General features: G+C 39.9%; 2 long non-coding RNA genes across 2 annotated transcripts; both read right to left on the bottom strand.

Moving 5' to 3' along the window:
- Positions 1 to 23916: 23916 nt before the first annotated feature.
- LOC140639400 (uncharacterized) lies at positions 23917 to 26819 on the bottom strand. Its single transcript, XR_012036133.1, has 2 exons — positions 26613 to 26819; positions 23917 to 24134 (listed from the first exon to the last, which is right to left on the bottom strand). It is a non-coding gene; the product is annotated as an uncharacterized lncRNA (long non-coding RNA).
- A 9863-nt stretch (positions 26820 to 36682) lies between these two features.
- On the bottom strand, positions 36683 to 56065 carry LOC140639399 (uncharacterized). Its single transcript, XR_012036132.1, has 3 exons — positions 55996 to 56065; positions 38680 to 38968; positions 36683 to 37709 (listed from the first exon to the last, which is right to left on the bottom strand). It is a non-coding gene; the product is annotated as an uncharacterized lncRNA (long non-coding RNA).
- Positions 56066 to 72089: the final 16024 nt, after the last annotated feature.

Below are 72089 nucleotides of genomic sequence, written 5' to 3'. Positions count from 1 at the left end.
TACTGTAAGCTAAAAGCCAAAGAAAGATTTTTTTCATCCATGCTTTTCCTTCTTTGACTTTAAAATTCATTATTTTCTTATTTTATTTCCTCCCTTTGAGTGCATTGGGACCATTATGGAAGATCTGAATTCCCACTGGTGCCGGAGATTGAAAAGAAACCAAGATTGGAAGAAAACGAGTGTCAACAACAGCAAACTCTTTTCAGCTCCTAGCCTGACAGTAGAAGATACAATGTCAAGAGTGGTAAAAAGCCCAGATCTAAGCATTAATAATGCCCCACTAAGAAGTTCTATAAATACTTTTGTCCAGAGTTATTTAATATTGGGAAAAGAGAAATAACAGATATCTCTGAAAGAAAAAAGCATGTTTTGATTTAAATCAACGGCTGAAGTTGATCAACGGCTGAAATCATTACACAACAGCTTCAGGTTTGAATGATCCCTCAACTTTTTTACAGTTTCTTCTCATAAATCCTGTAGTGAATCTTGTCTCATCAAGTTGTAGGAGTGTATTGTAAGTGGCAAACAATTCTCAAAGGGATCCAGAGCAGAAATCAAGTCTAGGATAGAGCTATAAGATCCTTTATTTAGAAGTCAAGGAGATTTAAGGCAGTGACTCATAGGTCCTTGCAGACAGACAGAAAGGCTTCTAAGGATTTTAAGAGTATATCTTGCAGACTTCTCTGTTTCAGGAATGGGGCTTCTGTGAATCTAAGGTCATTGTCCCACAGCAGGTTTATAGGAAGTACAAGATAGATGAAAGCTTATTTCAAATAGATTTGTGTGTGACTCCTATAGAATGGAATGGATTATAAATTGACACTCAGGAAGTTCACAAAACTTTTAAAGTAATTATCATGATCTGAGACAGACATACAGCACCTGCATGCCTTAACCAGCATTTCTCAAAGTGTAGTTCACAAATTACTTGTGATTACTCCTGATCTGAATGGGGGGGGGGGGGGATATCCAGGAATCAGTATTTTTAATAGGTAATACTATGAATGTTAAAGTTCAATATCTACCTCAAACACACCTATTTACTCATTCCTAAATATATTATTGCTTCTGGCACTGTCTTCCATTCTCTTGTATTGGAACACCTCTGCCTTCCATTCCTCACATAATATCCATAGTTTAAATTTTTTGCATTCTGTCCTTTTGGTAAATAGTAGTGGATCAGTTGGACAAGGAAAATGTGATACCTATTTCACATTAGACACACAGAAATTAATTTGAAATGGATTGTAGCCCTAAATAAGAAAAGTAAACTAATGCTTTTAGAAGAAAACATAGGAGAATATCTTCATAATCTTGAGGTATAAAATAAGAGAAAAAACTATAAGCATAAAACAAAAGAATAAAAATTATACTTAATTAAAATTAAGACCTTTCAGTCAAAAAACACCATTAAGAGAATGAAATGCAGGGTAGAGCTGGTAGAGAAATTTGCAATATATATATCCAACAAAGTACTTGTATCCAGAATAGGTGAAGGACTCCTACAACTCTAGAAGAAAAAGGCAGACATCCTATTTTATTATAGCTATTCATGGGTGTGAAGTGGTATCTTCTTGTAGTTTTAATTTGTATTTCCCTAATAATTAATGATGGTAAATATAGTTTTAAAAAAATTTTTTAAAGGAACCTCCACACCCAACATGGGGCGTGAACTCATGACTGTGAGATTAAGAGTTGCATGCTCTACCCACTGAGCCAGCCAGGAGCCCTGGGCACCTTTTTATATCTGTTGGCCACTTGTATATCTTTAGAGAAATGTCTGTTCAAGGCCTTTGTGCATTTTTACTTTAGATTATTCGTGTTTTTACTATTCTATGGTCAGAAGCCTTAATATTTTAAAAATGTTTGTACTAAAAAAAAAAAAAAAAGTTTGTACTACCCAAAGAGATCTAGAGTCAATGCTATCCCTGTCAAAATTCAATGACATTTTTTACTGAAATAGAGAAAATATCCTTAAAATTCATAGAAACCACAAAAGACCCCAAGTATCTAGAACAATCTTAAGAAAGAAGAACACAGATGAAGATATTAGGGTGCCTGGGTGGCTCAGTAGACTAAGTCATTACCTTCAGCTCAGGTAATGATCCCAGGGTGCTCAGCAGGAAGTCTGTTTATCCCTCTCCCTTCACCCCTTCCCCTGATTGTACTCTGTCCCTCTCTCTTATAATAAACATATCTTTATAAAACTATAAAAACTTCCTGATTTCAAAACACATTACAAGATTACAGTAATTAAAACAGTACAGTACTGGTATATTACAGTATAGTACTGGCATAAAGACAGACATAAAGACCAATGGAATGGAATAGAAAGCTCAGAAACAAATCTACATATATATGATCAATTGATCTTTGACAAGAGTACCAAGAATACACAATAGAGAAAAGACAATCTTTTCAATAAATGGTCTGGGAAAATTGGACATTCACATGCAAAAAAATGAAATTGGACTCCTACTTTATAGCATATACAAAAATAAACTCAAAATGGGTTAAAGACTTGGGTGCCTGGGTGGCTCAGTTGGTTAAGGTCCAACTCTTGATTTCGGCTCAGGGTCACAAGATTGATCCCACATCAGGCTCTGCACTGGGCATGAAGCCTCCTTGAGATTCTCTCTCCCTCTCCCTCTGCCCCTGCCCCCACCCCCACTCGCATATGCTTTAAACAAACAACAACAACAACAACAACAAAATGAGTTAAAGACTTAAACTTAAGACCTGAAAGTGTAGGGCAGCCTGGGTGGCTCAGCGCTTTAGCACCGCCTTCAGCCCAGGGCCTGGTCCTGGAGACCTGGGATCGAATCCCATGTGGGGCTCCCTGCTTGGAGCCTGCTTCTCTCTCTGCCTGTGTCTCTGCCTCTCTGTGTGTGTGTGTGTCTCTCATGAATAAATAAATGAAATCTTAAAAAAAAAAAAAAAAAGACCTGAAACTGTAAAACTTCTAGAAAAAAGTATAGGGGAAAACCTCCTTGACATTGGTCTTGGTAATGATTTCTTAGATATCATACCAAAAGCACAGGCAACAAAAGCAGAAGTAGACAGGTGAGACTACATCAAACTGGAAAGCTTCTGCCCAGCAAAGGAAGCAATCAACAGACTGAAAAAGCAACCTACAGAATGGGAGAAAATATTTGCAAACCATGTATCTGAAAGAGGGTTAATTTTTAAACACCGATTTTCAGTCTCAGCTGAGACCACAACGAAAAGACACATGAAGGGTCTTCTCCTTGTAAGTGGCACAAGTACATCCGGAACAGCATGGAGTCCACCAATGTGGACCCAACATTACACTGACTCCTCAAGATCATCATGTTTCTGCTGGGGGGAGTCTCCTGGTACCTGGGGTGCCTGAATCTCTGACCTGGGCTGAGATGCAAGAAGTATGACCACAATGGGGAAGGGGAAAAATAACAGAGGGAGTTCTGAGGTGTGGGAAAAAAAGGGGGGGGAACTAACTATATTTTGCTCTCATGCATAAGCACCTCAGTGCATTCTAGAAAAATTTAACAGAAGCCTTTGTTTGGATATCAGCTCAGTTGTGCCCATTAGATCTCTGCTCAAAGCCCCTTCTGCCTGTTCCTCCCTCAGAAGTCTCAGAGTGCTCATAGCCTTGTAGCATGCTTGGTTTTTTTTGTTTGTTGGTTTTTAATCATATCGAAGTACGATGCTAACCAATAATACTACCCAAGAGTGTGAGTGTGGTTGGAAAGATTAATGAAAGGTTTGTATTTTGGTTTGTGGCTTTGGTCGCTGCTTGCCTCTCAAGCTGCCCGTTTCAATTCAAATTAAGCAGCGCTTCTCAGACCGTGTGTGCCAGCATGCTGTACGTGCAGCTGCTGCCCTCCATCCATCACAGCTCAACTTACCCTACTCCAAGCTCCAGGTCAGCATTTCCTGATTGCATTCCTTGTCCCCGTCATGCTTCGAGCTGCCCTACTTCTAGCCATTCATCACCCAGCAATTATTGCTGTTAGCTGTCTCTCTCACATGACCAGTCCTCCAAAGTGTGCCAGATGGGAATGCCAGTGGGCTGCTACAAGCCGGATGTTGCCTGGGATTTGTTAGTGATCTTAAGTATCATAGATAAATGTCACTAGCAAAATCTGTGTTGAAGCTAAATGAAATACCCAAGGACATTGAAGGCCAACTTCCTTTACAAAGTTAGAAAGCATCCTCAAGTCTATGCTTGGGCTGCAGTGTGGACGAGAGGTTAAGCACACAGATTTTCAGGCTACAGAAGTCTGTCACAAATGTGAGACAATCCTTTAGTTCTGCTCAGTCACCTTAGTCTTAGGGTCATTACAAGAACTGAGTTAATTTACGTAAAGCAATTAGAACAACGCCACATTAAGAGTTCTGTAAGTGTTTGCTATGGCTATTTTTCTGCTCACTCTGCTTAGTATGCTTAGGTTGACAACTTCAGATCATTTATTTACTCCTTCAATCAATATTTACTGAGTACCTATGATATTCCTGGTACTGTGGACAGTGATCCATTTCCTCTGCGGTAAGCCTCAGTATGATCATCTGGAAACCCCTTTGCACTCACAGCTGTGCAACTATGGAAATATTAAGATCTCAGAGAAGAAACTGCTGACCAGTGTGCCTAGGAAGACAGATCCTTAGGCAGCTTCTTGATTCCCATGCTCCAAGAATAGCCTAGGAAGGACAGAGGCAGACAGAGAATATGGAAGACACAGTATTGACTTGAACAGATGCTCTCCCCTTCAACTCCCCATTCACCCAGAAACTCTGATACATTCTCAAGCAGAGGAGGAGGTTGGAGAGAGGACAAGGGAAGATGAAGAGGGAGGTGTAAAGGAATCCTGCAAACAGCTAAGGTTATCTTTCCAGCGAATATGGCAAGATGAAGGTGCAAAATTGAATTAAATTGATGTAGAGAAAAGTACTAGGGTAAAGCAGATGAAATTGCTGATATTTGACAATTTTTAACCTACAAAACAGCTTTATATGGTTCACCCTACAAAAGGTGCAATATTTCTTGTGCTTCCTGAGTTTGTAAAGCAGTCATATTTGCCACACCTGTTTTAAATTGTTTGTCTTAGAAAAGCTCAGGTATGAGAAATCATCATCATGAGAATTGGGCCTCACTCTGAAACATCAAGTTTGGGTTACCTGCATTAGAAATTTAATGAATGAGGCCTCAGAAGCCCAGGTAACAACTGATATGTGGAAGGTTTATTTGTTCTGTTCAATAAACCAACACGAACTGATTGGGTTTCTTTCTTTAGTTCACTTTCTAGCTGGATGCTAATGATACTCCTTCATAAAATGGGTTTATTAAAAAGTTCAGGAAGATTTGGGATCTCTAGAACTTCTCAGGGACCAAGGTGGGCTGTATTCCTTGCCAATTTCTTTGTCCTTATTGAGTCGTTAGGTACTTTCGCATCTGGCAGGATCCAGAGTTTAGATTACATATTTTTTAGAGGGTGATGCCCTACATCATCAAGATTATAAACATTCCAACTAAAATGAACACCAAAACAGGTTTCACACATCTTAAAAACAGGTTTACTCAGTGCACTGAAAGGTCCCATGGAACCTTGCTTCAACAATGTTTGGAAGGAAAAGACCCAGGGTCTCCCCTTCTACCAGCTTCCAACCAACCTCCAACTTTTCCTCCAGTCACAATTTTGGGAGCCATATTCTTAGCCTTCTCTATCTCTGGGGTCGCCCACACCTTATTTTGAGCTTAGCTCCTTATTATGGATCAACCATGAGCTCCAACATGCCTCAGAACTACTACACCCAGGTGGAGGCCACCATCATCAGCCAACTAGTCAACATGAATCTGCTGACCTTCCACACCTACCCTTCTCAGGGGTTCTATTTTGACCACGACAATGTGGGTTTGGAGGGCAAGGGCCCCTCTTTCTCGAGTTGGCTGAGGAGAAGCTTGAGGGTGCTGAACATCTCTTGAAGAGGCCAAACCAGCATGGCAGCCATGCCCTCTTCTAAAATCACACAGGAACTGACCCAAGATGAGTGGGGTAAAAACCTCGGTGCCATAGAAGCCATCCTAGTTCTGGAGAAGAACCTGAACCAGGCCCTTTTGGAAATGCATGCCCTGTGTTCTGCCCACACAGACCCCTACCTCTGTGGCTTCCTGGAGAAATACTTCCTAGATGAGGAGGTGAGGCTCATCAAGAAGATGGGGATTACCTGACTCACCTTTGCAGCCTAGCTGCCCCCAGGCTGGGCTGGGTGAGGATCTCTTCTAAAGTCTCACCTTCAAGCACAACCATGAAGCCCAGCAGCCTTTGAGGGGCCCCTCTGGCAACTCCGTGCTTCTAGGGCTTGTGCCTGAGCCTCTCCTTGCAGCCACTAGGCAGCATTTTAACCACCCTGGAGCTCTCTCACAAGCCATGGACCATATGGAACCAATAAAGCTTTTTGCAGAAAAAAATAAACAAAACAAAAAAAAAACCCAAATAGGTACACTCAATGTCCTAGCAAATTCTCCATCTAGAAATGTACTTGAAGGACATAATTAAAGATGTACATAAAGATTCAGGTTTAAAGGTTATATTAGTAAGAAAACAACTGGCATGCTCAAACTAGGGTAATTCAAGTGGGGTTAATTTACAAAGAAATGGAGGAGCTGTAGGAAAACCACAGGGGATAGTACAAATATATGTGTATATACATACACATACAATGCTTGCACACACATTCATACAAGATAAAAGGTTTAGAGTGTATACATCAAGATGTAAATGGTAGTTATCACAGAGAGACTATGGTTATAGATGATTTTATCTAGGTTTTGCTTTTTGTGGCTGCTTTTTTGTTTTTGTTTTTTGTTTTTTGCAGGGAACATTTAGTATAAAAAATTAACCATGGCAGGGGATTGGAGTAACAAGGAGTGAAACAGAGAGCTCTAAAGACTATAAGAAGAGCAGATATGAGGGGCAGCCAAAACCCCTAGGTCGGTCTGAGCTAGAGGGCCCAGGGACCCTCTCCACCAAGAGCTGAGGAGAGGTTTTGCTGGGCAGGGTGTGGCCACGGGTTGTCAGGGAAGTTACTGTGCTGCTGTGTGGTCTACACTTACTCAGAATCTGCTCTTTAGGGTGTTGTGGAAAGCTCATCACAGGGCGGTGTCTCATCAGAAACATTCTGTTGCAAAACCTCCGGAGAGATTGGATATGTCTGTTGGGGGAAGTTTCTGGGTAAAGGCGCCTGCCAAGGCAGTCCACTGAAACAAGGGAGGAAAATCCCTTCCGTCTACAATGAGAGCTCCCTGTATGGCTAAAGTTTAACACATGTGTCAGCTGGCAAAGGGAAAATACATATGGGCCCATCTCCATTTTTTGCAGAATGGGGAATGAAGCATGAATTTGAAGCTGAAAAGCCATAAATTGATAACTGGCATACACTCCCAAAACTTACCACCTAGGGGTACTGCATGCAAACACACCCCGATCTGTGTATGGTTTTATAACCTGCTGCTTTCTTGCAGTAAATGCTGTGGACATCTTTCCTTGTCAATAAATATAGATCTGCATCAACATCTTTCATTATTAAATAGTATGTATGCACTTTGTTTTATATAACTGTTTGCCTACTGATAAACATTTAAATTGTATCTTATTTTTACCATTCTGAAGTATACTGAGTTGAACTTCCTTAAATGATTATTTTCTCACAATAAACTATTAGAAATTGAATTGTTGGATTAATAGGCCTATGTTAAATTGATACGGTACCTGTTGAGTACATTGTTTATTTGATTTAGCAAAAAAAAATCATTTTTTGTTTTATGCATTTCTCAAGAATGCATGAAAAAAATGCCACTTAAAATATCTGGTCTGGCATCCAAGTTAAATAAGGTCAAACACCAGTGTGGTTCCAGAAAGAATTTCTCTGAGAGCCAAGTAGACTGGCCAAGAAAGCTAATTGTCAAAGATGGCACCTACTTTGGCTCTTCACTGAAATAGCATATAGGATCTTTTAAATTAATAAACTTTATTTTTTAGAGCAGCTTTATTTAGATTCACAACAAAATTGAGCAAAAGTACAGAGAATCCCCATATACCTCCTGCTCCCTACATATATACAAACTTCCCCATTCTTAATAACCCTTACCGTGGTGATACATTTTTTAAAACTGATAAGCCTACATTGATACATCATTTTCATTCAAAGTTTATAGTTTACATTATATTAGTTTACATCATGTTTACTCTTGGTCTTGTGCACTTTATGGGTTTTGACAAATGTATGATGACATGTATCTACCATTGTGATATCATACAGAATAGTTTCACTGCCTTAAATATCCTCTCTGTTTGGCCTATTTATCCCTTCCTCCCCCACCATACATAGTGACTACTAGTTATTTTACTGTCTCTATAATTTTGCCTTTTCCAGAATGTCATATAGTTGGAATCACTTTTTCAGAGTGGCTTCTTTCTCTTAGTAGTACGCATTTATTTTTCCTCCTTGACTCTTCATGACTTGACAGCTTGTTTCTTTTCAACACCAAATAATATCCCATTGTATATGCCACGTTATTTATCTACCTTGGTTGCTTCAAGTTTGGGCAATTATGAATAAAGCTGCTATAAACACCCATGTGCAGGTTTTTGTGTAGAAATAAGTGTTTGGTTCATTTGGGTGAATACCAAGGAGTATGATTGTTGGATCGTAAAAGAATATGTTTAGTTTTGTAAGAAACTGCCAACCTGTGTCCCAAAGTGTCTGTATTACTTTGCATTCCTACCATTAATGAATGGGAATTCCCATTGCTCCAGATCCTCACCACCATTTAGTGTTGTCAGTTTTGAACTTGGGCCATTCTGATAGTCATGTATTCATATCTCATTTCAATTTGCAATTTTCTAATGACACACAATGTTGAACATCTTTTCTTGTGCTTAGTTACCATCTGCATATCTTCTTTGGTTAAGACCTTTTGCCCATTTTTAAATTGGGTTGATTGTTTTCTTGTTGAGTTTTAAGAGTTTTTTGTACATTACAAATAACAGTAATGTATGAGGAACAAATCTGAGAGCAAGCAGGCTTAGGTTCACCATATTTTATTTTATTTTATTTATTTTATTTTATTCTATTTTTTAATAAGGAAGCCGAGATAACATTTTTTTAAAAAGATTTTATTTATTTATTCATGAGAGAGACAGAGGGAGAAGCAGAGACACGCACAGGCAGAGGAAGAAGCAGGCTCCATGCATGGAGCCCAATGTGGGACTCGATCCAAGGACTCCAGGATCACACCCTGAACCAAAGGCAGACGCTTAACCGCTGAGCCACCCTGGCATCCTTGTTCACCATATTTTAGATAACATTTTTTTCTTCACCAACGAGGCTGGCTTAATAGATAAGTGGCCAGCTTTTTGGTTGCTGTCAAAAATAATGAATTAATTCTGTTTATTGTAAAACAAAACAAAACAGTGATAACACATTCTGTCATGAGAGGAACTCAAACATAATGCAATTACCAGTTGGTTTCCATAATCCTTCAAACCTTGTTTCTCAAATGGGGGCCAGTTAAATTTCTTCTCTTTTGCAGAGAAATATGGAAATGAGGGTTAGGTCAGGCAGGAAAATGTAGACAATCGTATCCTTAAGAAGTACAGAGGTTGAAAGTGAGTCCCTGGGTGTACAGTATATTCTTGGTCCAGGCTCTCTAGAGCCAACCATCAAGATAACCGCCAGCTAACAGAGATTCCTGGAATCTTTGCTGCTGTCCCAGAACACTCAGCCTGCCACGGGCCCAGAATTATCTCTGGCAATGTCAATAAACTGACACCAGGTGATATCAAGCTTCAGCAGGGACCATGATAGATTGACAGAGCACAGTTGTGCTCCTAGACCTCTCTGCTGCCCTGTTCTGTCTGCATTGCTGGCTCACGGTCATTTCATTGACTGAATAACAAGACTGAGTTTTATATAGTTTCAGGCTTTGGAGTCCACAGGCCAGAGAGGGAGGATTTACCATGTTTCAAAACTCGTGCTATTATTTTTAGTAAACATACTGCCACATTTGCTTGCTTCTGTATAACTCAGTATGGCAACAATACCTAAAAGAGAACTTCAACTTTAAACTTTGTGAAGCAAGGGAAGAACTGTTGACAATGATGGGACCAGCTCAGGAATGAGAGCACTACCGTGGAGTGTGACTTACACCTTACCAGTGTGTTGGGGAAAAGCTTGACTACAAACACCCAATTCCCCTCTGAGTGGAAATCCTTAGCAAGCATCACACCATGGAGAAGAATCTGCTCTGGTCCGACTCCAATTTGTGCTGCTCCAGTTCTACTGTGCCTCTTCTGTCTTTGCCCCTCATATATCTTTGGCCTTTTGCAGAAAGACTCCGTCTTTCTTTTATGTGGTTAGTTAAAATTCACCTGAAGGGACATTTCTTGAAGAAGTTTGTTCCCTCTAGTACACCGTACAAACTACAAACCCAAACCCCTATTCCCTGGGAATGACGATTCTCTCTATTCTCCTGTCTGAGGAGCTTTCTCTTCCCTCTGGAATGAATTCCCAGCATTCTCTCTTCAGTCACCTGAAGAATATGCTCTCTGTTCTGCTCTTCCATTTTCTCGTATTGCCAGCTACCAAAGGGTTAACTTCTCCCTTAGTGGAAAGAGAAATATTCTGATTGAGGTCTGAGCTGAAAACCAATGCCTCTTAGGGCAGGGACTTGTGTTATGTAATCTTTAAAATTAACACTTTGACATTTTTCCCAGCTGCTAAAGCTTACATTCTTTTTTAAATTTTATTTTACAAATAACATACAGTAAAATTTACTCTATTTAAAAAAATATATTTCTTTGTGTGTTTTTTTTTAATTTTATTTATTCATGAGAGACACACAAAGAGAAGCAGAGACATAGGCAGAGGGAAAAGCAGGCTCCCTGGAGGGAGCCTGATGCAGGACCCAATCCCAGGACCCTGGGATCATGACCTGAGCCAAAGGCAGGTGCTCAGCCACTGAGCCACCCAGGTGCCCAAAATTTACTCTCTTTAGCAAACACTTCTATGAATTTTGACAAATAGAGTACATAACCACCACCACTGTCAAGATTCAGAACAGTTCTATAATCCCAAAAAACTCCTTTATGCTGCCCCTTTATAATCAACCCCTCCCAAGCTCTGACAACTACTGATCTTTTCTTAGTCCCTATAGTTTTGCCTTTTCAAGAATGTGATATAAATGACATCATATAGCCTTTTGAGTGGTTTCTTTCAAAGAGATTAATGCACTTGAAACTCATTTACATTGTTGGGTATATCAATATTTAATTCTTTTTTATCACTAAGAGGTATTAGTTTCCTATGGCTGCTATAACAAATTACCACACTTCGTGTGGTAAGTCACTTGGTGACTTAAAGCAATGTACTTTCTCATAGCTCTGGAAGCCAGAGCCTGAAATCAGTATCACTGGGTCTAAATTAAGGAGGTGACAGGGTCGTTGGAGGGTTCAGGGGAGAAGCCTTTTCTGGCCTCTTCCAGCCCCAGCAATGCTTGGTTTATGGCCACATCACTCCAATCTGCAACTTTATGATTGCAGTGCCTCCTCTTATGACTACCTGGAGTCAAATCTTCCTTCATCTTACTCTTAGGAGGATTCATGTGAATCCTACCAGCTCAAATTACTTAATCACATCTTCAGTTCTCTTTTCACTGTAGGGCATAACATTCAGAGGTTCCAGGTTTTAGGACATGAATATCCTCAAATATGGCATTATTCAGTCTCCCACATATGGATCTACTACGAAGTACTTATCCAGTTACCCCATTAGAGGATATTTGGGTTATTTCTAGTTTGGGACAATTATGAATAAAGCTGCTGTAAATATTTGCATAGAAGTTTTTGTAGGAACAATTTTTCATTTCTCTTGAGTAAATAACTAAAAGTGGGATCACTGAGTCAAATAGTAGTATATGTTCAAGTTTATAAGAAATGGTCACATTGTGGGGCATCTGGGTGGCTCAGTTGGAAGCATCCAACTCTTGATTTTGGCTCAGGGTTATGATTTCCAGGTTGTACGATCAAGCCCTGTGTTGGACTCCATGCTACAGCACGGAGCCTGCTTAAGTTCTCTCTCTCTCCCTTTCCTTTTTTTTTTTTTTCTCTCTCTCTTCCTTTCCATCTGCAACTCTGCCCCACAACCCCCTCTCAAAAAAGGAAATAGTCAAACTGCTTCCAAAGTGGCTGTACCATTTCATATTCCCACTGGAAGTATATGAGAGTTCCAATTTCTCCACATCCTTGTCAACACTTGGTTTTATCAGTGTTCCTAATTTTTGTCATTCTAGCAAGTGTGTAGTGGTATTTCTTTATGGTTTTAATTTGTACTCCCTAATGACAGTGATTGTGAGCATTTTTTTCATGTGTTGAAATTTTAATGTTACATCATTTCATGCCCTCTCTCAGTTGGGTACACTTTTATTTAGCTCTCTAAATGTGCTTTAGTAATGATTTAGAAACAACCACTTAACAGGCAAAAATCTTAGAATTATTAACTTCTCAGGAAATTAAAACTACTGAGTATCTTTCAATGTAGAGAAATACTATCAAAATGAATCAATACAGCAACTAAAACCAAACAACTGGCTAAAAAATGGGCAGAAGATCTGAATGGATATTTTTCCAAAGAAGACATAAAAGAGAGGTGAGTGTGCTGCAGGTAGGCATGGGGAAAAGCAAAATAAGACAAAAACAAATAGAAAAAGAAGACATACAGATGGCCAACAGGCATGTGAAAAGATGTTCAACATCACTGATGATTAGGGAAATGCAAATCAAAACTGCAATGAAATATCACCTCTCACCTATTAGAATCATTATTATCAAAAAGATAAGAAATAACTACTGTTGGAGAAGATCTAGAGGAAACACTTGCAGACTGTTGGTGGGATTGTAAATTGGTACAGTCACTGTGGAAAACAGTATGGAGATTCTTTAAAAAATTAAAGATAGAGCTATATGATCCAGCTATTCTACTACTGGGTATTTATCCAAATAATATGAAAACACGAATTCAACAAGATATATACACCCCTATACTATATTCACTGCAACATCATTTACAGTCACCAAGTTATGGAAACTAAACACACACATTGGGATATTACTCAGGCATAAAAAAAGAATGAGATCTTGGGTACCTGGATGGTTTAGTTGTTTAAGCATCTGCCTTTGGCTCAGGTCATGATTGTTGAGTCCTGAGATCAAGCCCCCTATCAGGCTCCCTGCAGGGCTGGGAGCCTGCTTCTCCCTCTCCCATTGTTTGTCATTTCCCCTGCTTTTGCTTTCTCTCTCTCTCTCTCTCTCTCTTAAATAAATAAATAAATAAATAAATAAATAAATAAATAAAGTCTTTAAAAAATGAGATTTAGGCATTTGCTATGTCGTGGATGGAACTTGAGGTTATTATGCTAACTGAAAAAAGTCACAAAGGGAAACACAAATTCTGTATGATTTCACTCATAGGTAGAATCTAAAAACTAACAAAACTCATTGACACAGAGAATAGATTGGTGATTGGACAAAGGGATAAGGGTCAACTGTATGGTGATAGATGGTAGCTAGAATTTTGGTGATGACCATTTTTAAGTGTATACAAATGTTGAATTATAATATTATATACCTGAAACTTATATATTTTTTAAAAATTAGTCAATGAAATACTCATAAGATGTACCTAAGGTGCATGGTTAGTATGAGATGATTAGCAAGATGATTGGTAAGGAGTATGTCTATAATACACATGTGGGATGTTTTTCTTCTTTACAAACCTATTTGCATTAAGAATCTATATGCACCACAATAATTCAGAAGTGTTCCCTTTAAAAAAGTGAGTGTAATATGATATATCTACCTCAGGAAGTCCATATAATTAGGTCTTCAGGGCACGCTTGGATGTGAAGCCTAACAACTAAATTTGCTTTACAGTAAATTTCTTAACCATGGAAAAACTTCCTCTGAAACTGGCAGAAACTCCAAAAATCACCAGGTTCTGCTGAGGGACCTGGATAATAATAAGAGCCATTTGAATACAAATCAATCCTCTACTGAATGCCAAAACTCTCATAGACTAGTTCATGCATAAAATACGCCTTCATGTTTCCAATAGCTTCAGGATAAATTTCCTGTGCTAGAGAAATAAAAGAGACAAGGCATCTACTTCAAGAGGCTTGGAAGTTAGGGGAAGTGAAGACAGTACAAAAGACTCAAGTGGAAAATCTTATTCTCTTCAAAAAATTATTAGAATATTTAGTTAGCAAAAATGGTAGTAGAAATGGTGTCCCAGTATCCTTGTCATGTGTGTTAATAAAAATAATATTACAGAAAGTATCTTTTATTACATGTGTACACTCTTATGCCAGACAGTATTGTAAGTCTTTGGCATCAGTTAATTCATTTAGTCCTTACAATTACCCTAAGAGTAGGTATTATCTTTTTTCCCCATTATAGGAATGAGGCCACTGAGACATAAAGAGATTAAGTCACTTGCCCAAAGTCCCAGTGGAGGATTGGTCATCAGATGGAGGTGGAGAGTCTCTACTACATCAGATGACAGCTGTCCAGGAGCTGATACTGTGTCTCCTGAGCCTGACTGAGGACCAGCCTGACCTGTAGAGCTTTTTGAAATGGTGTTTCCCAGGCCCCAGTCCTAGTGTTCTAGTTCAAATTGTCTGGAATCTGCACTGCTTTTGCTGGTTCCCTGGGTGATCCTGAGCATTAGCTGGGTTACCAACATTAGGTTGGTTTCCCAGTAATAATTTAGCAGTGTCTTTTTGCTGGTTCTATACCACCCAGCAGAGAGATCATAGACTTTTCAAGGAGAATTATTAAGTTCCTCGTCATGGTGATGAGAGATTAGGACCACACATATTCCAGATCTTAAATGTGTAATTTGCCAAAGGCAGATTACTACTTTCTTTTAAAAGTTTGAAATAATATGAGTAAAAATCAGGATTCATATTTTACTTACACATAATACTTGTCATATCTGAGCTCAGCTTCATTTGAAGTTTGTTTTCAGTGTTATCCATATTATACTTCTATATTTATTCATGTGATAAAGAGTTATAATCTTGTTATTTTTCTCATGGTTTCCCCCAAATGCTAGTGATAACCAATTTTATATTTCTACCAGAGACCTTGAACTCCTGAACTGAATATCAAATGGCATGCTGGACGTTTCTTCCCAGAAGAAGAGGCTCTGATTGAACTTGCCTGAAACAGATCTCCACTCACCACACCCCAACCAAACCTGTTGCTTCTTCTTCGTTCCCTTTCTTGGCCATCAGCCCTACCACCCACTCAGTAATGCAAGCCAGGTGCTAGAAGTCACTTGGATTCTACTCTCTCTCCCACTTGCCACAGCCAATAATCATCTACGTCTTGTGACTTTCCATTCCCACTGCCATTGTGTCATTGCATGTCCTATCACCTTTTGCCTGGTCTCCCAGCTCCCTCTCTCTGGGCTACCCTGTTGCTTTCTACTTCTTTTCTTTCTCTTTGTGGGAGAAAATGTATACTTTTGGATCCAAGCTTAATTTTTTTTTAATGTTGTATGTCAAATATACAGCTGGGGACAGAGAACAAACAACTGTGTTCTACTAGTTTTATCAAAATCTTAACACTGTCATATTTGTGATTTTGTTTAAAGAAATGCTACAGATCTAGCTATTTAAGACCACTTTGACTAGCCTACCCCCATTCCCAAGCCCTTTCTTTCCCAGCACACTGTCATGAATTTGCTATTATCATGTGTGTTTTGTGCTTTCTCTAGATACTCTAGTTGATAATTTAGTGCATTGCTTTGTAGGTTTTTAAACTTTACGAAAATGACCTCCTGCTACTTGCTTTTTTGACTCGATTTTATTTTTTCTTCCTGTTGACACGTGTTGCCCTAATTCATTCACTTTAACTACCATATGGTACTCATTCTGTGACTATACCACAATTTATTTATTTATTCTCTGTTGAAGGACATTTAGGAATTTTGCTGCTGCTAACAGTGCAGCACTGCTCTCTTTGAGCAGATGTTTGAGAGGCTCTCTAGGCTATATTCTCAGGAGTGGCATTACTTTCCCGCTCTCTTGAGCCAGGGAGACAAATCGTTTCCTGCCTCTCTGTAATCTAACTGCTGCCAGAGTCATTTTTCTGAAATGCAAATCTGCTTCTGTCACTCCCCTGCCAAGTCCCTTTGATGGAAACAAACCCACTATTCCTCAAGAAGACTTTCAAGCACCTCCCCCACCCTGCCCAGCGTCCAGACCCTGGTCTTTTACCAGCCTTCTCTCCTACTCCCCACACCCAATGCCCAGCCAGGCGCTGTTCCCTCAGAATTGCTCCCTGTTTCCCTTCTCCCACCCCCTTGTACATTCTTCTCTCTTTCCAGGACTGTCCCATCCTCACCCCATTCACTCCATCTTTCCTATGAGGAAACACTTGTTTTTCAAGGGTCCATCACGGAAACCTTTCCTCACCTGCCAGCAGCCACTGGTTTGAATCCCAGTTCCTCTACTTACTGACTTGGGCAAACCTTTCAATGTCCCTGAGCTCACCTTTCTCATCTACCAAATGAAGATAATAACAGTGCCTACCTCATATGCCTACCATCAAATTTGATCCTTGATATAGAGCATTTCATTCATACAGTGCTTGACAATAAATGTTTTCTTCTGTTCATTTATCTATTAAAGTATCTTTTAGAATTATTTCTTTTTATTTCTGTTAGTTATTTCTATAAGCATTTAAGCACCGCCCCTCAACTATTAGCTGTCTGGAAACACATCTAATTCACATTTATATCATGAACAGCACAGAGCCAGGCACAGAGAAGAACACGGTAAGTGTTGAGTGAATAAATAAATGAGTCTTTGGGTTCTCAGAGCTGTTAGTTAAAAAAAAAAAAGATTTAATACTTTGTCATAGATGGTATCTTATTTTCATAGAAAAATGCAATCTCTGGTGACAAAATTTTTGTTTTCTTTTTACTATCAAAGCTTTCTTACGATAGCCTCCTGCCCCATTTCTTTAAGTTGGTGAATGATTTATGCAAGCTGATCAGTAAATAGTATTAAAATAATTTATTTTGTCACTTGTGTGTTGCCTAGGGAAAGAGTTTGCTTTAAGACAAAACAAAACCCCAATAGTGTTGTGGTTCGTTTGGTTTTGTTGCTTACTTACAATCTTATCGAGGCATGAATTAGTACTGAGAATTTCAATTTAAAAAAAAAGGACAGTTTCTGAATCTGCAGATCTGTGAATGTAAATTCAACTTTAAATCATGCAAATACAGATGCTTCTGAGTGAGAAGGGAACAACTGAAAAGGAGATATGTGGACAGGGACACATTCTTTTTCCTTCCTTCCTCTGTCTCAGACTTTTTCAGCACTCAGAAACTAGGATCCTGTTGGGCTCCTCAAACATTCTATACAGCTCAAACCAGTGTCTACCCTTGGTTTCTACTCAATTGCCTTTTCCTCACTGTGCTGCTATCTTCCTGCAGTATAGTGGCCTTCTCTGCACCCCTGGGTGGTGACAGCCCAGAAAAGAGCTACTTCTCAAGTGGTTCCTGCTCTCTGCATTCCCCGTGCCACCCCCAGTAGCAAGCCTGCCTCATAGAGACAGCTCTTCTGAAGCCAACTGTCTCTGACTTCTGAAATGTAAATTTAATTGGACATCCTGTATTTTTATTTGCTAAATATGGTAACCCTTAAACAGAGGCAGATCTTTGAATCCCAGGAATGGTAAAGCCTACCCCAGCCCTAGGGTAGCCCCAGTTCTAAATCACTCATGATCTTTTCACTCCTCTTGGTTAATGATTGGTCTCATTATGGCTTATTACCCAGGTATGATTAGTGAGATGAGGAGAAATCTACTGAGAAGAAATGCCTTATGAGAAAGCCCTATACTTTCCCCTCTTCTGTCTGCTTTGTAAACAGCAAGCAAAGGTATAATAGTCCTCCTCTTTTCAGTAGTAGTCAACAGACATGAAGAGAAAGCGTCATCCAATCCAGGGGTTCTCAAAGGGTGACCCAAGGACCTCAGGGTCCCTCAGGCCCTTTCAGGGGGTTCTCAAGGTCATCTCCTTTCCAACCATATATCTATGTGAGATCAGATTTCCCTCATATACTCCAACCAAATAACCATGGCCCAACAGATTGACTGCAGAAGAAGATTGGAAAATCTACTTGTTCTTTATTAAGCCAGAGATTAAAGAGATTTGCAAAACGCTAATCTTCTGATTTTCTTTTTGTTTTGAAAGTATAGTTATTTTTCAAAAAATATGGTCTGACAACAACTTATGCTACTCAGCCAATATCAGTAGCCATAATCCTCTGGATTTCTTACAATGAGAAAAATTAACTGCTATTTGTTTGACTCCTCTAATAACGAGCTGATCACAACTTCAAATGATTTATGAGCCAACTCAATAATGAGTAGTCATTGCTGATGCATTATTTAAAACTGATCAATTGAAGAGGCAATTTTAATCACTCATAGTTACTGACTAGTAATAAAATGAAGTAATAAAATGACAAGGTCACAACCATGTGAAATATGTTTTACAGAAAGAAAGAGCTAGACAAACAGAAATTTTTCAGAGGCAAGAAAGGGTAGCTAGAAAATCTGCCTCATGATTTTCATGGACAGTCTGCCCACCTCTAGAGAGGTATCTTCATAATAGATATTCGGTATTTACATTAAATACATGATATTAAACACATAATAATTAAAAGCAAAGTATGTATTCCATAGTCCTGACCTAAGAAGTTTACTTTGAAGGCTTTGAAGAACTTATTTAGATTTTTTTTATCTTGAAGCTTCTTAATTATGGATAGTAACTTGTGCTCCTTTTTCCATTGCATTTGACTTTCTGAGCTCCTTAATTTTGACACATGATAATGACCTTATTCTTGTAAAATACCAGTGACTTACCTTAAGCTCTCTTCCTTTCCATCTGCACCTTTGTTCACTGTTACACAGTATTAGCAATGAGACTTAAGTGTTGCCCAATGGTTTCATGAAATATTCTTGATTCCTCTCCATTTTAAGAACAAAGACATAGGGCAGCAGCCCCGGGTGGCTCAGTGGTTTAGCGCCGTCTTCAGCACAGGGCCTGATCTTGGAGACCTGGGATCGAGTCCTACATCGGGCTCCCTACATGGAGCCTGTTTCTCCCTCTGCCTGTGTCTCTGCCTCTGTGTGTGTGTGTGTGTGTGTGTGCGTGTTTCATAAATAAATAAAATCTTTAAAAAAAGAAAAAAAAAGAACAAAGACATAACTTCCTGTCACCTCAACAACAGCAAAACAAAACAGAACAAAAAGCATTTTCACTATAGCAGTATTAAAGCTAATGTAAGATATAAATTTGTTCTCTATTTTCATGAAATTACTCATTAAGGTTTTTGGGCATAGAGAGGAAGGATAAAAAGTCCTGCCTTCAGAGTTGCTATGCTTTTTAAAACCATCTAACAGTATGAAACTCTGCTTTAGGCCATTAAACTGATAAAAGTAAACCGCTGTCAATATGTTTTTACAGCTTCATGTTTGTTTGTTCTGGAAAGAACACATACAACTGCTGCATTCAAACTGTAGATGCTTGCAGGTAAAATGTGGTAAATCTAGCATTAAATGAAAATTTTTCAGCTAGCTTTTTCTATTCAGAAAGACTGTAGCCTTCAAGAACTACTTTTAAAAGAGGAATTAATGGCTGTTGTTATATTTGCATTCTCTTTTTGAAAGGATTATATTTATTTATTAGAGAGAGAGAGAATAGGAACAAGGGGCAGAGGCAGAGGGAGAAGCAGATTCCCCACTGAGCAGGGAGCTCAAGGCTTGATCCCAGAACCTGACCTGAGCCAAAGGCAGATGCTTAACTGACTGAGCCACCAAGGTACCCCTTTACTTTTGCATTCTAAAATAATTTTCATAGACAAGTCAAACATCTTCCCATATACTTATAATAAGTCTTGGTAAAGCTGGATATTTTTTAAAACTTTGATCTTTTTAAAAATGTGGTAAGATACACATAACACAGAATTTACATCTCAACCATTTTTTTCCATCTTAACCATTTTTAGATGTACAACCTAGTAGTGTTAGTATGTTCGTGTTGTCGTGTGACCAATCTCCAGAACCTCTGCATCTTACAAAACTGAAGCTCTATAGTCTTTGAGCAACAAATACCCATTTTCCCCTTCCCCCTAGCCCGAGCAACTACCATTCTGCTTTCTATGTGCTTGACTACTATTCTAGACACCTCATTGAAGTATAAGTAAAATCATATGTTATTTACTATTTTGTAACTGGCTTATTTTAACACAATGTCTTCAAGTTTCCTCCATGTCATATAGCATGTGTCAGAATTTCGTTCCTTCCAAAAAACTTCAGTCCTCTGTTATACTATAGTAAAGGCTTATTTTAGGCTACTTTGATATCAGTGAGAAGGATGAGAGAGAAATATACTGTTTTAGAATAGTGTTTTTCTTAGTCATTAACATTAAATGAACATGTATATGCGTGTACACATACAGACACACACACACATGCCCACACACACAGAGTGTGTGTATTTACATTATAATGACCACTATAGGATAATAAAGTCAAAAGATATTCAGAAGCAATCTTTACTACTTTAGATAATGCAAGAATTTGCTGTTTGGAGGGGCGAGACACTAAAACTTGAAGCGTCTCATCACAGACTGGTCCCATTAGCTCCCCAAAGGGCAGCATAGAGAGTGTGCTTTCTCTGCCCATATGTGGCCAACAAATAATGAAGGTCTACTTGGTAGCCCCACTTTCCTGGGAGACTTACTTTTTTATAAAGTCTATGTGGTTTCATGGTTCCATCACAACTATTAAGGGACACCTGTGTTTTCAAAACTTAACAGGAATTCATAGTTTTGTGTATACTTGTCCATTAGCATGTTCAAGATATGAAAAAGAAATTAATCAGTTCACCAGTTGTGAATTGTCAGATTGAATTCATGTAGTTGCCAATATTTTACTATTTTGACCTGCAAAAACAACCTTTCACATAATTCAACTTAATAAAATCCTACTTCTTACTTTCTTCATCTATCAGAGAGTTAACGGAAATACATTTTATTGTTAAACAAAAAGCATAACTAAGCAAGCAAGAGTGCATGCAACATATTCGAAAGACCTGGTTTGCATCCTGGCTCTGCTTCTTTGTGGGTGTGTGGACTTGGGCAGTTCTCACCTTTCTAGGCCTCCTGGCCCATAAAATGCAGGTGAGACTACCTATAATTAGAGGTAGTCTCTCAAAGGTAGTCTCAGAGGTGACAATGTAGTAAGACACTTCAAGTGCGTAGCAGAGTGCCTGGCACTTAGTAAGCTCTCAGTTAGTACTAATACGGCAAGAAAAACCCAAAAAGTTTCACAGGTGATGGCTTCTATAAGGTAGGTAATTTCAAATATGAGAGTTGGATTCAATTTTGCTAGTCTAAGTTGAGAGACTCTGAAATCATAGCAAAGCACAGCCAGGACCACAATCCTCAGAGTTCGTTTCCAGCACATATTCCAGCATGTACTACTCTCCTTTCTGGAGCTCAAGTCCTCCAGAGATGGAAGCACCAGAATGGCCTGGCAGTGCTGATTTTGTGTACTTCTGGGAAAGAATGCCATAGAATACAAGGACTAAATGACTCTTAGTTGTGATTTTTGAGCTTTCTGCCTCTCTGGAAATCAGCTGGCTTCTGCTGGCTCCATTTACTGTGTACCAGCCAATGCAAAATGAAATGCTCATGCTGTAATTGAAAAATTAAGCATGTCCCAGAGGATCCCCAAGAGGGGTGCACATCCGTATTTAACAGTCTGCGAGTACAATCACAGGAATGGTTTAGAATAATCTGTTCCTCACTGCTCAAAGACCTCAAGCCCTCTCAAAAGTCAGAGCTTGTCAAATGAGGAAATGAAAAAGCTGTATCACATTCAGCTAGCTGTTTCATTTGCGTTATGGGGCAGGGCTGTATTTTCTCACTGAGGCCCTTTGTGTTAGCTTAGCATGCATATTAGTACATTACAGGAGTAGAGAGGCAGTGTGCCACGGTCGTTAAGAAGAGCCTCTCTGGTGGGGCTGGGTTTGATTTGGCTTCACCGCTTACTAGCTGTGTAATGCTTTGCAAATTATTCTACCTCTTTCTGCCTCTATTTCCTTAGCTGTAAACTAAAGATAATAATGGAATCTATTTCATTATTGGCTGTTGGCGGGATGAAATGACCATACGCAAAGCACTTAGAAAAGTGCCTGACAAACGGCAAGCATATTAGAGGTATTTACTGCCATGGTTACTTCTTTTTCGTTTACATTTTTTTTTAAATATTTTACTTCTAAGTCATCACTACACCCAATATGCGTTTCGAACTTAGAACCCTGAAATCAAGAGTCCCATGCTCTACCAACTGAGTCAGCCGGGCGCCCTTCATTTACATTTTTAATTTGGAGATAGGCCCAGTTGTATATAATATAAATTCTTGGTCTTTTTAGGTGGTAAACTGTATGTAGCATAAAATTGACTATCTTAACCATTTTTAAGTGCGCAGTTCAGTTGGCATTAAGTACATTCATGTTGCTGTGCAGCTGTCACCACTATCTTACTCCAAAACTTTCTTTATCATCCCACGAAACTGTACCCATTAAGCAGCAATTCCCCATTCTTCCCTTCTCCCAGCCCCTGGAAATCACTATTCTTTTTTTGTCTTCATGAATTTGACTAGTCTAGGTACCACCTATAAGTGGAATCACACGGTATTCGTCTTTTTGTGACGGGCTTATTTCACTTAGCCTAATGCCTTCCATGTTGGGTCACAATGGATCAGAATTACACTCCTTTTTATGGCTGAATAATATTCCATTGTATGTATATACCACCTTTTATTTATCCATTCATCCCTTGATGGACATTTGGGGTAATTAATTCTACCTTTCAGCTATTGTGAATAGTGCTTCTACAAACACTGATGTGCAGGTATCTGTTTGATACAAGCTTTCATTTGTTTGGTTGTGTATACCTAGAAGCGTAATTCCTGAGTTATATGGTAATTGTATTTTTCATTTTTTGAGGAGCTGACATACCAGTTTCCACAGCAACTGTACAATTTTACATTTCTACCAACAATGCATAAGTGTTCCAATTTCTCCACATCCTTACCGACACTTATGATTTTATTCTTAAAAAAATTTTTTTAGGGGCACCTGAGTAGCTCAGTTGGTTAAGTGTCCAACCCTTGATTTCAGCTCAGGTCATGATCTCAGGGTCATGAGATCAAGCCCTGCATCAGGCTCTGCACCGGGCATGGAACCTGATTAAGATTCTCTCTCTCTCTCCCTCTGTCTCTACCCCATTGCCTAAAAAAAAAGAAAAAAGAAAATAAATTTATAATAGCCATCCTAATAGGTGTGAAGTCATATCTCCTTGCATTTTTAAAAAGATTTATTTATTTTAGAGAGAGAGAGAGTAGGGGTTGGCAGCAGAGGGAAAGGAAGAGAGACAGAACCCCAAACAGATTCCCAGCTGTGCATGGAGCTCAATGTAGGGCTTGATCTCATGTCCTTGAGATCATGACCCGAGCCGAAACTAAGGGTTGGACACTCAACTAACTGAACCACCCAGGTGTCCCTCTCCTTGTAGTTTTGATTTGTGTTTTCCTAAAGATTACTGATGTTGATCATCTTTTCATATGTGTATTGACTATTTATATACTTCCTTTGGTGTAATGTGATTTTTTAGGTACACATTTCCTAATTATCAACCCTAAATATTAATGAGACTTAATCTATTAGCATGTAATGAGTACCTTCTCCCATGCATAATACACCATATGTATGCCTGGCATAGATAAATAACAACCCTAGTAAAGTTACTGTATTTTATTCTTCATTCAGCCAGCTATGATCGAGATAGCCAAGGTGATAATGGAAAGGAAGTCTCTTGAGCAGAGAGAGTCAGACGGGGAATTTTCTAGGCATCCCAGGACTGAATGTTGTGCTCTTCTGCTGAAATGCTTCCAGTTGCCACAGCCCCTGCAGAAGGCAATTGATGGTTGCCAGCATTCAAGGGCATTTCCTGGCAGCTGAAGCAAGGATTTTGCAGAATTAGAGTCACATATGTTATAACAAGAGCCTTAAAAATACCATTCTTTGATACTTTGTCCTTTAAATCTGCTCTCTGAGCAATTTCAGACATGGGAACAAAGGATTCCCTGCAATGAGGGCTTCTGCTCCAACAATAGAAAGTGATGTGATCATCACTGGATGCAGGATAGATCTAAAGACAGGTATAGGCAGATCTGAAGACAAACAGACAAAGGAATGGCTCAGAATCAAGGCAGACACATTTCCGTTAGCCACAGCTGCTTTAAGGTCTCACCAATATCTGAAGGATACAGGACCCCAGAGTAATTTATTCATAAATGTATCCATTACATATGAACACACAGCCTACTATGTGCCAGATGCTGTTTTAGGCTCACAGTGGTGAACAGAACAGCTTCCTGTAATATTAGCACTTATATTTCATTGGAAGAGCTAAGATTATAAGGAGCTATATAAATGAGCAAAAACATAATGTGTGCGGTAGAAATAAGTACTATGCAGAAAGTAGAAAAATTAGAGTCATATTTAATTCTATCTGTAAATTATTATAACTCTATACATACTGAATAGTTATACTAAGCTGTATCTGTACATGGGTTATTCCATAATATGGATTCAATTATCTCAACTAATCTTTCTCTTGTCTTTCACAGCCCTAAGTAAAGAATGTCTACAAGTATTATTAAAAAGAGTAACCTAAGGGGCACTTGGGTGGCTCAGATGTTAAGCATCTGCCTTTGGCTCAGGTCATGATCCCAGCGTTCTAGGATCAAGTCCCACGTCAGGCTCCCTGCTTAAAAGGGCGTCTGCTTCCCCTCTCCCTCTCTCCCTCCCTCCTGCTCATTCTCTCTATCTCTCAAATAAATAAATAAAATATTTTTTAAAAATAGAGTAGGGCAGCCCCGGTGGCCCAGCGATTTAGCCCGCCTTCAGCCCAGGGCGTGATCCTGGAGACCCGGGATACAGTCCCACGTCGGGCTCCCTGCATGGAGCCTGCTTCTCCTTCCACCTGTGTCTCTGCCTCTCTCTCTCTTTCTCTGTGTCTCTTATGAATAAACAAATAAAATCTTTTATAAAAATAGAGTAATCTGAACCCAAGAGTGCCAGCCTATGAGTATACGTGCCAAGCAAGCAACACTCTCAGAAGGGAACCTGATATGAAAAATAATCAAGTAGATGATGCACTGTTAAGTGAGAAAGGACAAGTTGAAAATAAAAGAGGAAGATGAGAAGACTAGCCATAGACTGGGAGAAAATATTTGCAAAAGATACATCCAATAAAGGGCTATTCTCTGAAATATACAAAAAAATTCTTAAAACTCAACAATAAGAAAACAAACAGCCTGATTTTTTAAAATGGGCCAGGGGCGCCTGGGTGGCACAGTTGGTTGAGGGTCTGACTGTTAGTTTTGGCTCAGGTCAGGATCTTGGGAGTTGTGGAATTGAACCCTGTGTTGGGTTCTACACTTGGTGGGGAGTCTGCTTAAGATTCTCTCTCTCTCCCTCTTCGTCTTCCCTTCCCCCTGCTCACACACATGCTCTCTCTCTGTCTCTCTCAAATAAATAAATAAACAATTTTAAAAAAAATAAGTAAAATAAATAATGGGCCAAAGACCTTAACAGACACTCTACCAAAGAAGATATAACAATGAAAGTAAGTCTATGGAAAGAAGCTTCACATCATGTCATCAGAGAAATGTAAATTAAAACAATGAGATATCACTACTGTGTAGGAGAAACTCAACTCTCTTCCCATGTGTCTGTTTTACTCCCAGACTACTGCCACACTCACAACACTGACACCATGTGTTGAGGGAAAGGTGGTTCCCCAACCAAACAATTCTCTGTGATACCAGCTGGAAATCCTGCAATTTAACTCGATTCTGACACTATCTCCCTAGAGATAGCACCAGATCCCACAAGACTGCTGCCCCTCTATTTTAGATGGCAATCGCAAGTCCAAGTTGTCACCTGTGCTTCTGACCCTTTGGCTATCGATTGAAGGTTCTCACTACTCCCATTTTTTTTTTTTTAAGATTTAAAAATTTTATTTTAGAGGGAGAATGAGAGAGAGTGAGGAGGGTAAGGCAGAGGGAGAGAGAAATTCAAGCAGACTCCCTGCTGAACACAAAGCCTGACCCGGGGCGCAATCTCAGGACCCTGAGATCACAACCCGAGCTGAAACCAAGAGCTGGACACTTAACTAAACTGTGCCACCCCGTGCACCTCACCACTCCCTCTTTGGGTTCAATTAGGTCATTAGAGTGGCTCTCAGAGTTCTGGAGAACAGTTTACTTACTGCTTTCCAGCTTATTATAAGAGGATATAATAAAGGATACAGATGAGCACCCAGGCAGAAGAGATACATAGGTAGGGCAAGGTATGTAGAAAGTGGAGTGGAATGTCTGTATCCTCTCTGGACACTGCTCTCCCCACACCTCCGGGTATTCACCAACCTGGAAGCTTTTTGAACAATATACTTTTGGGATTTTTGTGGAGGCTTCCTCAAATAGGCATGATTGATCATTAACTCCATTTCCAGCCTTTCTCTCCTCTCTGGAGAATGGGGCGTAGAGCTGAAAATCACAAGCTTCTAATAATGGCCTCGTCTTTCTGGTGACCAGCCCCCTTCCAGAAGCCCACCAAGAGTTGCCTCATTATTGCAAAAGACACTCCTATCACCTAGGAAATGCCAAGGAATTTAGAATGCTTGTATCGGGAATGGGGGTTAAAGACCGAATATTAGAACGAAAGATGTTCCTATGCTCTTATCACTTAGGAAATTCAAGGGTTTCAAAGCTCTGTGCTAGGAACCAGGGACTGAGGCCAATATATATATTTTCTATTATCTCACAACTACACATCTATTAGGATGGCCAAAATCCAAAGCACTGACAGCACCAAATGCTGGCTAGGATATGGAGCAACAGGAACAGAAAGCTAGTGGGAATGAAAAAAAATAGTACAACTACTTTAGGAGACAGTTTGGCAGTTTCTTACAAAACTAAACATATTCTTACCATAAGATCCAGCAATTGCATTCCTTGGTATTTACCCAAATGAACTGAAAACTTATGTCCACACAGAAATCTGCACATGGATGTTTATAGCAGCTTTATTCGTAATTGCTGAAACTTGGAAGCAACTAAGATGTTCTTTAACAGGTAAATGGATCAATAAATGGTACAATGGAATATTATTCAGTGCTAAAAAGAAGTCGGATATCAAGCCTGGAAAAGACACAGAGGAAATGTATAATATGCATTTAAGTGGAAGAAGCCAATCGGAAAAGGCTACATATTATATGATACCAACTCTATGACATTCTGGAAAAGGCAAAGCTGTGGAGAAAGTAAAAAAGATCAGTGGTTGGCAGGGGTTGGGGGAAGGGAGGGATAAATAAGCAGAACATAGAGGATTCTTTAAAGCAATGAAACTATTTTATATGGCACTGCAATGGTACATAATGTCATTATGCATTTGCCAAAACCTATAAAATGTACATCAAGAGTGAACCCTAATGTAACTCTGGGTGATAATGATGTATCAACATAGGCTCATCAATCATAAGAAATGTACCACTCCAGTGGAGGATATTGATCATATAAAGGGTTATGGGAGGGGAGGGAAGGGGTATATGGGAACACCTGTACTTTTCACTCAGTTTTGCAATGAACCTAAAACTGCTCTAAAAAATAAAGTTAACTAATTAAATAACAACAACACAGCCTCTGAATTCCTGGCCAGCATAAATGGAATGTTTGAGATCTTCACAGAAAAGCACCCCTGCATATACAAAGAACTCAGAGAGCAAGGCAAACAATAATGTGTTTAGGGCAGCCCCCATGACTCAGCGGTTTAGCGCCGCCTTCAGCCCATCATGGCGTGATCCTGGAGCCTGGGGATCGAGTCCTACATCGGGCTCCCTGCACAGAGCCTGCTTCTCCCTCTGCCTCTCTTTCTCTCTCTCTCTGTCATGAATAAATAAATAAAATCTTAAAAAAAATAATGTGTTTAATTGAATGGCAATGACAATCATACAACATCCTCTGCCACCCTCTGCACAGCAAGTACCGCTCTAAAAGCTTTACATTAAGTCCCCACCAACAACAGATGAGGTAGATATGTGCAGAGCAATCATCTAAAGTAAAATTTCACTTAAAAATGTGTAGTAAGAATGAATAACACACTGTGTTGATGAGGATGAGGGGAGACAGGCACTGCCATGCCTAGTTGGCTCCACTCTCTCAGAAGGTTGTATGACACTATTGGATAAATCTTTCACACCCTTTAGCCCAACAGTTCTGGTTCTAAGAATGTATCTTAAAGATAATCACACTAATTACAAAGGATATGTGTATAAGGATATTCATTATAGCACTATTTATAGTAGACGAACCATACACCTCTATCAAAATGGCTAAGATAAAAACAGCTGACAATATGAAATGCTGGTGAGCATGCATAATTCCTGGTGAGGAAGCAAAGTGGAAGAGTTACTTTGGACAAGAGGTTCAACTGCTCCCTGAGTCAAACTTAAAGTTACCATAGAACCCAGTAATCCCACTTTTAGGTATTTACTGAAGAGAAATAAAAACTTATGTCAACATAAAAGCCAGCATGCAATAATGGCAGATTTATCCATCATTGCCCCAAACTGGAAACAACCCAACATCTTATGACTGGTGAATGGATAAACAAACTCTGGTATATCCATACAATGGGATATAACTCGGTAATAAAAAGAACAAATCATTGATGTACACACAGACAAATCTCAATTGCGTTGGGCTCAGTGAAAGAAATCAGACCCAAAAGTCTACATCCTATATGATTCCATTTAGTGACATTTTGGAAAAGGTAAAATACAGAAACAAAACAGATCAGTGGTTGTCTATAAATGTCTATAAATCAGTGGACTGTCAATAAATGCTGGGGATTGTCTACAAAAGGTGCAGTAGGGAGCTTCTGGAGTGGTGGAATTTTATACATCCACCAAAATTCTCAGTGTTGTACACATAGAAGGGTGAGATCTATTGTATGTATTACCTCAATCATCTTGACTTAAAAAAAATATTGGAAGTATCAGTATTATCAGTGAGTGGTTAAGTAAATTATGGTACAGACATAAATAAAATACTGTGGTCCTTCCAAAGAAGACAGAGTTTTAAACATAAATGTAAATAATTATCAAGGTGGTTAGATAGAAATTTGTAAAGGCACAGTCCAGTAGTCGAGTTAAGGAAAGGGGGAAAATGAAGGATTACTTTGCATATACAAGGCATACCTCTGAAAAGATATATAGGAAAGTACATACAGAAATTGCCCCGGAAGGAGGACTGAGTTACTAGAAGTCAGAGACTTGCTTTTTAATCCATAGACTAATTTCAATTTAAATCTTTGATTATGTGCATGAAAATTATTTTAAATTTTAAAAACTTTAAAAACTTAAAAATTTACTGTACACCACCAGCTGTGTACAGGTGCAACTAGATAGCGCCTCCTCTGGGCCCCATTGGTTATTCCTTTCTTATTGTCTGGGGGCCTCTCTGGTACATACTCCAGTTCTGTAGAGGGTCTCCAGGGGGATTAAGCCCCAGGTGCCCAGAATGGGAACCAGCTCACTAACTCACCATTGCATTGGTTTTGTCTCCTTCTTTATTTCATTCATAGAAGAAACTCCCACTCCAGTTTCCTGGAACTCTTCCCCAAATAAACTACTTGCATGCAAAATAAATAAATAAATAATATGCACAGAAAAATTTCACATTTTTAAAAAATTATTATTATAATTCATTGTTAGCATGTACACAGAACAAAATTAAGAGACGAGGCAGGTTGCCCTGTGGTTCAGACTGAAGGGTCTGGAGTCAGAATGGTCAGTTTGAATCCTACCTCTGGCATCTTCTAGCTGCGAAGATGACTAAGCTAATCCCTCTATACTTCCATTCCTTTATCTGTAAAATGAGGAGAGTAATAGCATTTCTCTCATGTGGTTGCCTGAGCCTATGCCTGAAGGCTCATTTAAATAACTTAGAGCTCAATAAACACACATATAAACACACAAATAAATATTAGTTAATATTATTTTCCAAAAAATATATATATATTATTTTCCATTCTCTGAAGGATAGTAGTCATTAAGGGGATTATATATGTTTACAGTACAGAAATTCCATATCATAAACATGTATTTCTTTTATAATTAAAAAAAAGTTAAAGAATAGAGACTATGCAAAGTTTATTGTTGTTTGGGTCTTCCCTCTGTTCTAACCTTTGTTGCTCAAAAATTGATTGGCCTGCAGAGGAGCTGTAGCTTTTTCTGGGAGCTGGTTAGAAATGTAGAATTTAGGAGCAGGCCCAGATCTCTGAATCAGAGTCAGCTTGTGAATAGGCCTTGGATTATTTGGAGCATAACAACATTGGAAGAGTGTTCTCTATAGCCCTGTGAATATGAAAGAGTTGAACCATAATTTTACTACATGGAATTCACAGTATCTTAAAAATTATGAGATGAAATACACCTTATTTATTAGTGCTTTTTCTTTTTTAAACACAAGCTGGGGTTAGAGTCCTATACTTTGTCTTTAAATAAAATGTTGAAGGCACCTGGGTGGCTCAGCGGGTTGAGTGGCTGACTAGATTTCAACTGGGGTCATGGTCTCAGAGTCAGGGCATCAGGCCCACATTGGGCATCATGGAGTCTATTTGGGGTTCTCTCTCTTCTTCTCCCTCTATTGCCTTCCCCTGCTTGTGCTTGCTCTCTCAATAAGTAAATAAATAAATAATCTTAAAAAATAACCCAAATAATAGCTTTGAAACTAGAAATACTATCACTATTTAGAGCTATATATTTTTAACACTCGGTAGATGCTGTTTTTCCAAAATTTTATTTTTCTGACTGAATTAACCTTTTTTTCTTTTTTTTTTTTAAGGTTTATTTATTTATTTAAGAAGAAGAGAAAGAGAGAGCATGTGCGAACCATGAGGGAGAGACAACCCTAAACCAACTCCTCACTGGACATGTAGACCAATGCAGGGCGGAGCTCATCTCAGGACCCTGAGATCAGGACCCTAAGATCATGACCCTGAGATCATATCCTAGACCAAAACCAAGAGTTGATCCCTAAATTGACTGTGCCACCCAGGGACACCCAACTGAATTAAATTTTAAATGCACTTTGGTGATCATTTTAAGATCATTGTTTAGAACTTGGAATTTAACAGTTCTTGAAAATCAACAGTCATCTCAATAAAATTATTTCCTTTTTACATAAAATTATATTTAATACATAATGTGGTTCTACTTTTGTTTTAAAAATATATTTGAGGGACGCCTGGGTGGCTCAGGGGTTGGGCGCCCGCCTTCCCCGTGATCCTGGAGTCCCAGGATCGAGTTCCACCTCGGACTCCCTGCATGGAGCCTGCTTTTCTTTCTGCCTATGTCTCTGCCTCTCTCTCTCTCTCTCTCTCTGTCTCTGTCTCTCATGAATAAATAAAATATTTTTAAAAAATAAAAAATAAAATAAAAATGTATGTGAACATAGATGCGTGTTTATATGTGGTATATACTGTGTTGGCCACGTGAAAAGGTCTTACACAATGCATGTTTTAAACTCGTTTTAAACAAAATTCTTTGTTGTTTTTCCCATTGATGGTGGGGTCCTCTTCCCCTTGAATCTGGATGAGCTTGTGGCTGTTTTGACCAATAGGGTATGGAGAAAGTGATACTCAGTGGATTCTGAAGTTAATTCATAGAAAGTCATGGAGCTTCTGCCCAATTCTCTTAGAATACTCTCCAGAAGAATGCTCTTAAGACACTTTTCAGAACCGCCTGCCATGCTGTGTAAAGCCCAAACCACACACATTTGGTGGGGAGGCTGAATTTAGATGCTTAGACTCCAGTCAACACCCCAGCCGAGTCCAGCCTTCAAGTACTCCCAGATCAATCAGCAGATGAGTGAAGAAGCCACCAGATGATTCCAGTCCCAGCTAGTGAGTCACCAGCAGTTCTTTCAGCTGAAGCCCTGGAGCAGTGCAGCCACTCCACTCTGAATTCCTGAATTCCACACAGAATCTGTACAACATGAAGTGTGTTATGCCACTAGGTTTGGGGTGGTGTGTTCCACAGCAATGAATAATTATACACATAATATGCAAGTAAACAACAACTAACTAAATGACAAAGTGGTAATAATGGGATTTAGAAGGTTTTCTTCTTTGTATTTTCATTTTCTCTGCATAAATATGTATTATGTATAGGCCAAACAATATTTTACAAGGAACCTCAAGAATAATTACAAAAATACAGTGCTGCTGTCTCCAAGATTGGCTTCCCTATCTTTATCCAAGGTGTCTTACCAAGAGAAATTCCAGAAAGAAAACCCTAAAGAGAAACTCTGAAGCTTCAAACTAAGAATGGAAAACCACGAAGATCGACCTGTGATTGCATAAACCATCTTGAATTATTTTCACCCACATTAAATTTACTTTCTTTTTTCTTAAGAATCCAGATGATAAAGTATGTTTCTTCAGAAATTTTGAAGAATATCTACGTTGTTGAGATGAGGGACTCCTACTCCTCATCAACAAGAAGAAAATTACAAAGGTACATTTGGCATGGGAAATGTCACCAATTAATTACACAAACAAGCTGGAACAAGCTCAAATTATGTGAAGAATGTGTACAAGCCTGTAAAATGACTTTAATTACTACCCAAACTACCTACAGAGGGGAATTAGTGGATCAGGTTTGGAGCAAGAGCTTGAAAGATTTTTTTTTTTATATTTAAAAATAACTTACACTTGTTAAGTACTTAACAATTTAAAGATCGCATTCAGATGTGCTATCACACCAAGCCTCACACCAAACCCAGTATTAGGAGCGATATTTTAGAGACTTTTAGAAACTGTGAGTAGCCTAAGGTCATATAGCAAGTAAATGGCAGAAGACATCAGACTTGCGTAATTTGACTCAGAGGAGGAAAATCCTTTTCATTGGATTCTCATGTAAACATATTCCTTTCCCTCAGCATTTCCAGATGTAGGAATCCACCCAAAGTGAAAGGGAACATTTCCTGCTCCCCGGTTGTGTGGGCCGAAAGTAAAAACCCCTGTCTTGTATGTCAGTCAGGGTCCAAGTCAAAAGCATGAGAAAACCACTTTGGCTGATTTAAGAAAGGAAATCTAGGGGCACCTGGGTGGCTCGGTGGTTAAGCATCTGCCTTTGGCTCAGGTTGTGATCCCGGGGTCTTGGGATCGAGTCCTGCATCAGGCTCACGGTGGGGTGCCTGCTTCTCTGTTTGCCTATGTCTCTGCCTCTCTCTGTGTGTCTCTCATGAATAAATAAATGAAACCTTAGAGAAACGAAGTCTATTGAAAGATATTGGGCACCTCATGGATTCTTTAGGGTCTATACTCATACTGGTGCAAGGACCATTGCACTGTTGCAAACGCTGCAACGTGCACCCCTGCCCCACTGACACTGGACATTGTTGCCAGAGACACCACCAGACAGCATTCTGCTGCATTCCTTCTTCACACCGTAATTTTTGTTTGAAAATCTGGGGTTTGTGTCCTGAGTGATTCGTGCTGTGTCTCCACCCTGGCTGTAAGAGGCTCAGAAAGGGCATTTCTGGTATTTCCAGCTTCTAGAGTGAAGGCCTAACCCATTGCAGATTCCTCTATCCCAGGAGGTTCATAGGATGGAAAGACAGAAGTAATCAATGGCCTCTGCCGATGATGAGGCTCTCCTTCAGAAGGAAACTAAAGTTGGTGGGATCCCTGGATGGCTCAGTGGTTTAGCGCCTGCCTTCAGCTCAGGTCGTGATCCTGGAGTCCTGGGATCAGGTCCCGTGTTAGGCTCCCTGCATGGAGACTGCTTCTCCCTCTTTCTCTCTCTCTCTCTCTCTCTCTCTCTCTGTCTCTCATGAATGAATAAATAAAATCTTAAAAAAAGAAAAAAAGAAGGAAACTGAAGTTGGTGTGGATTTTGCAACTATGTGAACCTTCTGACATCTTGTTTGTGCAAATGCTGACTCAATAACAAATTAACAGCTATGTGATTTCATATATGTGGACAAATAATAACATGTAATTTTTTCAACACCTATCATCCATCAGGCATTGTCAGGGGCAAGTTTATTATATAAAGTGAAAGAAGGATAAGCTTTGGGGCTCTCACTTACAGGGGCCCTTTTCAAGGTTTTGGACTTAATTTTGGTTTTGTAATTTTGTATCCTTAAAAAGAGACCTACAGGGACTCCTGAGTGCCTCAGGTGTTGAGCGTCTGCCTTCTGCTCAGGGCATGATCCTGAGGTCCTGGGATAGAGTTCCACATCGGACTCCCCGTGGGGAGCCTGCTTCTCTCTCTGCCTATGTCTCTGCCTCTCTCTCCGTGTCTTTCATGAATAAATAAATAACTTTTTTTTAAAAAAGAGAGAGAGAGAGAGTTGTACAAATTATATAAGCTTCTGGCCCAACAGAACCTGGATCTACCTCTGGGAAGTTTACTAGGTACTTCATGTATATTAGCTCTAATTTTCACAACTACACAGGTAGGTAATAAGGATAAACTATAACCATTTGTGATCACCTGCATACACGCCTACACCCCCACGCTCTTTTCTAAAAAAAGAGGCTCCTTTGTTTGCTGAGCTTGTCCAGCTCATTATATTTCCCAGCCTCCCTTGTGGTTATGTGAATCAGTTAGCTTTTGCTGGGTAACAAATAATCCTAAAAATGTGGTGGCTTAAAAGAATGTTGCAGACATGGAGATGCACCACTCAGATTCTTCTTGCAGTGAGGACCCACTGCTTGACAGGAAGAAATGGAGTTAGATGGCAGCTTTTAAGCAGGCCATTTTCATCTCAGGGTAGCACCTACCCAATGCCAAAGCAAGGTTGTGGTATAAAAACCTAACCATTTCTGTCCAGTTCAGGATTTGGCTAATGGGCAATCTTAGCTTTGGAACTCCTTGTTGGAGACTTGTCAGGAACATGATGCTCTGATGGCTCCGCCTCTTCCCTCCCCCAGCCAAACAGGCTTCCTTCCCTTCTCCTTTCATAGATATTTTGCATTCCTGACTCCATCTCAGCATCCACTTCCCAGAGAACCCTGTGTGCAACCCAGATAACCATTTACTCAGTTGCTAATTCTGTAGGTCATCAGTTTGGGCCAGGCTCAGCTGGGATGGCTCATCACTGCTCCTCATGGTCTCTCATCCTCCAGCAGGCTGGTTGGACTGGTTCACATGGACTCCTTCACTTGTTCACACAGCAGCTGGAGGATTTCAAGAGAGAAAGTAGAAGCCTAAAGTCTAGGCTCTCAACTGTGTGTTAAAATATCACTTCTGCTACAATCTATTAGGAAAGTAAGTCCCAAGCCCACGCCAGATTCAGGAGGAACAGAGACAAAGTCTACCCCTTGATCAGAGAAACTGCAGAGTTACACTGCAAACGGTTTGGATACAGAGCAGAGTGAAGGATTGTGGCCAATTTGCAAACCGCCACAGTAGGTATAGTCAAGTGATTAGGTTATCACGAATAAAATGTTAGCAGAAGTGAAATGTGTAGGCCTGGATCTTCTGACACAAAGCTCTCTTTCCTTCACATTCTCTTCTCCTTTCAAATTTTAAAAAAATTTTTCATTTATTTATTTATGATGGTCACAGAGAGCGAGAGAGAGAGAGAGAGGCAGAGACACAAGCAGGCTCCATGCACCGGGAGCCCGATATGGGATTCAATCCCGGGTCTCCAGGATCGCGCCCTGGGCCAAAGGCAGGTGCTAAACCACTGCGCCACCCAGGGATCCCCTCTCTTCTCCTTTCATTCCAACTAGAATCCACCTGATGTTATTATGCATGTAATATCAAGGCAGAGCAAAGCTTTAAGAGGAACCTGGGAGAACCAGGGAGAAGAGCTGCCAGTTGAACAGGATCATTTACATTCTACCTGTTAGGGAACAGAGACAGAGACAAACAGACAGACAGGCAATTTTTGAACCATTGCGTTTAGGGACTCTATTACAGTCTCTTGTCAATTCTCCAACTAATGGATGTGAAAATTGATGTAGGCATTAAAATCTAGGGGAAAGTAAAAATGTTTAGGAGTTTCAGAGAGCCTTGATATGCATTGTGTAATGTAACCTCCAGTTGACTGGAGGTCTTCATTATTTTTTTTCTGAGTAACCTCCAGTCAAGGTCTTCATTATTTTTCAATGTAGATTTTTGCTTTTTTTTTTTTTTTTCTGTTTTTACCCAGAAATGTCAATATACTAAGCTGGATCTTAAGAAAGTGTGGGGTAGTCAACAAGGACTACTTGCATGTGGATTACAGAATCATTACCCCATTTTCAGATAGGAGCGCTGAAATTATATAGCAAATAACTGCTGAAAATAGTATTCCAATATTGACTTATCAGATCCCAAACCCATCGCTTCTCGGCCTTTTGGCTAAGATCAAGTGCAGATCCCAAACCCATTTCCCACCTAAACGGTTATTAGCTTTATTAGCTATACTTTCCTTGTAGGTATAATGGAGGTTCTATTCTCTGTGTTGTCATCTTTAGAGCGGGTAGAGAAACTTCTCATTCTATCCAACGGCAGTGGTCTATAGGGATGCATTACAGAAATGTGGCCAGGACTCCAAAACTAATATTCTCTTTGGAGAAAGAGAAGCAAGAGAGTTCAGCCAAGTCATCTTCTTGCCAAAATTACTCCCAGATAAAATTATGACTCATTTAAGATCTTTATTAATTAATTTGATGAAGGAATAGCCAGCTGATGCCATCCATGCAGTACGGTAATGGTGGCTCCTGCTAGAGCCATAAATCAGAAGAGGAATAGAAGCAGGTTTAAAAGTGGCAAAATGCTTTGGATTCTCTTAGTCTTTTGCCAGGGGCTTTGTTTCTGGCCAAAATTGTAATACATTTAACAGTATTTGCATATTCCTCTGAGCAATATGTGTGCGTGTGTATGTGCATACACACAAAGGATTATTTGGAAAATATGACATTTTATAACTGCACTACTAAGTCAAGATTTAGTATCTTATACTTTTCTGCAACTGAGCAGGAGGAAAAAAAGTCTAATGCCTGGCACTAAATTTTGCTTTCCAGTTCCAAATAACAGTTTTAAATCTCAGAGCTTAAACAGCAAGGGATCCAAAAAGAAATTTATATACATAATTAACTACATAACTGATTACACTTGCCTGAATATAGACTTGATTAGTTTAGTGTTTCTTGAGTACAAGTTTCCAAGCAATAGTACATTTGGTGAATTGAAACAGGAATAAATAATGATAAGAAATTTACTGATGGCTAAATAAAAATAAGATTTTGCAAACATCTTCATATAATTCAAAACTATATTCACAGAAGTAATTCTTTTGTGTATTTCATGGAAAATATTCCAAGTAATAATGCTGTCAGAATTATTTTTCATGAACAAATGCTGAAAGTTAGTAGCTCTTCACCAAAACTTGAAGCTGGGGGAAGCCTTGTGCAGGATCTCATCCAGATCATTATCATGTTAAGGATGAAGAAGCTGATACCTAGAGAGGATTATTGATGAGTTCAAGATTAGGTTTTTTTTTTTTGCCCACTCTTATAATTCATCCCTCAATCCTTCATGCTTTTCTTTAAGTGCTTTTCTAATCAATTACTAGTGTAAAGAAGAGGAGAAATGAACTCTACATACAAAAATAATTTCAGAATCATAAATAAAACAATTTCCTTATATCATTAAAGAGTATTTACTACAACATGCATTCCACATACAAGTTTTTCTCTCTGCCTGGCAGGTAGTAGGGTCTCAATATTATTTGAATGAGCAAATTCTTCCAGGCTAAAGACAAAAGCAAAGAAAACCACCCCTCTTGCCCCCACATGTGGGTTCCTTGTAGAGAACTCTTTCTTTCCACCCTACCTGGCCAGCAGGTCTCACAGGGCTCAATCTGAATGTCACTCCCTGAGAAAGCCTCTGCCTCCTCCAAACGCTAATCACAAAACTGGGGTAATTGTGGTCGTACTTATTTTTCACAGCCTTGATCAGAACTTCATCTTTAATTATGTATGTAAATACGTATTTCACGTGTCTCTTTCCCACAAAATCAGAAGTTTCTTATCAAGGATTGTGTCCATCTTCACCTCTCTGCCACTACTCCTTGGCACTCACATTGCCCCATAATAACGTCCCAATAAACATTTGCCAAATACATGAATAAAAGAATGAATGAATGAACAAATGAACAAGCAAATGACTGTGTGACAAAATCACTTTTGGCTAGACAGACCTACGAAGAATAGATAATTTGTCTTTTTCCTTAAGTTGTTTAAAATGAGATAGGAAAGGAAGAAACCAATCATACAGACATCTGAAACTCAGAGTTCTGCATCAGAAGGGAATACAGACAAAATTGTAGCAAGGAAATAAAATGGTGCCAAAGAAACACATTCAGGAAAAAAAAAATGGCTATGGTATGGGAGACCTGCCACTTCCCACAATAAATGGGAGCAGTTTACCTTCCAAGCAAGTCCCAACAGTGCTGGCATGGCAACAGCATCTTGCACATGAACACATCTTGCACATTCATTCACTGAATGAATGGAAGTCTTACATGTGCTCTTCTTCATCCTTCTGTGTTGGCAACTGTTATGTAAAGATTGAGGAGAGAGCAAGGACAGTCTTACCACAATCTTAAAATGAGATTCAAGAGTCTTAAGGCCAATTGTTCTTGAAAATCCTCCATAGCTGCTCAGTTGACTCATCACCAACCAACCAACCAAAACATACTCAAGTTCATGGTTATACCTATCATGATAAATGAGGCAAGAAATTAGAACTAACTTTTCAAAATGAAGTCAAAAGCTTCAAAAGTGGGGCACCTGGGTGGCAAGTCAGTTGAGCACCCAGCTCTTGGTTTCAGCTCAGGTCGTGATCTCAAGATTGTGAGATAGGGCCCCAAGTCAGGCTCTACACTCAGCGTGGAGTCTGCTTGGGACTCTCTTTCCCTTTCCCTCTGCTGGCCCCTCACCCCATTCTCTATCCCTCTTTCTCTCTCTCAAATAAATAAGTAAATCTTTTAAAAAATCTTCAAAAGCAAAAAGGAGACCTAAACCAAAAATTAAAGGCTGTGACATTAAACAAAGAAAACAAAAACAAGCTGTACTTTCATAAATTACAAAAATAAACAAAAGGAAACAGCATACAATGGTTTATGTACACTGTTTGACACACATCTTGCAACTGGAAGAATCAAGTTCCAAAGCGGAAACACATACTAAATGACGCTTTTAGCATCAAAGCCCAAAGCAGGTTCATTATATCAAGGTTTCTAGACACGAGGATCAAAGAGAGAATTCCCAAAGAAGGAAGGTTTAGGGAACTCCTTATATACCAAAATGAGTATATCAGAGGAGACATGAAATAACAAAGATGAAGATGGTAGTAATAACCAACTGAGGAATGTGTTATAATGGAGAAAGTTTGGTTGGCAATGCTCAAAGTACTTGGAATGGTGAAATTAAAAGAAGAAAAATGAAACAGCTGGCAAGGAAGCAAAACAAAGCAAAATGTGGATGAGTGGCCACTATAGCTATATTCAGATTTGTATGATACCTCTAAGGCCTCTGGCTTATATTTTATGAAAGCCCCTTGAATAAAGATCTTGATTCAGAAAAATCACATTTCTTTATGGTTGAAAGTTTTTGTGTGTTCTTTCAAATGCTTTGTAAGCCATCATGCATTTACTGACACACTCTGAATAGCCAAAAAGATAATTTTCTGAAAAATTAATTTACCTGGTCTTAAGATTCAAATTTAGAAGTCCCCACTCCTAATACTTTGATTCAGAAAAAGAACAGTATTGCAAGATAACCCAATAGTTTCATTAGGAGAAATTGTTTTACACTTTTAAATGCTAAGACTGGAATAATAGTGGTTAAGACCAATTCTCAAACTATCTGTAATAAAGGTTTTTCTAATCTGTTGCAGATTGATACTTTCATAAAATACAAAAAAAACCCTAGAAAAATTAAATTAATAACAGACTAATTATGAGAGAAACATAAGACAAATCTAAATTAAAGGACATTCTATAAATATCTGACCAGTTCTCCTCAAAACTATCATCAAAAGGCCATCAAAAACAAGCAAAGTCTGGGGGTGCCTGGGTGGCTCAGTCGGTTACACATTTGCCTTTGGCTCAGGTCATGATCCCAGGATCCTAGGATAAAGCGCTGTGTCCAGCTCCCTGCTCAATGGGGTATCTGCTTCTCTCTCTCCTTGCCGCTTATGCTTTCTCTTGCTATCTCGGTCTCTCTCTCCATAAAATAAAATAATAAAATAAAATAAAATAAAATAAAATAAAATAAAATCTTAAAAAAACCAAGCAGAGTCTGAAAAACTGTCACAGACAAGAAGAGCCTAAGGAGACATGACAACTAAATGTAATGTGGCATCCTAGATAGGATTCTGGAACAGAAAAAGGACCAATGAAACAGAAAAAAGTAAAACTAAGAAAATCTCAATGAAGTGTGGACTTATTAATAATCATGTATCAATATTGGTTTATGAATTATAACAAATGTACCATACTAATGTCAGATATTAATAATAGGGTGTAGGGTATATGTACTACTTCATAATTTTTCTGTAAATCTAAAACTATTAAGTAAAATTTAAAAGATATATTTAAATTAAAAAAAAACAAAGATATGCAAGGTATAAGCCCCCAAAATGTTAAATTATTACTTTGAACCGACAGAAAATTACTCTGTCAAATCTTGAAGTGATATGAAAAATTTCTAAATTCTTACTCTCAATTTCTGTGCTTATCTCATACGCTGGTAATCAACAGTTCATGGACTGTCACTAACCTATTGACCACACTTTGAGTAGCACTGTTGTAGACTAGTGCTTCCCAAATACTATGGTGGAGTTTCCACTGGGTAGACAGCTATTAAGAAAAGCTAGGATAGTGAATTAATTTTTCATTAAGCTAATTTGAGGTAGACACCATACCCTGAGATTGTCTCCTTTCCACATATTTAAGGTTATACTGTTTCCACATATTTGTACATGTGTGTGCATGTGCATGAAACAATGGAGAAGGTAGGTGGTAGTTGTTTTTGCTTGGATTTTTTGCCTAGAGATTACTTTTTCCTAGAGATTACTGAAGAGTGGCCTAAACCATAAACATGTTTATAATTTTTCATGAAAAAAGCATGCACTTAAAAGAGTTCCAAGATTGAGAAATCCAGGTGTTGTGATTCCAATACAATTCATTTCATCTTTGAACTGTGCCTTCCTCAGTGTGTTGGCTGTCATTTTTTTTTCTTAAGATTTTATTTATTTATTCATGAAAGACACACACAGAGAGGCAGAGACATAGGCAGAGGGAGAAGCAGGCTCCAGGCACGGAGCCCGATGTGGGACTTGATCCTGAGATCTCGGGATCACGCCCTGAGCCAGCGGCAGGTGCTCAACTGCTGAGACACCCAGTGACACCCAGTCGCTGGCTGTCACTTTAATCCAGTTTTTCTCATGGTCTCCAGATGGCTGCCATAGTTCCAGCCATCCCATGAAAACAAGTTTTCCAAAAAAATAAAAGGCTGCCAGTGGTGATTTATCATACAACTAAAGAAGCTTAACCCTTAGAACTCTTCACATTCACAGGCTCTTTCCAAGGCCCTAGAAAGTACCCTTGCAATGTGTGTATTCACTTGATCATATACTGTTGTAAACTGTAAAAAAGCAAAACAATTTTATGCCTTTTTTCTTAAAAAGGGCCCCCAAATTGGATAAGCTTCAATCCTCACAACCTGGATCCTACCTTAAACAGCATTTTTTCTTCTTGTATCTTTCTCTTTTTGAGAGTAAAAAAAATCTTTCCCAGAACTTCTGCATTAATATCTCATTGGCTGAAACTAAGCCAAGTCTCACTCCTAGAGAAATCACTGGCAAGGGTTGGAGTTATATAATTGGCTTATGCTAATCAAGATGCACCTCTTGCTGCAGAGGAGGAACCCAATTTAACTTGAAGCCACTGGCTACTAGATACCTGAACAAAATTGGAACACCAAAAACAAGGAGGAGTGTGGGTAACCTTTGTGGTTTCTTCAGAGACCTCCCAATCAGAGATCTTTTATATGCAACTTCTTTCCCTGAGAAACCATATCTTAAATCCTTGCTCCTTTTATAGCCCCTGGAAATATGGGGAATCTCTCCAGAAATCTCTGTAAGGCCCTCACCACCCCTGCAGGATATTTTGTTGGATAGTGTGTGAGATAGGTATCCACACCTTTCTCTCTTTTCACAACAAGGCCTCAGGAACCATGCAGCCAGTCTTGGCCCCACTAAACTTTTATTCACGGCTAGCCAGCCCCACTCTCATCCTTTATTTCTGGAACAGACCCTGTCTTCCTCTGAGTTTAGAGGCATCCACCCACTAGCTCCATTCCTTGGTGGCAGTTGGGGAATGCACATCATAACTCTCTCAGTCTGTCTATACTCTGTGTGGGTGAAGGGTCTGTTCTATACTCCACTTTTTCAATGTAAATTAGTCAAAACGAAATAAAATTTAAAAATCAGTCACATGTATGTCATGTGCTCAGTAGTTACATGTGACTAGTGGCTACCATAATGGAAATCATAGACATAGAACATTTTCATCATTATAGAAGGTTCTATTGGTTCTTGAACATCTACTTTAAAGTTTCTACATGGTGGGATGCCAGGGTGGCTCAGCTGGTTGAGCTCTGACTCTTGATTTCAGCTCAGGTGGTCTGGGGGTTATGGGATTGAGCACCGTGTTGGGCTCCACACTCAGCATAGAGTCTACTTAGGATTCTCTCACTCCCTCTCCCCCTCCCTCCACTTGAGTGCATGCTCTCTCTCTAAATAAAGGAATAAAAAAGGAGAGAGAGAAGACTCAAATTAATAAAATCATGAATGAGAAAGGAGAGATCACTACCAACACTAAGGAAATACAAAGGATTTTAAAAACATATTATGAACAGCCATACGCCAATAAATTAGGCAATCTAGAAGAAATGGACGCATTCCTGGAAAGCCACAAACTACCAAAACTGGAACAGGAAGAAATAGAAAACCTGAACAGGCCAATAACCAGGGAGGAAATTGAAGCAGTCATCAAAAACCTCCCAAGACACAGAAGTCCAGGGCCAGATGGCTTCCCAGGGGAATTCTATCAAACGTTTAAAGAAGAAACCATACCTATTCTACTAAAGCTGTTTGGAAAGATAGAAAGAGATGGAGTACTTCCAAATTCATTCTATGAGGCCAGCATCACCTTAATTCCAAAACCAGACAAAGACCCCACCAAAAAGGAGAATTACAGATCAATATCCCTGATGAACATGGATGCAAAAATTCTCAACAAGATACTAGCGAATAGGATCCAACAGTACATTAAGAAAATTATTCACCATGACAAAGTAGGATTTATCCCTGGGACACAAGGCTGGTTCAACACTCATAAAACAATCAATGTGATTCATCATATCAGCAAGAGAAAAACCAAGAACCATATGATCCTCTCATTACATGCAGAGAAAGCATTTGACAAAATACAGCATCCATTCCTGATCAAAACTCTTCGGAGTGTAGGGATAGAGGGAACATTCCTCAACAACTTAAAAGCCATCTACGAAAAGCCCACAGCAAATTCTCATTCTCATTCTCATTCTCAATGGGGAAGAACTGGGAGCCTTTCCCCTAAGATCAGGAACAAGACAGGGATGTGCACTCTCACCACTGCTATTCAACGTAGTACTGGAAGTCCTAGCCTCAGCAATCAGACAACAAAAAGACATTAAAGGCATTCAAATTGGCAAAGAAGTCAAACTCTCCCTCTTCACCGATGACATGATATTCTACATAGAAAACCCAAAAGCCTCCACCCCAAGATTGCTAGAACTCATACAGCAATTTGGTAGCATGGCAGGATACAAAATCAATGCCCAAAAATCAGTGGCATTTCTATACACTGAGACTGAAGAAAGAGAAATTAAGGAGTCCATCCCATTTACAATTGCACCCAAAAGCATAAGATACCTAGGAATAAACCTAACCAAAGAGGCACAGGATATATACCCTAAAAACTATAGAACACTTCTGAAAGAAATTGAGGAAGATACAAAGAGATGGAAAAATATTCCATGCTCATGGATTGGCAGAATTAATATTGTGAAAATGTCAATGTTACCCAGGGCAATTTACACATTTAATGCAATCCCTATCAAAATACCATGGACTTTCTTCAGAGAGTTAGAACAAATTCTTTTAAGATTTGTGTGGAATCAGAAAAGACCCGAATAGCCAGGGGAATTTTAAAAAAGAAAACCATATCTGGGGGCATCACAATGCCAGATTTCAGGTTGTACTACAAAGCTGTGGTCATCAAGCCAGTGTGGTACTGGCACAAAAACAGACACATAGATCATAGATCAGTGGAACAGAATAGAGAACCCAGAAGTGAACCCTGAACTTTATGGTCAACTAACATTCGATAAAGGAGGAAAGACTATCCATTGGAAGAAAGACAGTCTCTTCAATAAATGGTGCTGGGAAAATTGGACATCCACATGCAGAAGAATGAAACTAGACCACTCCCTTTCACCATACACAAAGATAAACTCAAAATGGATGAAAGATCTAAATGTGAGACAAGATTCCATCAAACCTAGAGGAGAACACAGGCCACACCCTTTTTGAACTCAGCCACAGTAACTTCTTGCAAGATACATCCACGAAGGCAAAAGAAACAAAAGCAAAAATGAACTATTGGGACTTCATCAAGATAAGAAGCTTTTGCACAGCAAAGGATACAGTCAACAAAACTAAAAGACAACCTACAGGATGGGAGAAGATATTTGCAAATGACATATCAGATAAAGGGCTAGTTTCCAAGATCTATAAAGAACTTATTAAACTCAACACCAAAGAAACAATCCAATCATGAAATGGGCAAAAGACATGAAGAGAAATCTCACAGAGGAAGACATAGACATGGCCAACAAGCACATGAGAAAATGCTCCGCCTCACTTGCCATCAGGGGAATACAAATCAAAACCACAATGAGATACCACCTCACACCAGTGAGAATGGGGCAAATTAACAAGGCAGGAAACCACAAATGTTGGAGAGGATGCAGAGCAAGGAGAACCCTCTTACACTGTTGGTGGGAATGTGAACTGGTGCAGCCACTCTGGAAAACTGTGTGGGGGTTCCTCAAAGAGTTAAAAATAGACCTGCCCTACGACCCAGCAATTGCACTGTTGGGGATTTACCCCAAAGATACAGATGCAGTGAAACGCCGGGACACCTGCACCCCGAGTGAAAGGGAATATAAGGGAAGGGAGAAGAAATGTGTGGGAAATATCAGAAAGGGAGACAGAACATAGAGACTCCTAACTCTGGGAAACGAACTAGGGGTGGTGGAAGGGGAGGAGGGCAAGGGGTGGGGGTGAATGGGTGACGGGCACTGAGGGGGGCACTTGACGGGATGAGCACTGGGTGTTATTCTGTATGTTGATAAATTGAACACCAATAAAAAATAAATGTATGAAAAAAAAATAAATAAAGGAATAAATAAAATCTTAAGAAAAAATAAAATTATTAAGTTCTACATGGTAGTCTCAGAACTTTTGGTATCTGAAACTTATCATACCTTAAGGACTCAGGCAAACCTAATAAACTGTTGCACATACACTTAAAATGTGAGATGTATTAATTAAATATAATTTTCCCCATGAATCTCATTTCATTCGTAATAATCATTATGTTCTTAAAGTTGTAAATACGTTACAAGGACTACTTTGATCAGTTTGTTTCAGAAATCACATACATGCACACAGACCCTATTTTTCCCTTTCTCTGAAGAACCCTGACTAATACAAGCTCCTCTGGGGACTTCTGGGAAGGTAGGTCCCTTGTCCTGTGGTACAGTATTTGTTCAGGTCTAGAAGTGACAGGAGGAACCAGAATTCCGGGGAACAAGGGTGGTTGGCTTGGATGCAGGATAGCAGCAAGGGGAGTGACCCAACTTTCAGTGAGAGGCTAGTCAGACCCAAGAAGCAGAATCAAGTAGGCCACAGTAAAGTTTGGTGGCTTTGGTTATGGCTGAGGTAAAATAAGTAACTAAGGGTTTGGATGTGTCATTCAAGGAAATATCAGGAGCAAAATATATGTCTGAAATTGACTTGAACTAACTTTAGGCATTAAGTCAATTACCCAAATTTAAAAAAAAAAAATCATTACTGTAGATGTATTACGTTTGACTTTAGTTTGAAATTATGTGAATTAATATTTTGATTTCTAGGGGCACAGTGGTTGAGCATATGCCTTCAGCTCAGGTTGTGATCCCAGGGTCCTGGGATCAAGTCCCACATCAGGCTCCTGGCAGGGAGCTTGCTTCTCCCTCTGCCTATGTCTCTGTCTCTCTCTGTGTGTCTCTCATGAATAAATAAAATCTTAAAAAATTTTTGATTTCTATAAATCTTAACACTAACCCATGTAGGTTTAAAAATACTGCATGCTACTGCATGCTACTTGGATAAAACTAATCTTTCTTTCTTTCTTTCTTTCTTTCTTTCTTTTTTCTCTTTCTTTCTTTTAAATTTAAGTTCAATTAATTAATATATAATATATTATTAGTTTCAGAGATAGAGTGTGATCCATCAGTTGTGTACAACACCCAGCACTCATTACATCAAGTGCCCTCATAATGCTCATCACCCAGTAACTCCATCCTCCCACTCACCTTGACTCCAGCAACCCTCAGTTTATTTCCTATAGTTAAGAGTCTCTTAAGGTTTGTCTCCCTCTCTGATTTCATCTTGTTTTACTTTTCCCTTCCTTCCCCTATGATCCTCTGTTTTGTTTCTTAAATACCACGTATGAGTGAAATCATAATTGTCTTTCCTGATTAACTTATTTTGCTTAGCATTATACCCTCTAGTTCCATCCACATCGTTGCAAATGGAAAGATTTCATTTTCTCTGATAACTGAGTAATATTCCATTGTATATATACACCGCATCTTCTTTATCCATTCATCTGTTGATGGACATCTGGGCTCTTTCCATAGTTTGGCTATTGCAGACACTGCCGCTATAAACAATAGGGTGCAGGTGCCCCTTCAGATCACTATATTTGCATCCTTTGGGTAAATATCTGGTAGTGCAATTGCTGGGTCATAGGGTAGCTTTATTTTTATCTTTTTGAGGAACCTCCATACTGTTTTTAAGAGTAGCTGTGCCAGCTTCCATTCCCATGGGCAGTGTAAGAATTATCCAGATTCTTAATGTTGAGAATAAAATATCAACATTTTTAGAGGACTGAATTATGTACAATTGGCTCAATTTCTGAAACCTTAGGTTTTCACTAACTCTTGAAATAAACTTTTATTGACAATTTTTCACACACTCTGGAAATCAATCAATGATGTATTATTTGGAATATTTTAACTTATATTTAAAAGCTGCAGCAGTGAATCAATCACTTTCAAATTCTATTGTGACCAAAGAATGAATGAGGAATCCATTTACCCTCTATTCTAATCCAGTGCATTCAAACTTCATTTTTTCATTTTTTGAATGTGAAATGCTGCAGTGTTAGCATCTGATGGAGTCCTAAAAATAGTGTTCTAGGGATGCTTGGGTGGCTTAGTGGTTGAACATCTGCCTTTGGTTCAGAGTGTGATCCTGGGGTCCTGAGATGGAGTCCTATATCAGACTCCCTGCAGGGAGGCTGCTTCTCTCTCTGCCTGTGTCTCTGCCTCTCTCTGTGTGTCTCTCATGAATAAATAAATAAAATATTTTAAAATAAAAAAAAAGGAATGGAAAGCCCTAAAATTTTTTTGAAAATAGTTTTCTATTTCTGCAGAGCAGACCATCCCAAAAACTAGTGCCTTGAAACAATAATAATCAGCTGGGGCTGGCCCCAGGACACCTTGGTTCTCCTCCACATGGCCAGCTTAAACGTTCTCAGCATGATGGCTGGGTTCTAAGAAGGAGCACTTCAAAGGGCACAAGTGGAAGCTGCAAGCCTTTGTGAGGCTGAGGACCGCATTCCTCCGTACAAAGCAAGTCCTAGGCCACCCCAGATTTAGTGTGTAGACAGAATTCCCAAGATGCTTCCCATGATCTCTGCCCCCTGGGATTGTTCCCATGGTGATGTTACTTGGAAAAGGGATTAGTTACATGGCAAAGGGATTTGCAGATATAATTAAGATTACTAATCAATTGACTTGAAGATAGAGCTATTATCTAGGTGGGCCTGACCTAATTATATAAACCTTTTCAAAGCAGGAATTTTTCTCTTGCTGGCAGCAGAAGGGCAAATTAGAGAGATCAGAAGTGGAAGAGTAATTCAATTAAGGGGAGGTTCCCCATTGCTGAGATGGTGGAGATGCATGGCCGAGATCTGAGGGTGCCGTCTAGGAGCTAAGAGTGGTCCCTGGACAGTAAGTTGGTAAGACAGGTGGATGTCAGTCCCACAACCAGAAGGAAATAAATTCTGCCAATAACTTAATGGGATCTTAGAAATGAATCTTTCCCTGTCAAACCTCTACATGAGGATACAGTTGGCCAGTGCCTTGATTTCAGCCGCGCTAGACTCAGAGCAGAGGCCCCAGCTAAAATACACTGAACTATTAACACAAAGGAAACTGTGAGATAATAAACGTGTGTTGCTTTAAGCTGTGGTGTGTGGTAATTTGTTACACAGCAAGAGAAAACTAAGACATAGGGGACAGAGGCTAGAATAGACTTCGCCTCCTGATGAGAGCAGTAGCAAAGGTTACTGCAAATGGCTGTGGAATGGGGATGTTGGTGTTTGAAAATATGGGGTCCACGTCAATCCAAATAATAGCTAGAATTATCTGAAATAAAACCCAACACCTACTGCTATTCTCAGTCACCTATAGTTGTGAGTTTGGGTCTTCTAATTGTGTAGATATAAGTAGTAAGAAAAGAAACCGATGTGACCGACAGCTCAAGTTATTCATTATCATACTGGCTTGACAAAAAAAAAAATTGTGTACAACATGATCCCTCTTACAAACTTAAATGATCACCATAAATTTCAAATATTATTTTTTATTAGTGAGCAATGCTTAAAAATTTTTCACTTGAAAGTTTTAGTCCACAGCATGCCAAGTGTTGATACGGGGTTCAAAGAGGCCTAAAATATAAGAAAGACTGCCTTGAACATGTCTGTAAAATAATCACAGAGGAAAGGTCTCATGTGGCATTATGAATAATAAGATTTAAATATCAACTCACTGCTGAGGGTCCTTAAAGTCAGGTGCTTTTCCATACTAGTAGCTAAGATATCTCACAAGGGCTTGATATTCATTCACAGAGAGGTTACGGATACATTAAAGGCAATTAGAGACATAAATCTCAACATTATGTTTCTTCTCTCAGAGATCTCAAAGGGTATTCATGTTTCAAAATCTAAAAATATACCCTGCCACCAAATGCACAAGGTCAATAGGCAATTCATAGAAATTGCAATAAAAAATTGAAAGATCTATTTATCCCTATAATATACGGACCGTGGCCTTGGGGATGGGGATTATGATAAGAATAATGATTGGCGTGCATTGAGTGTTTATGGAGTTCTAAGCACCGTGGTAAGCACTTAATGTCATTCCAACCTTATTACAGGTGTACTTTATTTTATTATGCTGTGCTTTTTCACACTTCACAGATACTGCATTCTGTAAGGTTTCTGGCAACCCCGCATCGAGCAAGTTACCAGAATCATTTTTCCAACTACATTTACTCACTTTGCGTCTCTGTGTCACACTTTGTAACTCTCATAATGTTTCAACCTTTTTCATTATTATATTTGTTACGGTGATCTGTGATCAGTGATTACGACTCACTGAAAGCTCAGATAATGGTTAGTGGCTGTTAGCAACAAAATATCTTTAAATTAAGGTATGTACATTGTCTTTCTTGACATACTATTGCACACTTAATAGACTAAAGTATAATGTAAACATAATTTTTACATGCTCTGGGAAATCAAAGCATTTATTTGAGTCTCTTTATTGCAGCATTTACTTTATTGTGGTGGTCTGGAACAGAACCTACAATATTTCCAAGGGATGCTTGTACTACTGTCTTCGTTTTAATCCATTCTGGTTGTTTTAACAGAGATACCATAGATTGGGCATCTTATAAACAACAGCAATTTCATTCTTCCAATTGTGGAGACTAGAAGTCTGAGGTGGGGGTGTCAGCATGGTCAGGTTCTGCTGACAGCTCCTTTGTGGATTACAGACTGCTAACTTCTAGTTGTAGCCTCGCGTGGTAGAGAGCAGAGAGAGAAAGCAAAGCTCTCCCATGACCCTTACAAGGGCACTAATCCCATTGATCAGGGCTCTACCCTCATGACCCTATCTACTCCTAACAAGCTCCTAAAGGCTTCACTTCCTAATACCATCACATTACGGGGTATGGTTTCAACATAAGAATTTGGTGGAGTTACACACTTTCAGTTCACAACAACTACCCTGAATGATAGGAATCATTGTTCCCAGTTAACTGGTGAGAAATGAGAGCAAAAAACATTGAGTAAATTGCCCTGTGCCCAGGATAGTTCTGTAGGTCCTAATTGAGTCTGTGCAGGAAAGATTCTGTGGTCTGTTGAAAACAGAAGAGGCTGGAAGTGATGCCTCCATTGAAAGTAAAAAGATACTTAGAGAAGGGAGAAAATAGACAAATCAACAAAAACTCCACAATTGTGATTCATAAACATCTGGGGCAGAGATCATTTACCTGATTGTGAAAGAAAAGGACAGCCCCTGGGATGCCAACAAGAGCATCAGAGGTCACAGTGAGATTAGTGAAATGATTTTTCAGGTATCATAAACTAATGGGGAGATTTTTATGTCTAAACTTTAACGGCATGCAGAACAGAGAGAGAAATGAAGGTCTGAATTTACATTTTATGTCAATTAAATATATTGGTCTTAAACTCTGGCATAAAGATTGCATTCCAGATTCCAGTTCTCTTTTGAATTCAGAGAGAGGGGGGATTATAACTCAGTCATATCATTGAAGATTATTTAAAGGAAAAACTGAGGCAAATGTGTACTGATATGGGCAAATGCAAGAAGTCTCTCCCACCTGTGATTCTGTAGAGCTTATGGATGCTGCTGACACCAAACTCTACTACGCCTGTGGCAACAACCTAACTCTTACAAGATTACTGGAAAGTTCAAAATGTAACAAGAAGGATGATCACTTTAATAACAAAGATGAATAAGAGAATTTGAAGCGGAGTTCTATTGGACTTTTATCATCTGAGGCAAGTTCAATTACTTCGGCTGAACCAGATAGAATTCACAATAAGCCCAACAGTTACCTTAAATTGGTTAAATTTATTTATACATATATTTAACAGAAGAGGTCACAAAACGTTTGGCTGGTATGTTCTGTTAGTTACTACCAGCTTCTGAAATTAATCATTTAATAAATCATTTAATATATAAATGCTCTTGTTCATTCTCTTCTCTAGAAGAGTTTTCACTGAAAGTTTGTTACAACTTGTCATCAAAATTATCTGGACCCGTTGTTTTCTTTCTAAGAACCCCATTTAAAATAAAAAATTCCATATGTCTAAGGGACTTCTCAGGATTTGTTTTGTTGTTTTAGTTTATTCTGGCAAATTAATTTTTTGTAGGCATTTGTTTTCATTTGTTTTAAAAATTATTGTCATGAAGTTTTTTCCTTAATTTCCTTTTAATCTCTACTGTTCCTTGGGTTGTATACCAGTTATTATTACCAACATAGTGTTTTTGTACCTTCTCTTGTTGTTGATATGTTAATAGATATGTTAATTCTATTAGTAACTTGGAAATTTTGTGCTTTTTTTTTATCCTTTTCTACTTTGTTTTCTATTTCATTTATTTCCACTGTATTCTAGATTATTTCCATACTTCTACTACTACTAGGTTTATTCTATCGTTGCTTTTATAGTTTTTCAAATAGTTACTTAGCTTATTAGCTTTTGGTCTTTTGACTTTTCTAAATTATCAATTTAAAACTACACATTTCCCTCTCTTCATTGCTGTAGCTGATTCTCCAAAATTGTTATACGTAGTGTTTGTTTTTATTTTTCAGGTCTAGATATTTTAAATTTCCCATTATGATTTCTTTTTTGGCCTGTGAATTATTTAGAAGTACATTTTACAATTTGCTAGCGTATAGGATTTTCATGGTCATCTCTTTACAAATTGATCTGAATTTTAATTGCATTGTGGTCAGAAATTGTGGTTCCAATTCAAGATTATTGATACTTGAACCGTGGATTATTAAGTAATCACATTTCATAAGGTTCTGAGTGGTGTGAAAAGAATGTGCATTCTCCAACTGTTTTATGAGGTCCTGTATATGTGCCCATTAGACTGAGTTTGTTAATTGTCTTATTCAAAACTTAGGTTTACTGATATTTTCATCTATGGGACCTATTTGTTACTGGGTAAGTGAGCTAAGAATCTTCACTATGGGGCAGCCCCGGTGGCGCAGCGGTTTGGCACTACCTGCAGCCTGGGGTGTGATCCTGGGGACCCGGGATCGAGTCCCACATCGGGCTCCCTGCATGGAGCCTGCTTCTCCCTCTACCTGTGTCTCTGCCTCTTTCTCTCTGTGTCTATGAATCAATAAATAAAATATTTTAAAAAAAGAATCTTCACTATAATAGATTTATCTATTTCTTTTTGTAGTTCTATCAATTTTTGACTCACATATTGCAAAGCTATATTATTAAGGGCATTCAAATTTACAGTTGCTATAAACATCCTTCTAGTTAATTTGTGCATGTGTGTAATATACATTATATACATATATACATACATGCACATGCATATACTTAGCCACACACTTACATATACTCATGGTAGCCAGCCTCCAAGATCATTCTTATGATCCTTACCTTCTGGTATTCAGACCCTGTGGAGTTCCTTCCCATTCTCTACCACAGTTAATCTACATGACCAATAACATATAGGAGAAATGATAGTATGTTCTTCTTAAAATGTAAAAGAATGTGATTTCATTTTGGATGCTCTCTTGTTCTCTCTCTCTCATCACATTTTTGGGGGTGAGCATGCTGCTGTGTGTTAGCAGCCCTCAGGAGAGGCCCATGTGGTAGGGAACTGAAGTCTCCAGTGAATAGTCAGCAAGGAACTGAGACCATCCAGCAATCATGACAGTGAGCGCGGGAAAGGATTCCCTAGCCCTACTCAAGCCTTGAGATGACTGCAACCTCATCAGAGACCCTGATCCAGAACCTCCTAGATAAGCCATTCCTGGATTCTTAACCTCATCTTTAAACAGAAATACTACAATTCCAAACAACCACCATGAAGAATACTTGCCAACCACTTTCAAATTTAAACAGAAATGATGGTGAACACTGACAGCCTTGATCTCAGGCAAAATATAGGTATTTCTGAGAATAAATGAGAGTTTCAAAAAGTCTTTGATTAGAGCACCAAGATGGAGGGACATGGGGAGTCCATGGGAGAAGCATTCGGTGCCCCTAGGGAGACACTAATTCTACACTATAAAGTGGCAGGAGAGGGATAGCTGAAAAAGAGACCCTGATGGCAATAATTTTTATTATCTGTAACCTGGCCTGGTAGCTGAGAGAAAATTTAGTAGATTTTTCAGAGGTAGTTAAAGGATTTACTATACACCATACCAACCTCTTAACTGCCACATATGAAGTATATGGTCCCTTAGGAAAGAGGAGTAGTAGTTATAGGAAGTTGAAGAGTGCCCAACTTCACTGTTTACCACCTCCCTCGACTAGGTTCCCCCTGTTGACATGACAAAGAGAACACCTAGGGCCACCTCAGTGGTTAAGCATCTGCCTTCAACTCAGGTCATAATTCCAGGGTCCTGGGATGGAGCCCCACTTTGGGAGAGCCTGCTTCTCCCTCTGCTCCTCCCCTACTTGTGCTCTCTGTCTCGAATAAATAAATAAGATCTTTAAAAAAATAAAATAAATTTAAAAAGAAATAAACCATCTAGGCTCTATACATATATACTGCAGGAAGAAAGTAAAAAAGTATAAAAGAATGTAATCGAGCTACAGATAAAGAATGTATATATAAGAGGAATTATCCAAGGAAACAGAGGAACAGCTCAAAAAAACTTTAAAAAAGGTAAAAGGCAAGCCACCCAGCAGAGCTCAGGGGAAAAGGCATTGGAATAGAAATTAAAAACCATGACCAAAAAACACTACATGACAAATGAAAGTGGAAATAACACAATCAAAAACATAGTAAAGGACATAACTGACAGGTTTTTTTGAAGTCCCAGAAAGAGACAAGAAAGGAAAATAATATAAAAAATATTAGAGATGATAGACACAGGAGTCAAAGTAGATCTACCAGACCCATAATTGATATTTCTGAAGAATAGAACCAAATGAGTTTTAAATTTTTTCCCCAAAAATGAGAGGAGAAAATTATTCCAAAATAAAAGTTTGAATTTTCAGATGAAAAAAACAACATGACCCGGGAAAAACTGAGATAGAATGCCCAAAGTCAAAGTATGCCTAATCAAGGAAAAAGGATCAATATAGAGAAAAGCAAAATGAAAGAAAAAGGACCAATATACATACGAAAAGCAAAAAAGAAAAAGTTCCACACAAGAGAGAAAAATATGGTGGCCCTGAGACTTCGCCACAAAAATCATCTATTCCAGAAGACAGAAGGACAATGCCTACAGAGTTCTACAGCAACGTGTGACCTAGGAATTTATATTCAGCAAGTTTGCTCCTGGTATAAAGGCAAAATATAGAGTTTCTCCAGCATGAGAGAACCCAAACAAAACAACACCTATGAGCAATTGTTGAAAAAGAAACAAAACTTTGACAAAATCCAGTCATCTAAAGAAGTGACAGAATCAATACAATTCAGAAATGAAGGGACCCTGGTAAAATGACCGGTAATGAGTAGAGACTCTGGGCTTAAATCATGTCTCTGTGTGACCTGGGACAAGTTACATAAGCTCTCTGTACCTAAGTCTCCTCATTGTTAAATGAGAACAATAGTCCAACTTAAGTCCTAAGATTTTTCTAAGACTTCATTTGGCTCATGTATGTAATACACTTAGAACAGTGCCTTGTAGAGAAAAAGAGCCATGAGCTATATATGTGTAAGCTAGTATTTCATCTTAGAAATAAGGCTATACAACCATAAGTCCTGTTGCTACAAATCAGAATGTTGGGTACCTCACAGAATTTCTGGGAAAGCTGCGTAGACCACGTTAATGTCTTTATAGCCAAAAACATCCAAAATAATACAAGCCTGTCCTGGTGAGGACAGGTCCATTGTGGCTGCCATGAAGCCCAGAAGCTATAGCTTATGACCCCACCACCCCTGGCACTAGGCAGTGAAGGCCACCACTAGCACTGCTACCCATGGGGCTCTTTTTCTTTTTCTTTTTTTTTTTTAATTAATGTTATTTACTTATCCGTGAGAGACACGGAGATATATATAGAGAGACACATAGAGAGTCAGAGATATAGGCAAAGGGAGAAGCAGGTTCCCTGCGGGAAGCCTGATGCGGGACTCGATCCCAGGATCCTGGGATCATGACCTGAGCCAAAGGCAGACGCTCAACCCCTGAGCCCCCCAGGTGCCCCACCCCTGGTGCTCTTGAAACTTGATCTTGCTGTAATAGCCACCAGAAGGTGCATCTGACTAGTAAACCTTATGAAAATTAATAAAAGGAAACCCTGGGTAGGAGGGATTTGAGAGGCCAGCAGGGGGAGCTCTCATATTCACCACTGTTCAATCCAAATCCAGCAGCCAGAGGTGCAATTTGCGTGGGGATGCTGCTTTACTATCCCAGCAGAAGGAAGGAAGGCTTCTTCATCACCATAGCAACAGCCCAGCCAATGAAAAGCCACTATACGTAGAACTCCTAGTTTACCAAAATAGACTTTTTGTGACGGGCTTCCAACTATTTCCCTTTTCCTCAACAAAAGGCCTTCTTTGTTCTTGTGCACGGCTTGCTTATCCCAGGTGCCATTCTCTGCTATTCCTGGATAAACCCACTTTTGCTAGTAAATAACTGACAGTTTTATTTTCAAGGTTAAGAGGTTATTTTCCAGGTGGCTTCAATAACATGCCCACACCCGAAGAGCAAGAGAAAATGGAAGGGAAGATCAGAACTTTTAACGTTGTAGCGGCAGGTGGGCTCTGTCTTCTACCCAGGCGCGGGTGAAAGAGAATTTCCCAAACACAATCAGAGGATTGAGATGCTGGGCAACCTGAAAGAATGATATGCATCCTCTACAGCAAAGCGAGACAATATAACTCAGATTAAGAGCATGTATAGGATACACAGAACGCCTGCGTGCAAACGCTCTGCAACCGTAGCCAAGTTAATTAAGCTTTAGAAGCCTCAGTTTCATTTGTAAATGGAGATAGTAATAGCACCACTCTCAGTGCTGTCGCAAAGATTAAATGATTTAATTCATTAAATGAGTTTATTCAAGTGCTCAGTAAATGTTAAATATTAAAGTAATTCTTCTTCCTTTTCTTACATTCCACTTTTCACTGCCCAATATCATCATCTACCTTTTTTACACATACTTATAGTCCCCAAAGTGTTCTTACCTAACGAAATTAAAGTATACTTATGCAAACAAAATATATATATATTTTTTAAAGATTTTATTTATTCGTGAGAGACACACAGAAAGAGGCAGAGACATAGGCAGAGGGAGAAACAGGCTCCCTTTGGGGAGCCTGATGCAGGACTCGATGCAGGACTTGACACGGGACTTGATGCAGGACTGGATCCCAGGACCTTAGGATCACGACCTGAGCCAAAGGCAGAGGCTCAACCACTAAGCCACCCAGGGTCCTGCAAACAAAACTATATTCAGCCCTTCTTTAGAGTCTCAAAGCTAGGGTGCCTGGGTTGCTCAGTCGGTTGAGTATCTGACTCTTGGTTTCTGCTCAGGTCCTGATCTTGGGGTCCTGGGATAGAGCCCTGCATTGGGTTCTGTGTTCAGTGCAAAGTCTGCTTGTCCCCTCCCTCAAAGTCGGCTTTGTCCCACTCTGCTCCTCCCCTCACTCACATGTGCTCTCTCCCAAATTAATAAAAACAATTTTTTTTAAGTCTCAACGCCTAAACAGTTGCTAGGTCCAGCTTTCGAGTCCAGGGTATCTGGGAGATGTCTATTTCTCTTTTGTTACATTACAGCCCTCATTGATAGTCTATATTATGCAAACTAAAATTTAAAGGTAACTACCACCTGTATGCCCCATATGTAACTGTGGGTGAAAGGGGAGAAGAAAGGGAGATTCAAGTATATCAGCATATCCATGACACAGCAGAGGAGAAAGCACATGTTGCTGAAATTGTTCTTACCTCTGCAATGTTGTGTATGTACCATGGTTGGTATTTATGATTTATTTTTCATGTCCCCTTGGCCTTCTACCAGCATCTCAGCTGGTGGGGATCTTTAACATGATGAAGTGAACCAGACCTTAATTTCTGCAGGGTCCAATCCTTTTGGGTCCAGCTTCTATCGAGTTGCTATAGTGTTGCACTGACTTGTATCATTGACAGTAGCAGTGGCAACAGAAGAGGCAGCCTAGTGGGAGTACCAACCATAGTCCTTCTCCCTTGAGTACCAACCATAGTCCTTCTCCCCCTCACTGTGAGCCATGTGTGCTGATTGGGTTCTCCAGAAGCACATATTGAGATAGAGTGTGGGGTGCAAGGTGTTTGTTAGGTATCAACGTGTGTGGTGTTAGGAGAGCAGACACAGAATTGAGCAGAAGACTCCTACTTGCAGAGCAAGCCTGGCAGCGCCTGAGCCAGCCTGGTGGGGAGCTCTAGAGGGAGCACTGCTGCACAGCTCTGTCTCCTGCTAGCTGTGAGATGGTAGCTGCTAGCTCAGGAAGGATGTGGCTTGGGGGAGCTGGCTCTCTGCAGTTCAGGAGGACCGGTTAGCTGGAAGCTGTCTGCCAACCACACTGCTCATAGCAGGGTGGCAAATCCTACCTTCGGAGAAATCAGGGTGACTCATCTCCCTGCTTTCCACAGGCAGCAGTCCTGTTGCTCCTTATGCGGCAAGCACAGTCACCCCATCAACATTATAAACTGTTTTTGGTCTTTTCACTCATGGAAACCTCACCTTCCAATCCATTAGGGTTATGTCTGTTGGTAGAAGCATTCCTCCTGTGGGCATGAAGCAAAACACGGAACTTGGAAGACAGGCAATGAAAATTCTGCAGTTGGGTCATTTAGTGTGATGGTCAAAGGTACCTCTTCCACCCTTTTGTCATTTGGAGTATATAGCTTACAATATTGTAGCTTTAGGAAAACAGATTGACATGTTTTATGTTATAGATGTGCTCCTAGAAAAATATCTGTGTGTTAGACAGATTGTAGCAAATTGAATTGTATTTTATTTTTTATATATATTTTTAAAGACTTTTTTATGTTTTTATTTGACAGAGAGAGAGAGCGCGCGCGCACAAGCAGGGGTTGGGGCAGAGGGAAAGAGAGAAGCTCTCTGCTGAGCAGGAAGCCTGACATGGTGCCCAATCCCAGCACTACCAAGATAATGACCTGAGCTGAAGGCAGACGCTTAACCAACTGAGCCACCCAGGTGCCCTTGAATTGTGTTTTAAATGCATTCAGGGAACAAAAGAAATTGTTCCGCAAAAAGAAAATTATTTTTATTAATCACCATTTACTTCCTTTCTCCATCTGCTCTCTACCTCCAGCAAAATGAATATATTTTATCAATCAACTCGTTTGATATTGAGTTTTAAAAGTAATACACACCTGCACTGTTAACCACAATTTAATATCCCATAATATTTCCTGGAAATAGTGGTTTCTTATTCCTAATGAGATAACTAGGGCTTATGAAATTATCTCAGCAGGAAGTAATAGAAATGCGAATATAAAAACCTTTCCATTAATACATGAGAAGAGTTAAATACATGTTCCCATGAAAGGGCCCCAAGCACTTAATCTCATTAAGAAAAATTCACAGTAGCCTGAAGAGTTAAACAGAGATATATGCATGCCAACAGTTCATTACCTTAGAACATGGAATATTTTGAGATTTCTGGGAGTAAAATGAGTAAATGTCTTAAAATTCTTATGATTTGATCTTCATTTTAATATACAGGGCTCTTAACAGACTCTTTAAATTCCTCTTAATTTTACCAAAACTTGGTAAGTTTTGCTTTTGCAATGATCCATAGTATTATTCATGAATTGAACACTTCCTGTGTGTCAGACCAAGGGGTTATTAAATACTGTCCTTCCCCCCAAGATGCTCACAATCGCATGGGCATACAGAAAAGTAAATAAAAAATTATGATGGTGCCCCAATAGAGGTATGCACAAGATTGCCTGAAGGAGAGCCACCAAGGGTGGTCAGAAAAAGGGGCACATGGAGTTGTCACTCAAGCCAAGCTGGAAGGCTGTGGGACTTACCAAGAACATTCTTCTTCTTGTTTTTCTTGTTCTTGTTCTTGTTCTTTTTTCTTCTTCTTCTTCTCCTCCTCCTCCTCCTCCTCTTCCTCCTCCTCCTCCTCCTCCTCTTCCTTCTTTTTTAAGTAGGCTCCACGCACAGTGTGGAGCTCAATGTAGGGCCTGAAAGGAGGACCTTGAGATCAAGACCTGAGCTGAGATCAAGAGTCGGATGCTGAACCTACTGAACCACCCAGGTGCGCCCAAACATGCTTCTTTTGCTCCTTCTTGACCTTTCAATTGTAAGAATGCTCCTTCACCCTGCCCTAAAGAAGAGTTGGCCCTTCTTTCACCCCCACCGCATGCCCTGCTCCTCCCATTCTGCCACTCCACCCACCCTTGAAAACTCATATCATAATTTTCGTTAAGTCACCTTCAGTATTTACATCATTGGGTCATTTGGCATATCATAACTTTTCCTTTCTTTCCTTATTATCTTTCTCTGGTCATTTGCTTGATTTTCAGCCACAAATTCTGTTTAAGTCTCCAAATCTTCACTCCACATGTTTGACATATCATGTTTTGGATTGGTTTCATTTTCATCCCTCCTGGGGTCTTATGATTTGCTGCCAATCCAAACCAGTTGTCCCCCCACTGCCCTGGTGCCCCCCCTCCCCCGCCCAGACTGCAATAGGCCACAGACCGGATTTCTCCTCACATGCTGAGGATTACATGTTCTCTCTCCTGAGTTTACTAAGCTGTTTCCTTCAGTCTTCATTTACTCCCCCATGTTGGGAGGCACATATCCTGATACCTCCCAAAAAAAGTATATAGGAAATAAAATTGCTGAGAGCTCTTGCGCTTGGAGAAAAGACGGGCGGGGAGGGCAGGGAGACAGATTACAGAGGAGCATGAATACACTTTGGGGTGAGATGGATGCGTTCGTTATCTTGATTGTAGGGATGGTTTCATGGTTGTACATGTATAGCAAAATTCATCAAATTGTGTGCTGTATATTATATGTCAATTATATCTTAGGAGTTAGACTACAAGAACATAGAGTCACCTGGGTGGCTCAGTGGTTGAGCATCTGCCTTTGGCTTAGGTCGTGATCCTGGGATCAAGTCCCGTATCAGGATCCCCCCAGGGAGCCTGCTTCTTCCCCTGCCTATGTCTCTGCTTCTGTCTGTCTGTCTCATGAATAAATAAATAAAATATTTTTAAAAGCCTACAAGAACATAAAGAGAAACTAAAAGGATAAGCATATAAAATTCAAAAAAAATTAAACTTTTATTAGCAAGCCTGTGGAAAAGCAGATGCTTTCCTGTTACACACTGTAGGTGGGAATACTAACAATACAACCTCTATAGGGAGGAATTTGATAACATCTAGCCAATTATAAATGTATTTAACCTTTGGCTCAGTAATTCCACTTCTAAGAATCTGTACCAAACATACACTGGCAGAAATATGAAATGATGACTACAAAACCTTTCATTGAAGCACCATTTAGAATAGCAAAAGACTGGAAGCAATCTAAATGTCCATCTGCAGAATATTGATAAATGATGGTGTACAACTACATAATGAAGCACTGCTCAATAGTAAAGAAATGAAGAAGGCCTCAATGTATTGCTGTGGAATAAACAGGATGTATTATTAAGTGAAGATATCAAGTCATGAAACATAGAGGATATTGTTACTTTTTGTTCCTGGAAATGTTCTAAATCTTGATCTGAGTGGTAGCTCATGGGGTGTATAAATATGTAAAACTTCATTGAGCTGCACATTTAAGATGAGTACACATTGCCATATGTGTATTAAATCTCAATTCAAAAGTTGCAAAAAATAGATGTGAGCAGGCTGAGTAGAGTGGGGGGAAAAGGAAATGGAAACAGTGAGATTTTTGGCTATGAAGAGGAAGCACTGGCTGGAACAGAATATAATATTGAATAGAATGCCCTTCCTTCCTTCCTTCTTTCCTTCCTTCCTTCCTTCCTTCCTTCCTTCCTTCCTTCCTTCCTTCCTTCCTTCCCCTAACAGGAAAGGCTTAAGCATATGTGAAAAGCTGATGGTTGATGAACAAGACCAGTTGAAAAGTAAGACTGACTCTGTGTAGGAAAAAGAAAGTACAATTGATAGCAGAAGGTCCTTAGAAACGTGGAAGGGTGTGGGAATGAATGTACAGGTGAAGGGATTGTCCTTGTTTGGAGGATAAACATTTCCACAACCCCAAAAGGGGAAAAGGAGGCTAGAATGAGGGCAGCTATAGGAGGTGCAAGACTGGGAACACCAGACCCACTGCACTCTGTAGAAGAGCTAGGTGGGTAGGGCATGCAATGGGGATGGAGACGAGTGCTTATAGACTCCAGGAAGGAGGAAGAATTTGAAATAGTATCACAAGGAGGCAGGAGAGTAAGAAGTAAGTTGAGGGGAGGATTGTCAGGTACAGGGAGATTGTCAGATATTAGAGGTCTGTTTGAAGTTAACAGTCATAAAGCTTTCTCTAGCAGAACTCGGAGGAAGCAGAAAGTTGGAGTCATCCACAACTGGGTTTGTCCAGCTGGGTACAACTAAGAGAGAAAGAGGTTCAGATGATTGGCCAAACATGATCCTAAAATGATGCATCATTCAGTGTATGATGGATAAACAAGGAACTAAAGAATTCAGAGCGGTATTGATTAGAAGTAAACAGAGGGCTCAAAAGATTGGAGTTTGAATTAGGTTGGAAAGTGGTTGTAATGGGGCTGGTTGCGCACTGTGAGTCAGCATTTCAGTGTGTTCTGAAGAATATTATCAGATAAATGGCTCAGGCACTAATAATGCATCATTAAGGTTCTGAGATATCTTACATCACAGAAACCTGTTTTCTGTGTTTAACTAAGAACCCCCTGAACCCCTGAATTACTAAACTTTTTTGGTGTAACATCTTTTAACATTTTTCTAAGCTAGTGCTCTTCCAAAAATCCTTTAGCAGTGCTGCTTTGCATGTCACATGCTGAAAATCTTCTACTAATGGGATGAAGTGAATAATTATCACAGCATGTGATCATTGTTTTTATATCTGCTTTAATGTACTTCAATAGGAAAAGATTATTTTCCTATTAAAGTATGCATGAGAGTACAACATATTTTTTAAAGGTTGAAAGGGCTATGCTTCTTGAGGCTAAGACTGTTAGGTTTACCTTATTCCACTGCTAAGGTAAATAAAAGACCATACTATTGTGTTGGAAAATTAGGGTCCAGATTTAGCCACTAAGATTATTATCTTGGTCTGCATTAATAGACCTAATTTTGACCATTAAGCAGCCTTCTGTTAAAACTAATTACATTCCAGCTGCAGGAAGATATTGAATCATAAAGGTCCTGATGTTAATCACATCAAATATGTATTTCTATTCTTTAAACCTCATAATAAGGTTTCTACCATATATATTAAGAAGAATAAAGAATAGCCATTAAAACTAGATAAATAGAAAAGGTCCCCATTTTCTTTCACTTTGTTCCCCAGACATTTAAGAACAATAACAAGGGAGGTATTTGATATAAACTGAATCAATGTTTTTGCTGGCCATTACCAAGGGAAGATTACACTTGCCCACCTCACTGACATTAGCATTGGCCAATGAAATGAGAGTGGAAGTGACAAGCATTACTTACAAGTAGAAGCTTTAAGAGTCAGTGCATGTTTCAACAGGATGTTCCCTTCTGCCACAGACCAGCAATGTTCCAGATAGAGGCTGCTCTGTCAGCCTGACTCCCAAGTAAAGGTGACACAGAGGAGAACTTCCGCTGATCCTAAAGAACATGTAGATGAGCAAGGAATACCAAGATGTTGGGGTCATTCATTACCAAAGCATATCCCAGTTTTGGCTGACTAATACAGAAATCACATTCTCCAACCTCTATCCTTGTCCCCTACTGGCAACTGCTAATGCACAGAAATAGAAGCAATCACCAGAAGCATAAAACTCCCCCCACAGAATGTCTGGAACTCTGATGTCAAACTGGCTTCATTTCTCATGTCAACCCTAATGGACTCATAACAATGGCCTGAATCAACTCCGTAGAGGACTCTGAAGACATGTCCTTGCCTAGCCAAGAAGAGTGCCACATTTATCAGTATGTCTTGTAGTAGAAGGAAGAATAATAAGTTGCCCATCCTTCACCTATGAGGCACAACCTATATTCATTTGCCTTGTTTCTGTTTTGTTTTTTTTTTTCATTTTGCACGGGAAACATCTTTTTGATGCACCCAGATAGAAACTAGCTCACAAAAATATTTAGATCAATAGATAATTTCATTTTATTTACTGATGAAGGCAGAAAAAAAAGATTCTATCAGAGTTGATCCCAGAACTTCTCCTCGACTAGAGAGCTGTAATTGTGAGAAACATCTTTAATGGAGCTTTTAGTTACCAGGATGATCCTTGAAGCCAATTCTGGCTGGTTTCCTCTGGAGAGAGAAAAATAGTTAAGCTGTTTTGCTTCAGAAATGCACAGGAAGTTTTGGAGTTGTAACTGAATGAAACAGGAAGAAGCAAGGAGAGATCCAAGAAGAGCATCAGAAGGGGTCCAGCAGCATGGCAGGAGGCTGAGGGAAGAGGACTCCAGGAAGCTCCCCAGAGGATTGAATGGCTGAGGAATGTTTAAAACTGAAATGGTTAGGGCAGCCCCTGTGGCTTAGTGGTTTAGCGCCACCTTCAGCCCGGGGTGTGATCCTAGGGATACAAGATCAAGTCCCAGGTCAGGCTCCGTGCATGGAGCCTGCTTCTCCCTCTGCCTCTGTGTGTGTGTGTATGTGTGTGTGTGTGTGTGTGTGTGTGTATGTGTCTCATGAATGAATAAATAAATAAAATCTTAAAAAAAAAAAAAAACTAAGATAGTTAGGGCCACCTGAGTGGCTCAGTTGGTTAAGTGTTTGCCTTTAGCTCAGGTCATATCCCAGGGCCCTGGGATTGGGCCCCGTGTGGGGTTTCCTGCTTAGTAGGGAGTCAGTTTCTCCCTCTACCACTCCCTGTCCCCATGCTCTCTCTCTTCTCTCTCTCTCTCTCTCTCTCTCTCTCTCAATCAAATAAGTAAATAAAATCTTTTTTAAAAACTGAGATGGTTAAATATTCAGTTGTGTTTTGCCCTTCCATTCTGTCATATAGCACTCCAACCCTGACATGCACATGCGCATGCGTACACACACACACACTTATTGATTGAACTGTATTCCAAGTTCACACATTCAAGTTCTAACACCTTCATACCTCAGAATGTGACTTTATTTGAAAATAGGGATGTTGCAACTAAGACAGGGTCATACTGGTAAAGGGTAGGCCCCTGTTCACACGTGACCAGCGTCCTTATTACAAAGAGGAAATTTGGATACAGACTGGTACACAGGGAAAACCCTATGTGGGAGTGGACTTCTGCTGCCACAAGCCAAGGAGCTGCCAGAAAGCAGGAGAATGGCTGGGAAGGAACAGGGCATGCAAGAAGCAGAACATAGAGCCCAAGAAAGCAGTGCAAGCAGAGAGGATGGCAGAGGAAACACAGGTCCTTTCTGCACACCCTGCTTGCAAGGTTTCTCAGAGCTGTTGGCAAAGTATCTGGGCTACTTACTGCATAAGGGGTGGGGATTTGAGACAATCTTTACTATATCATAAAGAACTAAATGAGCTCAGCAAGCTGGGGAAGTTAGAAACATCTCGTGGCTGACATCTGGCTCTCATGACGAATGATGTCAAGTGGCTGTCTCTGGTTCGTTGTCCATGAGTAGTCTATAAGTCATGAGAGATCGAAGGAAAATGCTCACTGTACCATCCCTGAGAAGAAGCAGCCCCTGCCTTGGCCCAGGCTGCTCTGTCCTTGGCTTAATGCTCATTAGCCCCTGGACAGTAATAATGAGTTGGCTGTTTTGCGGGCTTTAGAATTAAGAGGGAGAGATGAACTTGGTTTAATGCCTGCTGACTCATGAGACACAGGGGCCCTGGCCTGCCTCTGATGCAATGTGCGCACTTGTATTGGGGATGATTCCCACCTCGCCAGCAGAGACAGGTTGCTAAGGAAGGCCAGCTAAGCCTCAGATACTGAGAGCTAAGAGCCCTTGTCTCTGCCACCCCTGCCAGGGAGGGTGTAAAAGGAGCAGATACATTCCCTACTAGGTTTTAGCTACCTTTCAGCTCCTCTACAGGCAAGCAAGCTGCTGAAAAGCATTAGAGCTGTGGCTCATTTTTATCAGACAGGAATTACACCAAGCACAGCCAGCCTTAACGAAAGGCTGCTGATCCTATGTTAGGCATTAACTGGATGCAAAAGTGAGTCAACCGCTTTCCATGCCTCAAGCAGTATGCAGTCCAGAAGGGACGTAAACAAAGAAATATAGGACAAGGTTAAATGAAATACAGGCCAAATTGGATGAACGTGACACGGTATAAGCATTCAGAAGAAAAACTGTCTTCGCTGTGTCTTGGGAGATCAAAGAGGGCTCCACACAGAAGGCAGCATCTGAAGGCTAGGAAGGATTTCCAGGACAGAGGATCTGGAAACTATATTCCCAGCTGTGGGGATGGTAAGAGCAATGATAACCTAGTGTTTATTCAGAGCTTGGAGGTATAGTTTGGAAACTAAAGATGGAGAAGTGTTTTGTTTTATATTTCTCTCTCTCTCCCTCTCTCCCTCTCTCCCTCTCTCCCTCTCTCTCTCTCCTCTCTCTCTCTCTCGGTTAATTCCATGCTCAGGAATTTGCACTTTATACACAGTGAGGAAAGCAATGCAGATTTTATAAGGAATCTGTGTTCTAGAAATGTATCTGCAATTTACACACTCCGTCAATAATTAACCCCCCACCCAGCCCTGCCGTATGCCCAGCATTCTGCTAAGCACCACCAGGCCAAAAGGAAAACCCAACTCCCTACTCTAAGAGGCTGTAATCAATTAAAAAGATAATGCACAGACCCAGAATCAGAAAGCAAGCTGGAGAAGAGCGCCAAAGAAGCAAATGGACTGCAGGAGCTCAGTGACGGAAAGCAGATCAGGAGAGGCTTAATGGAGGCAGTTGATCTGGCGCTGAGCCACCGACGAAGTTTAGTATTGGAATTGCAGAGAGAAGGCTGAAGTAACTTCTGAGAATGAGCAGGAGAAATGTGGGACAAAAGCAGGTGTGCTTGGGGTCCTGAGGATATTGGCCTGGGTTTGGAAACTAGAGGGTGGGAAGTCCTAGTGTCACAGGTACTGCAGGCATGACCACCCATGGCACTGTATCCCAGCCATTTCCTTTTCCCAAACCAGTGTAGAGATCAAAACCATGTCAAAGGACCTGTTTTATTTATTCTTTCCAATGCAATCTAACCTAGAGATGAAACCAGACAACTGCAGACTGTAACCTGATGCTAAACCACACTACTGTTCCTTTAGGAAACAGGACAAGTTCATCAGCCTAGAAAGTTCTCAAGCATTCCTTTTTTTTTTTTTAAGATTTTATTTATTTATTTGACAGAGAGAGAGTGAGAGACGGGGCACAATCAGGGGGAGAGGGAGAAGCAGGCTCCTCACTGAGCAGAAAGCCCGATGTGGTGTTCAATCCCAAGTCCCTGTGATCATGACCTTAACCAAAGGCAGACGCTTAACTGACTGAGCCCCCCAGTGCCCCATAGTTCTCAAACATTCTTGAAGCTGATATCCAGGAAGTGAAGACATGAGGAGACATGATGGTACAAAATCATGTCATGAAGTAAAAAACCCACATGCACCAGGCAAATCCTGCATATATGCCACAAACTGAACCCCACCATCTTAGTGGCACTGACAAAAAATAATCACCTATGTAGGAGGCAGTGTGGTATCTGGGAGAGCCCCAAGGTTCCATCCTGGTAGCACTAGTCACTGTGTGACCTAATTGGGTTGAGCTTCAATTTTCTCATCTGTAAAAAGAGGATCATTGCACCTGCCTCATGATTCTGACATGAAGATGAAATGAGATAACATAGGCAAAACACCTCGTATGATGAGCAAGCCCTGCATAAACACTGGTTCCTCTTCTTTCCCTGTCTCTGGTCCCATATTCTAAAGGAAAATGAAGAGAGTTGGTGTGATTTGGGGAAACTAACGAAAGGAATATGATGCTGATGAGGCTTGAAGGTTCAGACCACATTAAAGGTCTCCAGGGCACTGGCAATGTCCAACTTTTGACACAGCTCTAAGATTTGTATCTGTTCCAGATGTCACAGCTTGATCAATGCTGCCTCTACATCACACTTAGCATCGAATGTTAAGACAGGATCGAAAAAAAAAAAAAAAAGACAGGATCGGTAATAGAATGCTGGAGAGAGGCCAGTGCGGTGGCCCTGCAACCTTGCCTCCAGCCCAGCCTGGACAGAACGGCTGCCAAGAAGAGGTGACTAAGGGTATTGAAACAGTTTCTAAAGGCATAGCTCACGTGGGAGGAATAGGGCAGAGAAGGCAAAAGAAACGCTCTCTCAAGGTTCCAGAAAAGAAAGTCCTCAACGTACAGCTCATCTTGACTTGCCAGGAAGCCAGGACGAGTTAATAATCCAACTTGATAGACAGCCAAAAGACTTGGGGTAGCTCATTTAAAATGTGGGTGTTTTGCACCCCAGAAGAAAAAAAATGCATAAGCGATGGCAGGTAAGATATGAATCAAGCTACTTAGCAGGAGTCAGCTTGAGAATCTATTGATTGCTAAGTCTCTTGGATCCCTACAAGATACATACATTCCTCCTGTCCCTTGTCTTCATTCCCACCACCTTTGCCCTAAGTCAGCTGCATATTAACTTCTGACTGCTCAGGGCTGTCAGGAACACCTTGATTTTCTAAATATACAATGCTTATCAAGTTCCTCATTGCTCATCAAGTAAAATCTAGATTTCCTAAACTGACATTCAAAGCCTCCATCATATGACCTTCATCTTTTTAAAATTATTATTTATTTATTTATTTATTTATTTACTTACTTACTTACTTATTCATGAAACACACAGAGAGTGGCAGAGACATAGGCAGAGAGAGAAGCAGGCTCCATGCCGGGAGCCTGACGTGGGACTTGATCCTGACACTCCAGGATCATGACCTGAGCCAAAGGTAGGCAGGCACTCAACCACTGAGCCACCCAGGTGTCCCTATATGACCTTCATCTTAAGAAGCTAATTCCTTTTCAGGGTCCTTATGCTTCAGGCAAACCAAAATAGATACCCTCAAGCCGCCATATTTTTCCTTTTCCGGTGTTTTGCTCTAACATGTCTTTGCTCCAACTGGTATTTCCAGGTGATTCTCACATACCCTTTGTGCTCACTTCCCAGGGCTGCCAGAACAAATTACCACAGATTGGGTGGCTTAACACAACAGAAATGTATTTTCACACAGTCCTGGAAGCCACAAGTCCAAAACCAAGGTGTTGGCAGGGTTGGTTCTTCCAGGAGGCTCTAAGGGAGAGTCTGTCCTGTGCCTCACTCCTGGCTTTCCATGCCTGCCTGCATCCTTGGCTCTGCTTCCTGCTCACAGGGCCCTCTCTCTAGGCGACTATGCCTCACATCTCCCTCTGCCTTTCTTTTATAAGGACACCTATTATTGGACTTAGGGCCCACCCTAAATCTGGGATGATCTCATTTCAAGCTTCTTAATTACATCTGCAATAACGCTTTTCCAAATAAAGTCACATTCAAGGGTTTGGGGAGGACGTGTCTTTTGGAGGGGCCACAATTCAGCCCCCTACAACTTTCGAGACTTTGCTCTATCCCGGCATCCTCTATGAAGTAGGCCCCGATGTCTCTCCACAGGAAGTGATCTTTCCCTCCATAAACTGCCAGGACACAGAATGGAATTCTACTTGGTGTTATTGTGTGTATACAGGGCTTGTCTTTGAGTGAGTTGCCTAACTCCCCAGGCTTCAATTCCCTCATCTTTGAAACTGAGATGATAATTACATCTACTTACAGCATTATTTTGATTTAAGAAAAAAAGAGATTTCAAGGAGCTTGACGAGTGCCTGGACATAGTAAGTCATCGGTAAGTGTGGTTGTTATCACTATCCTTATTATTATTGTTGTTGTGATCCTCCCTGCCATGCTGTAAGTTGCTTAAAGACTGGCATCTCTGTATCCTTGATGGGATCTAAGGAGTATCTCTCACAGAGTAATGGATGAGTGAGCAGGAAATGACAGGTAAGTTGTCTTGAAATAAAATAGTTGGGCTGCCTGGGTGGCTCAGCTGGTTGACCATCCAACTCTTGATTTTGGCTCAGGTCATGATCTAAGGGTCCTGGGATTGAGCCCTGAGTTTGCTCCTTGCACTCAGCAGGGAGTCTGCTTGAGGATTCTCTCTCTCCCTCTACTCCTTCCCCCACTTACATTCTCTCTTTTCTCAAATAAATAAATACATCTTAAAAAAGAAAATAGAGGGTCACCTGGGTGGCTCAGTTGGTTAAGCATCTGCCTCTGGCTCAGGTCATGGTCCCGGGGTCTTGGGATGGAGCCCCATATCCGGCTCCCTGCTCAGCAGGGGTTCTGCTACTCCCACTGCCTCTGCCCCTCCCCCTACTTGTGCACAATAATGCGCTCTCTCACTCTAAATAAATAAATAAATAAATAAATAAATAAATTTTTAAAAAAGAAATAAAATAGTCAACGTAGAGACGCATCTGGAAATGTTCTGAAGGGAAGGAGTCCTCTGCCCAATCTCCTATCAGCACTGGTATCTTCTGCAAAGGTGGAGAGTCTCTACTCTGTCACTCCTAAGACATCTCTGCCAACAGTTACTACCTCTGACCTACAAGAAGCACAACTTGGAGATTTGCCACTCAGTGGCCTTTCTGAGGAAGTACAGTGTATCTGAAGGAGAATACATTTTCATAAGGAACATCGTTTGCAGATTTGTCATCATGGTAATTATATTTTATTATTCCTATTATACCTCTTAGCATTAATTTGACTCTGAAATAGAAAGAAAAATGGGTGGGGGAGGGGCTGACTCCTGGTTTAAGGGAAGAGTGACTCAGTGGCCCTAGGGAGCCTTCTCTCAGGAACTGGGTGGGTGTGCTGACTCACCTCAGCCTCCAGCCTGCTCTTGAAGGTTGCTTCACCCCAGAGCCTCTCAGGAGCTGTGGAAGCTTTCAGTGGCACGGGCCGTTCTGCTCTACCTACAGCAAAAGGTCCCCCACATAGTCCCATGGGGTCCTCTGTAGAGTTGCCTTCTAGAGGCTCATGATGGAGTGCTCTGTCTTGATGGAGAATACATGCAGAGAATATTCTAGCAACCCCACCACCACTGACCCAGCACTGGACTCGGTGCTCTACTGATTATCTCATGAGATCGTTCCCATGACTCTAGGGTTAGCTACAGTTCACAGGGCAGAAAGTTAAGGCTTACAGACATTAAGTAACCTGCCTGAAGTCACCATCCATGTGATTGCACAAAGTTTCAAACTGTGTTCTAACTCTCAAATTCGGGCTCTTAATACCTTGTACTCCACTGTCTCCTAATATGCACCCGCACATCCAGAAAGGCTGATTTTTCTCTCTCCACAACTACAAAAATGAGGCCCACTCGATATTGAAGTACTGAGTGAAAATAACAGCCTTCTTGCATTTCCCAGGTTAGAACTGTTGAGGCCGACCATTCACAGATGGCCAAACAGCTGCAACCTCAGAACTTTACTTGATTTTACATAAGAAATGTAATGTGTTTCAAGTTTCCTGAGAATGTCTGTCAGAATTAAGATTTTAAATGTTAATTCTCAGGGTGGTATTGGAGAGTCATTCCTGACTTGGCTCTAATTATACAGAATGCAAGTGCAGGTGTGTGCAAACATTCATATTTTAGCGAGGTGTGTACAAAGTTTAGTTTGGTGAGAAGAGGAAGCTGAAATCCCTATATGTACTTTCCTGAGCAGACACTATAAAATCTAATCTGCTTTGCATGGCAGGGCAGCTAGCTGTCATCTGGGATCAGACTTCCCTGGATGAATTCAGTTTGAGAAATGGTCAAGCGACTCTCTCCTGCCCAGAACCAGTGCTGATGGACTCAATTCCTTTTTCATGTAACAGCTACCCAAACCGTGCCCATAAATAATACTTCCTATTTATAATATGCTTTACAAAATAATGTGTTCTTTATTGTAGAAATTCTCTGATGGTAGATGTCCATACAGAAAGAAAATAATAGGGATTAGTCAAAGAGAGAAAAAGGAGCTTGTGAAATTTTAATTCTTGGCTTTAATTTTACATGAGATTGAGCCATTTTCTTAGGAAGATGAAGAAACAGCGTCTTCTTTACATTCAGTGTACGATACCACCTGAGAAGGAATGCAGTAGCATCACTGGGGAGAATCGATGGTGATGTTACCAGTCAAGATTTTCAGGGGACTGAGATTGGTGAGCCACGGCTATGGTAACTAAGGGAGTTATTTGTGACAATGCTTCAGCACCTT

The sequence above is a fragment of the Canis lupus genome, chromosome 9, assembly GCF_048164855.1.
Source record: "Canis lupus baileyi chromosome 9, mCanLup2.hap1, whole genome shotgun sequence".
Classification (NCBI taxonomy): domain Eukaryota; kingdom Metazoa; phylum Chordata; class Mammalia; order Carnivora; family Canidae; genus Canis; species Canis lupus.
This window is presented reverse-complemented; position numbering and strand designations above follow the sequence as displayed.